The sequence below is a fragment of the Hyperoodon ampullatus genome (assembly GCF_949752795.1).
Source record: "Hyperoodon ampullatus genome assembly, chromosome: 11".
NCBI classification, from domain to species: domain Eukaryota; kingdom Metazoa; phylum Chordata; class Mammalia; order Artiodactyla; family Ziphiidae; genus Hyperoodon; species Hyperoodon ampullatus.
This window is the reverse complement of record NC_136924.1, coordinates 96,659,726-96,731,051: the sequence shown is the minus strand read 5'-3', so window position 1 is coordinate 96,731,051 and position 71,326 is coordinate 96,659,726. Positions and strand designations below refer to the sequence as shown.

The window sequence follows — 71,326 nt, the reverse complement described above, 5'->3', positions numbered from 1 at the left end:
ACTGCTAGGGAAGTCCCTTGGGATTTACAGAGGAACACTATTCCACCGGGGCCGTGTCAAAGGCACAGGTCAAAACTGTAAAATATAATCCCACAAGGTATTTGTGTAAGAGGCCGGGATATGGAATTCAGGTGATGACAGTATCGGCCAGCAGTCGCTGGCAACGTGGCAGGCAGTGTTCTCAATGCTGTGCATCATGACCTTATGCAACCTGCATAACGCCCCCCCCCAGGAGGTAGGTACGGTGACTCTTCCCATTTAACAAATGAGGAAACTGAAGCCCAGAGAGGGTAAGTCACTTGCCCAGTTCAGCTGCACATGGCTGTGATGTGCCCTCCCCCCACCACACCCCAATTAGGCTGGCTCTAGAGGCCTGTTGGGTAAAAAGAGAATTTCTCTGAACGGGTAAAATGGGCTGGTTTTCTGAAGTCATCAGACCTCCTGCATGTCCCACTGGCATCAAGTCTCAGCCAACTCTCAAACCCCCAGGCTCAAGGCAAAGTGCAAAAGTATTTGGCAAGGTTGGATGAAGGGAAAGATACACACTTTAGACATAAATTGACATAAATTTAGAGGCCAAGTTCACATTCTGTTGGTGAAGAGATAGAGGCTGGCCTCCTTCAACCCAGAAGGAGTACTCGTGACTTTTACTTTATTTCTTCTTGTCTTGCAGGCGTACCTCGCTGTATTGTGTGGGGTTTTTTGTTTGTTTGTTTGTTTACAAATTGTGGCAGCCCTGCATTATTGATGATGGTTAGCAGTTTTCAGCAATAAAGTATTTTTAAATGAAGCCATGTACATTGGTTTTTAGACATAATGCTATTATTGCACACTTAATAGACGACATATATGTATAATTTTTAGATGCAGTGGGAAACTCAAAAATTCGTGTGATTCGCTTTATTGTAGTGGTCTGGGACGGAACTTGCAACATCTCCGAATATGCCTGTATTTTCTTTTTTCCCCAAAAAGAACTTTAAATCTTTCAAGCTCTCTTATTGTTTGTAAATGTTTGGGCCCCCAGAATTTATCTACCATGCTGCTCGGTCTTAGGTTGAAGGATTGTGAGGGGAGCTGCTGTCAGCCGACTGCTCCTTCCATAAGAGGCCACCACCTGGGTCTAATGTTATGACTCTGTTGCTGGGACCCTTCAAGGTGGGGAGGGTTATTTAAGGTTGGATATGGATGGGTTATTTAAGGCTGACCTTGAAAGTGCTAAATCCAACTTCCTTTTTTGAGAAGTAAATAATGTGAGCTGTATTTTTAGAGAGTTAAATCCTCCTGCTCTTGCCATATCCTAGCACTAGACAACGTGATTCTTTAATCATTGTTCCAAGGTGTTTAGATTAAAAAAAAAATTATATTTTTTTGTTTCAACAAAATAAAAGGAGGGAAATTTTTTTAAGGAAATGATGCTAATGAAACTACCGGATAAAATGGTAGTTAATAATGGGGTAATTAGGTCTGAATCCAGCTAGTCTTTTCTTTTTTTTTGGATGGTTTATGAACTTTATTGTCTACCCTGTTTGGAATTGTATGGAATGTTCTAGAAGTTTCACAGAGTCTGGACCCCATCCCCCACTCCAAACCTTCTGGAATTTTCTATCTACCTCCATGTCCCGGGGCCCAAGGAATGTTCTTGGCTGTGATCTTCACTGAGAGAAAACAAACTTGAGAGGTCTGTGTCAAAGAGCCCATGAGAAAGGTCCAGATATCACAGACCACTAGTGTTTTTTGTTTTTTGTTTTTTTACCACTAGTGTTTTTACAAACAAACCCCCAAAGAACCCCAACCCCATTTGATGGAAACTTTGATAGAATCTTGCCCCAGAGACACTCTGTTATGCCACAACTCCTTGGTTGAGAATAACTAGCCTCTGTACATTTTACCAAGCTTTACTTCCTGTAGTTTGTGTTTTGAAAAGAGCAGGCTTTCCCTCTTGTTTTCCAAATATGAAACACAGTAACATTAAATGTTCTTTTTTAAAGTACGTATGCCCTTCCCCCCAGACTAAGGCTCGCTGAGCCCAGCATGTCTGAACCAGAGTGGGCTTAAATCTTGACTACTGAATCATATGGTCACTGTAAAGCCATGACTAAGAGCTTGCCCCCAACCTCCAAGGCTAGAGAAAACAGAATGGTTCCCAAGAGACCAAGTTGAACTAGCTATGGGTTTATCCCCAATTATACAAGGATTTCACACAAAAGACTGAGTGCAGAAATTGGTATTAATAGTAGCAAAGCACCTCTGGCTTTGTTTAGAACCTAGGCTTAGGCCCTCACCCTTACAGTAGATGTCCTGCAAAGGTTTTCTATCCCCCCACCCCGCCCCGGCTTTACACTCAACAGTGCATACACACTAGAGTACCTACCATCTCACAGCTAATTCACGCCCCACATGCAGTGAGAGATTCAGGGTTAAGAGAGCTGATTATCACACCTCTAGCCAAGTGATGACCCACTGCTTAGCACCAATTAGGCATAGAGGTTAAAAAAAAAAAAAATCCTCAACCAGCTCTGAACGAGGAAGTGAGTTTCCACCATGTGTCCTTCAGCAGTCCTGTCTACTCAAACTCCTCCAGTTCCCACAGTCTCAAGTCACCATGTTTCAAGGATTTGGCTTGTAGGGTCTGCCCACATTCAGGCAACTCAAACTCCCGGTTTGTTGTTCTATTTCTGGGAAGGGATGAGCTGCACAGTTAGTGATGTGTCCGGCTGGTCAAGGGATGATCAGGTGCCAGGCACACTGTCCTGAGGATAAACCTGACTGTACTGGCATCATATTTTAATCACTGAGCCCATTAGAACATGGATAATAAGTGTGACAGACCTCAAGAGAGCAAACGACTTGTTCCTCTGCCATCATGCCCACAGAGGAACTTCTCCAAGGTCATACACTAGATAAGCATGGGCACAGGAAGCCTTATTCCTTATGCTCATGACCTTGTTTTCTTTCCCGCTCCCACACGCCACCAACAGAAGGGGGAGTGGGGTCTGGGGCTGACCACCGAAGAATGGCCAGCTTCCCACAGATCACATCCTTACCCTACAATAGGTCTCATCCACGGCTTGCGGCACTCACAGAAAGACGAGTTTCATACAACTCCAGAATTTTTCTTTTGGCAGCCACAACTGGTCACATTGCATGTTTCAGGGTTACAGAGGACCCCACGCTACACACGTAGGGCAGCTCAGGGCTTTACAAGGAAGCCAGAGCAAGTGTTCCAGAACTTGACAACATCTGGAAGCAGGCACCCCAGAGCCTCCAGGAAACCCCTCACTCTCGGGCTTTGGGGATGCTTCATTGGGGGCCTCTTTCTTAGGCATGGAAAAGCCTCCTTTCCTGGACCAGAGGGGTAAGGATGTGCAGGTCAATGGCTAAGCTGGCCGGCTGGGGAACAGGAAGGGGAGAGCAGTTCCTTCGGACCCCAGCAGAGGTAGCCAATGGAAGACAACGGGTTCAAGATGACAGGCAAGGCCATTTTCTTGCGGGTAGGGGATGCTGGCTGGGGGCTGCTCGCGTTCCCTCTGCTCTGCGATTAAGAAAAAAAGTCCATGATGATGAAGACTGTGATCAGAGCAAAGACAAAAGCGTGTCTCGGGTCTCGTCCCAGCAGAAGCCCTTCTTGGCCCCACCTGCTCGCTGTCGCTGTCACGCCTGGTAGAAGGCATTGAAGTCAGACACGGTTCGGTTGGTGCCCGGCTAGGCCTGACCACAGCCTCAGCCCAAGAGGTGGGCGGTAGGGCTGGGGGCGAGTCGGGTGGGCGCCTCAGAGGGCCGGACACTGGGCCGCGCACGCCCTGGTCACTGAGCAGTCCACGGTCATGCTTGTGACGCAGGGTGGCCAGAAAGCCAACACTGAGTCCAGCCAATGTCAACATGGGTGCAGGAGGCCAGTGTGAGGCTAAGGCTGCAGTCCACAAGGGAGATGGACGAAATCGAGTGCAGGGCCGTGCAACGGGAGATGTGGTGGTATGTGGTCTTGGGGTAATTAAGAATTTCTCTTTTCAAAAGATGGAGTGGTTCACGTTGACAGCTGAGTGGACTCTGTCTACTACCCACCCAATAGACTTCTGCACCTTTCCTAGGAACAGAACACTATTTCTGTACTAGGACAAAGATTCCTTGGTATCAGGAGGGGAGGCCCTTCCCCCAGTTTCAAGGGCCTGTAAACCCATTACCCTTTGCTAGGAATTGGTTTGGGATAATCATGGGATCCATTCTGGCCAATGACATGGACAGGGAAGTCTTCCTTCTCAGGACAAAAAGCATCATCAGGAGAAAGTTTTTGGCTTTCCTTGTCCCTTCTTTCCTGTCTGGGGGGTGGGGGGGAGGATGCTTGTGTCCCTTGGGACATTAGAGGAATTAGGCACCTGTAAGTCTAGGCTAAAATCTGGTGGGTGGAGGGGAAAGTCGTTCCAGATAGAGTCAGAAAGTCAGGCCAGGGCTTCCCTGGTGGCGCAGTGGGTAAGAATATGCCTGCCAAGGCAGGGGACACGGGTTCAAGCCCTGGCCCAGGAAGATCCCACATGCCATGGAGCAACTAAGCCCGTGCGCCACAACTACTGAGGCTGCACTCTAGAGCCCGCGAGCCACAACGACTGAGCCCACGCGCCTAGAGCCTGTGCTCCGCAACAAGAGAAGCCACCGCAATGAGAAGCCTGCGCACCGCAACGAAGAGTAGCCCCTGCTCGCCACAGCTAGAGAAAGCCTGCGCACAGCAACGAAGATCCAAAGCAGCCCAAAATTAATTAATTAATTAACTAATTAAAAAAGAAGTAAAGTTGTTTTGATGTAAGAATGAAGTATGTTGTGTCAGGATGTCAATCTCTCATCTGTTGTCTTTTTTTTTTTTTTTTTTTTGCGGTACACGGGCCTCTCACTGTTGTGGCCTCTCCCGTTGCGGAGCACAGGCTCCAGATGCGCAGGCTCAGCGGCCATGGCTCACGGGCCCAGCTGCTCCGCGGCATGTGGGATCTTCCTGGACCAGGGCACGAACCTGTGTCCCCTGCATCGGCAGGCGGACTCTCAACCACTGCGCCACCAGGGAAGCCCTCATCTATTGTCTTTGATAACCACTCAGCTCAGTTGCTGAGGGGCCCCACTGGGGGCTTATTAGTAAGAACACGTGGAGAAACAACTATGGCAAGAGGACATCTAGACTGTAAATACTGAGAGATTGTGAGGAATATTCAGAGTTTGGTCTGGGAGAAAGCTACCCTTTGCTGATCCAGCTCTGTGACAATTTTGAGACACTTGCACATGCCGTGGCCAGGCTGCTCTTGGTGGGCTGTGGGATTAAACCCACAGCAGTCTCAGGAAGAGAGGAGACATCTCTTCCTGCATTGATGAGGCACTCCTCGTAGGCGGTGTCGCAAGCAGAGCCACGGTCCCTGGAGTGAGTGATAACCCTCTGCCCCTGGAGTGATAACCCTCCTAGCAGCCCAACCTACCCCCCACACACCGGTGCCTTTGTTCCCTAGCAACATGCTTTAGCAATAGGGACTTTTGTTTTTTGCGCTGGCAGCTGCAAGTCACCTCTTGGTTGGTCAAGTGTCTCCCCGGAGTACCAACCTATATAAAAATAAACCTTGAAACAAAATTTGGACTTTATTCCTTTCATCTCCCCCTGCCCTGGAAAAAAATAGTGTAATCAATCTATCATCTGTTTGGAGTATGTAAGTTTATTGGCTTATTAAGAGACCTTATACTGTACGCTATTGCCTTGTGAAATTGTTATGATTCCTGCAGCGAACCTGTGTTAAACTGTTGGCAAAGACAATCTCTGTCTCCGAGCATATTTTGCCATCCCCCAGACAAAACAAATCACTCCCATTATTCGTAAAGGGGAGGGTGACACAGGTACAGAACTAGTGGGCTGTTCCCACCGCGAGGCAACATAGCAGCATTCACTGTTACCTATCAGGCCCTTAGGAATTCTGGCATAAAAGGTTAAAGGTATAGTTACAGTTTCTTGCTTAGGGGTAATCCCCATTTCCAGCACCCACCTTTGCATCCCTGGCCCTGGGACCACTGGAGCAGACAGGATACAAGCAAATAGTGGTGATACGGAGAAGAGCTGTATGGTGTCACCAGCATTCTCCCCACCCCCTTCCCCAGATCCCCCAGGAAATTGGAGGAATCTATCCCCCTTAGCCCCCCCTCATGTTGAGTGTGAGCGCACACTCAGGGAGGCATGTAAGCCAGCCCCTCATGCCGTTATCTCCCGCGTTCTAGATAGCAAATGTTTCATCTACCTGTTCCAATTTGCTATTAGACCGTTACTCTGAGGATGAAACGCAACATGGCTTGTCCATTTGATGTGATATCTCTTTACCCACCGTTGGACCTGGTGCACTATAAAGTACATCCCTTGGTCTGAAGAAGTGGAGCTCAGCAGCCCAGATGAGTAATTTATCTTCTGTACCAATTCTTTCATAGTATTTTGAACGTTTATGTCTACCACTGAGTGTGCAAAGCCTAGTCCAGAGTGTCTATTCTTTTTAAGGCCTGTTTATAGCCCCCCAGGTCTACCTGCATTAGTCCAGTGCAATCCACTTGCCAGCTCTGCGTGGAGCCTTCCCTGGGGAATCCTCCCCAGAGCCGTCTCTGGGTTCTGCAGTCTGTCTCTCTTGTTGACAGAGAGGACAGTTCCTGTTGGCATTCTGTGCCTCAGAATGTGAGGAGGACTCTGTCTAGATTCAGCCCATCCTGCACTGCTGCACCACCCACAGGTCTGCTCACTTCATAGACCCAGGCGGCCCCCTCAAGGGAGTGCATCAGAAGGTCTGCTTGCCCGTTCCAATCACCTTCTGAATCTGGAAGGGGGTTCTTCTGATGGGCATTCCCAGAGTGATTTCCACCTGGCCGTGCCCCATACAGGCACCCCCGTATTGGTCCAGTCTTCCATTGCCCATTTACCTTGACCATATGGCCAAGCCATTGGCTACTGCCCATGAGTCTGTAAAAAGCCAGACATAAGGGCTTTTTACCATTGTTCAATTGTTTCATCACTGCTAGAAAACAGCATGAAATTCAGCCCAATGAGAGATGACCCTCTACTATCAGTCTTTCTATCCAATAGTCTTAATGCGGCTTTCCAAACAGGATACTCCCTTTGTTTTGGAACTACCATCAACATCAATTTTCATCCAGACTTTCACCTTAATTCCATCAACCATGGCATCTGCATATCCTCCTAATCTAATCTTAGCCCTCTTATGACTTCACCAACAGGTTTTGAAATCACAGTGCATAGGGCTCTCCTGTCAAGCTCAGAAAAGCCTCCTCCCCCTATCCCAGCCATTTTATCCACTCACATGCATATGGCCTTGAGTCTCCCGTTGGGGGGTGGAACCAAGAAGACCCTGGCCTCTCCACCAATCTTTACCTTGATTAAGCTAAGCACTACCCCACACATTTCTCGTCATAATCTTTGCCTTCCGATTTTCGAAACTCCTACAAAATGGGGTAAATGGAACAAACTAATTTAGGGCTTTTAATGTTGGGGGACCAGCAGGGGATCCCATTGGTCCACCCAACCTTCAGTAGAATTTATCAACAGCTTTGTTTCAACACCATTAAAACTCCACCATCATTCACCTCACTTCTCAATAACCATCTCAAGACTTCCACCCCGATGGGACTGCCCTGGATGCTCCCCTCTGTCTCACCCCATTTTCTTGTTAATTAATTTAATGGTCTTGATGTCAGTAAGAATCACACAAGGAAGTTGAGACAGCAAGTCTGATAGGGCTTCTGGGATTGTTGTCCAATTTTGCAGCAGGAAGGTTATATGAGGTGTGCCTACTAAAGGGGTCCCTTTTAATCACAGCATTTCCTATGACCTGGGTAACAAGTATGATCAGCAGGTGAATATCCTGGGCATCACAAAGCCAGTCCTGCAGGGCTTGTACATGAAGCATATAAGCTGCTTCATCTGGGGTGTTCCACTTGGCATTTATAGGGGGAGCTGGGTAGTCCCTCCTCTCAGGATAAACACACCTTACAGTGGCTTTCATCCAGACATCTGTGACTGTTCAACAGTGGTCCGGTGTCAACCCAACACACTCTTCCACTCTGCAGCATCAAAACCAAAGACACAGCCCCCAAATTAAATACTCTCACAATCCATCTCAGTAAAGGTTCTTTAGGAAGTTGATGATACCAGTCTACAAAATGAGACAATTCCTTCTCACTATACTCCCTGGTTTCAGAAGCTTGTTTGTTTTGTCCTCCCCCCATGTTGACTACCTTCTCCATAAGCAGAGGACTTATGGTGCTTTCTGTTATCCTGGCATAACTTTTCCCTTGGGAGCAGCTTTGAGGCTGGTGGCCAAAGCTCAGACTGACCTCAATCTGAGTTTGGTCCAACATCAAGTCTGTAGCACTCTCTTTTACTTTCACTTTCACTATGTCAGCTAACAATAACTAAGGGACTGTGTAGTTAGCATGCTTCTGATTGTTTTTCATTTCTTATGTATCCAATAAGCCAACTCCCTGGGAATTGAGTCTACCACCATTTCTAAATCCCACTGGTAACTGATCACAGCACAGAGACAGTTTCAGACTATGCGTGACTAGGTAGCCATCCGGGATCAAAGCTTCCTCATCCTGCACCCTTTCATACTTCTCTTTCCCAAACCACAAGTTTCCATGAGCCAAGGCTGTTTTAGCAAATCCCACTTCTCTGACAGAGATTAATAGGATCTGCTTCTATTCACAACACTTCCGACACCAAATGTGTGGGTTTTCCACAGCAAGATACCCTTCAGTTCTCACACCTACTGGGTGTGCTACAATTTAATTCAGTTTTGACACTAAGCACCCAGAGTTAGCAGGTTACCCACACTTCTGTCCAACGTGGCAACAAATTAGGGGTCCCCAAGACCCCCTCGTCAGGTTCCATAATTTGCTGTAACAACTTACAGAACTCAGGGAAACACTTTGTTTACTATTATAGGTTTATTATAAAGGATATTATTAAAGATAAAAATGAGCAGCCAGGGCTTCCCTGGTGGTGCAGTGGTTGAGAGTACACCTGCCGCTGCAGGGGACACGGGTTTGTGCCCCCGTCCGGGAAGATCCCACGTGCCGCGGAGCGGCTGGGCCCGTGAGCCATGGCCTCTGAGCCTGCCCGTCCGGAGCCTGTGCTCCGCAGCGGGAGGGGCCGCAGCAGTGAGAGGCCCGCATACCGCAAAAAAAAAAAAAAAAATCTTCCACTCAATATTGTTAAGATTTCAGTTCTTCCCAACTTGATCTGTAGATTCAACACAATCGCAATCAAAATCCCAGCAAATTATTTTGTGTATATTGACAAACTGTGCGATCTTCCCGGACCGGGGCACGAACCCGTGTCCCCTGAATCGGCAGGTGGACTCTCACTGTGCCACCAGGGAAGCCCAGATTTTTTTTTTTTTTAAGATGAGGAGAAGCTTGAGCATATTTTAAAGTTTGGGGGAAGGAGCCAGTAGAGAAGAAATGGTTGGAGCCTCAGAAGGGAAGGAATAATCAATAGCAGAAGGTTTCTAAGCAGACCGCAAGAAATGGGGTTCAGAGTGCATGTGGGGGAACTGGCCTTAGACCGGAGGAGGGACCTTTGTCTGTTGTAAGGGGAGAGGAGGGTGAGGATGTGTGCAAATGCAGGTGTATTTGTTAAGTTGGTAGTGTTTGGATTTTTGGCAAAGATGGATGCCAAGTTATCTGTTGAGAGTGAAAAAATGAGATAGTGCTAGGAAGTTTGAATAGAGGAAGCGTGAATGGTCATTGCAGGGAGGGAAAGAGCAGGTTGACCAGAAGGACAGAGCAGGGTCACCAGGCAGAGTTGGGGACTCAGCTGGTGATAAACTGAAGTACTGATCTATGCTGACTTGTGGACTGCCCCGTGGTGCTCAGAAACCCAGTTGCACACATGGAGATGGAAATAGTTCCATTCATCCAGGATTGGGGTGTTTCTACAAAGATTTGATTAAAGGTCAGAGAGACAAGGGGGGGACTTCCCTGGCAGTCCAGTGGTTAAGACTCCACGATTCCAATGCAGGGGGCACGAGTTCAGTCCCTGGTCGGGGAACTAAGATCCCACATGCCATGTGGCCAAAAAAAAAAAAAAAAAAAAAAAGAGGCCTTCCCTGGTGGCGCAGTGGTTGAGAGTCCGCCTGCCGATGCAGGGGACATGGGTTCGTGCCCCGGTCCGGGAAGATCCCACATGCCGTGGAGCGGCTGGGCCCATGAGCCATGGCCGCTGAGCTTGCGCGTCCGGAGCCTGTGCTCCGCAACGGGAGAGGCCACAACAGTGAGAGGCCCGCGTACCACAAAAAAAAAAAAAAAAAAAAGAGGTAGGGGTTTTATAGTGTTGACAAGAGAGAGACAGAAATAGTGTAGGATCTAAGATGGACAGAAAGGGAAGTGAAAATGGAAGGAGTTGATGGCTGGGAACCAAGCAGAGGAGGCCACAGACTGGCAGCCCTGAGTGAAGAACAGGCACAGAGGGGGCAGTTGAGCAAGAAATCGGGGGTTGTGGTCAGAGTTTCCACATCTGTAAAGTGGGGGAAACAACAGAAGTGAACAATGAAAATTAAATGTGACAGAGCATGTGCTTCATAAACTGCTAGACACCATACCAGTGTTGGTTTGTTGGTTGGTTTTTCACTAGACTGTCAGGTTCTTGAAGGTGGGAGTTGTGCCTCAGACATTCCTGCTTCCAGCAAAATTGCCTGATGCCAATAAGTGCTTAGTGAATCTAAGTGTGTTAGAAGGATGGATGCACGAGCTGGTTTCCCTTTAAGATTTAGACTCTGCCAGGATTTTCTGAATTTTCTAGTCCAGAAAACAGTCAACTGGTTCTTCAATATTTTTGTATACAGATTAGCTGAAGTTTGACAACATTGTTAAAAGATCAAACCATGTTCTGATAATGGCAGAATAGCTTGTTTTGGATAGATAGATAAGATAGATAGATAGATAGATAGATAGATAATAGATAGATGATAGATATTTATATTTATCTATAGGTAGATAGATAATAGATGATAGATAAATATTTATATTTATCTATAGGTAGATGGATAGATAATAGATGATAGATAGATATTTATATTTATCTATAGATAGATAGATAGATAATAGATAGATATTTTTAAATATTAAAAATAGTTGCTTGAATACATTGGAGAGTGCCCCAAAGAGCAAAAAGTGGAAGAGATTTAGTGCTTAAAAAGAAGGGAAAACACGGGTGAGATCCACATTTAACTGGCTTTTTTTTTTTTTTTTTTTGCGGTACGCGGGCCTCCCACAGTTGTGGCTTCTCCCATTGCGGAGCACAGGCTCCGGACGTGCAGGTTCAGCGGCCATGGCTCACGGGCCCAGCTGCTATGTGGCATGTGGGATCTTCCCGAACCGGGGCACGAACCATGTCCCCTGCATCAGCAGGCAGACTCTCAACCACTGCGCCACCAGGGAAGCCCCTTAACTGGTTTTTAAAAACAGATTTTCATGAGCTGCGTGGCCGATGTGCGGTGGTGGATAGAGCCTGAGAAGAAACGGGCAAAACTAATCTATGGTGATTAAAACTAGAATGATGGTTGTGTCATCTAATTTTAGATGAGAGGGTTGAGGGAGGTAGATGAGAACCTGGCACCAGGGAATATCATTGCGTCATGGAACTATTCCATAACGTGATTGGAAGAGTGGCCTCACTCACCTGCACAGACCCCTGTCCAGACTTACCTGGCTAGACTCATCACCTCTCCGTCTTCTTTTATACTAGCAATTCTGATAAGGTTCTGAGAACTAATAGGTCTCAGAGCATACCTTGCTCTTGTACACTTCTATGCTTCTGCCCACATCTCAGGACCCGTAGTCTATACTGTGCCTTTGTGAAAATTAGGAAAAGGGACCTCCTCTTCCCAGTGGAGTGCAGGCTGGGTTTCAGGCCCCTCTCATCCCTTAGTCTGGCACCATATTGCACGGACCAACCTGCACACCATTTCCAAAGCCTGGAACAAACACAGTTAGCCCACCTGGCAACCCCCTACTCATCCACCAAGTCTCAGCTCAACCTCTACCTCCGCTGTGAAGTGATCTTCCTCTAGCAGATGTAGTAGGGGTTTTGGCTAAGCTTCCTCTGCTTTTGGAATAGCCTCCATTAAAGCAATTATCTTTATTGAATTATGGTTGTTTGTCTACATACCTCCCTACCCCTATTAGATTATTCTCAATGCTTTTTCCTCTCTTTTTCTTCATACAAATTCCAGTTCCTAACACATAGGAAGTGATCTGTAAACTTGAATGAATGAATAAATGAGTGATATTTTACCTCTCTGGTCCTCATGATGCTTTATTGAGAATAAAGAAATCAGAATAAGAGATGTCTGAAGTTCTTACCAACTCCAGAATTCTCTTTTCCAATATGCATTAAGTAAATGGCTGGTGAGCAGATGAATAGAATCCAACCAAAAGAAAATCCCTTTAAAGGTGCAGCTTAAAGGAACATGGATCAATTTGTTTAAGTTCTATTCTAGAAGCAGGCTACTGTGAGTTTTTTGAATCTCTTATATATTTTGTCTTGCCTCTGAGACCTTTCAGAGACATTTCAGACCACCTAAAATAGAGTTTAAGAGGAACTGCTTTAGGAAACCCTTCCAGAGAGTAGATTGCCTTCCATCTCATTATGTACATTAACTATTTCTGTTATGTATCTTTCTCAGATATTTTCACAAAAGGAACAACTGTTTCTCTACACTAGGCAGCTCTTTAGCCTCTTTTTTTTTGCGGTACGTGGGCCTCTCACTGTTGTGGCCTCTCCCGTTGCGGAGCACAGGCTCCGGACACGCAGGCAACAGCGGCCATGGCTCACGGGCCCAGCCGCTCCGCGGCACGTGGGATCTTCCCGGACCGGGGCACGAAGCTGTGTCCCCTGCATCGGCAGGTGGACTCTCAACCACTGCGCCACCAGGGAAGCCCTCTTTAGCCTCTTTGAAGCTAATGTTACTTCTCTCATCAGAGGAAATTTTACCCTGAGTTCTTCCTCCCTGATCAGAGATATTTTCGTTAAGCAGACATTGTCAGTTTCCCCAGAAAGGCAGCAAATCTATTCGAGGGCATCAAGCTTCTGAGAAGCTAACAGAAGCAGAGGTCTAGAGTAGGGGCTTTTACAGACTATCTCCTGGATCCCTAAAGAGTCCACTGATTCCCTGAAACTCTATTCACAATATTGTGTGCGTGTGCATTTTCCAAAGAGAGATCAATATCTTTCTTCAGACTCTCAAAGGAGCCCCTTGTCCCAGAAAAGCTGAATAAGAACCCCTGGTCTAGAGTCTGGGATAAAATAGGCTGGGGAGTACAAGGGCTTTTAAGATCAGATAATACTCTTTTGGGTCATACCAAAGACAGATTCCTCAACAGCCATAGACTGGAGCCCTTGGAACTGAGTCCATCTGGCCATTCCAGGGGCCTCCCTCAGGGGCTTCCCCACGTCCCTGGGACTTGCTGAAACCCACCTGCTCTGCAGACACAGGGAAGTTTTGGGGGGATGGCAGATGTCTGGCATCCCTGCCCTTATATTTTAACAGCGATGGCCTTGGAGCCAGAGGTTCCTGAAAATCATGGAACCCTCTGAAGACAGAATCATTATTCCGCCACAAGGGGGCACCCAATGCCCAGACAGATGGGACAACTAGCCTCTTGCCTCAGCTCAGAGAAGCTTCTCCTGCTCTGAGCCAAAGCTTGAAGCTCCTGGTTATACAATTGGCCTCCAAAGCCCTTCTACCCACACCCAGTGTCCCTCAGGAAGCCTCATTGCTCCTTTTGGTGCAAACTTTGCGTATGTTCTTGCTAGCCTCAGCCCTTTCCCTAGAGGTGACCCTGGACCCCACACACCTCCCTGGGGTCGGCCTGGAACATGTAATTTGAATTGTGAAGATCCTGATCCGAGGTGATCGTAGCACACACTTCTGCTTTCCACTCCCCAGGTTACTCCTGGGCCTGCAGGGTCCTCACCCAAGGCTCAGTCTTTAGCGTGATTTCAGGGTTGTGAACAGAGCCCTGCAGAGGTGTGCAGATGCCCATGGACATCATTAAAACACCTCTAGATAACTGTGACCTGTTCAGACAGGATAAGGAAAACATCCAGTATTCACTGAGCCCTAAGGGAAGAGTTACCAAAAATTAGCTGCAGCTTGGGTCAGGATCCCAGGCTGCCGTATATTCTAGTGAGGGTGCAATTTTAGCTCCAGAAGGCAGGATGAAAATCTAAACCCATCAGAAGGGTATGGACTTAGACAAAATCAAAAGTATTTTTTGAACTTCTTTTATTAAAAATAATTTAAGTAGGGCTTCCCTGGTGGCGCAGTGGTTGAGAGTCCGCCTGCCGATGCAGGGGACACGGGTTTGTGCCCCGGTCCAGGAAGATCCCACATGCCGTGGAGTGGCTGGGCCCGTGAGCCATGGCCACTGAACCTGCGTGTCCAGAGCCTGTGCTCCGCAACGGGAGAGTCCACAACAGTGAGAGGCCCGCATACCGAAAAAAAAAAAAAAAAATTAAGTAGAGCACAATAACACTAAAGAAATATTCAGAAATTTGCTAATTATAGAATGACAAATAATTCTTTGAAGAATATACTTATTTTATTTTCATATCCTATAATAGATTATATCAACTTTTTATAGTATGTTAATAGGTATTCAGAGATTGGATTATATTTATGCAATCTATAAGCGTATCTGGAGGTTAAATCATAACTAAGGCTTTGAAGGAAAATCAGAATGAGATTGAAGAGATGAAGGAATAATTCTAGATTTTCCATCAGTCTCTATGCCTCTATGTGATTTTATTTTATTTATTTTATTTTATTTTTTTAATGCAATATCTATATCTTTAAAAATCAAAAATATTAAATTTATAAATGGAGGTTAAAACATTTCCGGGAACTTAGTGTACCCAATCGAGAAGACTCACCTAGATGTACGTTGGCCCCAGGAATAGCATCCCAGCCTCAAATCTCTGGCAAATAGAGAACTTAAGCCTTCTTGAGATGGCAGTCACACATCATGGTCATACACTGTCCACTTGAGATAGTAAAACTACTCCCTTAGTGGACAGGTGTCCTTTTAACTCCAGGAAGGTTTGGAATTGACGTGGTGGCATTGCACTGTGTCAGCTTAGCTAAGATGAAACCACATTTCTTGGAATTCCCTCCCTGTGTGGTTCCAGGTTAAGGCTGGCCAGGAGAGAAATGTGTGTGAGGTTTGAAAGGTAGAAAGGCAGAAGTGAAGCAGCAGCCGCTGCTCTGAAGGTCAGCGTGGGTGCTAGACCGCCCCAGCCCCTACCCATCACAGCTGCTCTCCTGGTTCGCTTTTTTCAGCCCAGGTAGCAGCCAATCCTGCAGGGCCTCCAGCTCCTGTCAGGTCTCCTCCTTCAGCTGCACCAACTCCTGGGCCAGGCATGTGTACCTCTCCATGGCAGAGGGTACCAGGTCCTTCTGCAGACAACCCAAATCACCCAGGCTGGAGATGGTGAGGGACAGATGCAGGTTCCACTTGGTCCCTCCAAGCTCTCCCCCACTTCACAGCCAGCACGTCTTCCCAGCTGACCTGTGGTGATCTCAGGCCTGCCACAGACAGAAACAGAGGAAACAGACATCCACAGACCCCTTCACCAGTTCCTTATTCCATGTCACTCACAGCGGTTTTGCTTCTCCGGTCAAACCTTAACTGATATCAACCAAAAGTGATGAAGCAAATCAAACTCATGCTAAGCTTCATATACATTTTAATCATTAGGACAATCTGTGTATAGTTACTGCTTAAAGTTTTTGTAATGCTTAAAAGAGTTTAGCATAGGAGAGCTATAAAATTAGACTCATTATTCTATTAAAATGTATAACTGATTTTCTTTTTTTAATTAAAAATATTTTTTTAAATTTTTATTTATTTATTATTTATTTTTGGTTGCATTGGGTCTTCATTGCTGCGCGCGGGCTTTCTTTAGTTGTGGTGAGCAGGGGTTACTCTTCGTTGTGGTGTGCAGGCTTCTCATTGCGGTGGCTTCTCTTGTGGAACATGGGCTCTAGGTGCGTGGGCTTCAACATCTATGGCACACGGGCTCAGTAGTTGTGGCTCGTGGGCTCTAGAGCGCAGGCTCAGTAGTTGTGGCGCACGGGCTTATTTGCTCCGTGGCATGTGGGATCTTCCCGGACCAGGGCTCCAACCCATGTCCCCTGCATTGGCAGGCAGGTTCTTAACCACTGTGCCACCAGGGAAGCCCTGTATAATTTATTCTCAATGAATGATTCTAAGTTGAAGGGGGTAAAAAGTGTTGACACAATTATAAAGTTTGAGGGAACTTATCATTCTCTATAGCTAAACATTCATTAGACTTACAAAAAAGTATTTAGGAAATATTTTCTTGTTAGGGTCATAAGCCCACCCAGTCATACATCTAAATACTTAAAAAGAAATCATATACGTGAAATTTAGATACTCAGTTTAAACTATTTAAAGGAATTTGGTGGACTACAGTTGTAAATGGAGTAGATAATGGAATTTAGATTTTTCAACTTCAGTTAATCAAATGTTAATTTTAAAAAGCGGGGGGTGGGGGTACTTCCCTGGTGGCGCAGTGGTTAAGAATCCACCTGCCAATGCAGGGGACATGGGTTCAAGCCGTGGTACAGGAAGATCCCACATGCCGCGGAGCAACTAAGCCTGTGCACCACAACTACTGAGCCTGCGCTCTAGAGCCCACGAACCACAACTACTGAGCCCTAGTGGCCACAACTACTGAAGCCTGCGTGCCTAAAGCCCATGCTCCACAACAAGAGAAGCCACGGCAATGAGAATCCCACACACCACAACGAAGAGTAACCCCCGCTCGCTGCAACTAGAGAAAGCCCGCATGCAGCAATGAAGACCCAATGCAGCCAAAAATAAATTAATTAAAATAAATTAATTAAAAAAAAAAGCGAGGGCACTTCCGTGGCAGTCCAGAGGTTAAGGCTTCGCCTTCCAATGCAGGGGATGCGGGTTCAATTCCTGGTCGGGGAGCTAAGATCCCACATGCTTCGCAGACAAAAAACCAAAACATAAAACAGAAGCAATATTGTAACAAAATCAATAAAGACTTTAAAAAATGGTCCACATCAAAAAGATCTTAAAAAAAATTTTTTTTAAAGTGAAAATTAGAGAATTCCCTGGCTGTCCAGTGGTTAGGACTTGGCACTTTCCCTGCCGAGGGCGTGGGTTCAATAGCTGGTTGGGAGACTAAAAACCTGCAGGCCATGCAGCGTGGCCAAAAATTTTTTTTTGAAAAGTGAGAATTATTGGGAAGATTCTGGGAAGATGGAGAAGTAGGAAGTGCCAGGAATCTGGCTTCCTTCTGACACAACCACTGCACTGGCAGAATCCGTCTGATGTAATTGCTTTGGAATTCTGGAGTCTGCTGAAGGCTTGCAATGTCCAGGGGAAGACTTGGATAGTAAATTATGGTTAATTTTGCTCAATATCAGCTCTTAGCACAATAGCAGCTACCCGTTCCCTATCCCCAGCCAGGTGGCAGGCAGCTGTGCATGTGTTCCTGGAGCAGTTTACACACAGCTTGTGGAAGCCAGGGTGGGCAAAAAGGACCCTGTCTTCTAAATATTGGGAATCTGTGCCCTGATTGCTGATTGCTGCTTCTGATCACAGAGCTGCAAATAGGCCAGCAGCCATTGTTGTTGCACCTCCCCCACCTGTCAGAAGCCCCTCCCCCTCCAGCTGAAGTGACTGCCAGGGGACTTAAAGGGCCAGTGCTTTTCCCCCTCCTCATTTTTTACTTTTTCCTTTTTCAGGCTGCCAAGGGTGTGGGTTCAATCCCTGGTCAGGGAACTAAGATCCAGCAAGCTGTGGAGTGTGGCCAAAAGAGAAAAGAAAAAGAAAGAAAGAAAGCAGCAGGAGAAAAGCAGATCATCACATACAGGGGATGCTCAATAATATCATCAGCATATTTTTCATCAGAAGCTTCAGAGGCCAGAAGACAGTGGGCCAGTACATTCAAAGTGCTAAGAGAAAAAATATTAACAAAGAATACTACATCTAGCAAAATGGTCCTTCAAAAGTGAGGGTGAAATTAAGACATTCTGATATAAACAAAAGCTGTGGGAGATCATGACCATTAGACCTGCCCTGCAAGAAATGCTCAAGGAGGTCCTGCAAGGTGAAATAAAAGGACACTAGACAGTAACTTAAAGCCATATGAAGAAATAAAGATCTCAATAACGGTAAATATATGGGCAATTATAAAAGCTGGTATTATTGTAAGAGTGGTTTGTAACTGCACTTTTTGTTTCCTATAAGATTTAAGAGACTAATACATTTAAAGAAAAAAATTATTAGTGTAAAAGTTAGTATTACCGAAACTTTGATATGTGACTCCCAGTCTTGTTTTCTACATAATTTAAGAGACTAATGCATTTAAAAGAATTATTAGTTTATGTTTTGGGGTACACAATATAAAATGTAATTCTGTGACATCAACTAAACTGTAGTGTTATGACTTTAGAATGTTAAATGTAATCCCCATGATAACCACAAAGAAAATAGCTATAGAATATACACAAAACAAAATGAGAAAGGAATATAAATATTTCACTACCAAAAAATCAACTAAACACAAAAAAAGACAGGAATGCAGGAAATGGGGAGGGGGAAAGCTATAAGGCATATAGAAGACAAATAGCACAATGGCAGAAGTCTCTCCTTACCAGTAATTACTTTAAATGTAAATGGATTAAGCTCTCCAGTCAAAAGACAAAGATTGGCAGAATGGATAAAAGCACATGACCAAAAAAACCCCCCAAAACAAAAAAACACATGACCCAACTTTTGCTATCTGCAAGAGACTTACTTGAGATCCAAAGACATAAACAGGCTGAAAGTGAAAGGATGGAAAAAGATATTCCATGCAAATAGTAACCAAAAGGAAGCAGGAGTGGCTGCACTAATATCAGAAAAAAATAAACTTTAAATCAGAAAATGTTACAAGAGACAAAGGACATTATATATTAATAAAAGGTTCAGGGCTTCCCTGGTGGCTCAGAGGTTAAGAATCCTCCTGCCAATGCAGGGTACATGGGTTTGAGCCCTGGTCCAGGAAGATCCCACATGCCACACAGCAACTAAGCCCTTGCACCACAACTACTGAGCCTGCACTCTAGAGCCTGTGAGCCACAACTAGTGAGTCCATGTGTCACAACTACTGAAGCTCACGTGCCTAGAGCCCATGCTCTGCAACAAGAGAAGCCACCACAATGAGAAGCCCGTGCACTGCAAGGAAGAGTAGCCCCCGCTTGCCACAACTAGAGAAAGCCCATGCACACCAGTGAAGACCCAATGTAGCCAAAAATAAATAAATAAATAAATAAAATTTAAAAAATAAATAAAATATACAATTCATTCATTAAAAAAAATAAAATAAAAGGTTCAATATAGCAAGAAGATATAATAGTTATAAACATATACTCACTCAATGACAGACCTTTAAAATTTATAAAACAAAACCAGACAGAATTGAAGGGAGAAATAAACAGTTCTACAATAATAGCTGGAGATGTCAATACCCCACTCACGATAATGATAGAACAAGGAGAAAAAAGATGAGTAAGGAAATAGTGGGGTTTTTTTTAATTGAAGTATAGTTGATTTACAATGTTGTGTTAATATCTGCTGTACAGCAAAGTAATTCAGTTATACATATCTATACCTTCTTTTTCATATTCTTTGCCATTACGGTTTGTCATAGGATATTGAATATATTTCCCTGTGCTATACAGTACGTCCTTGTTGCTTATCCATTCTCTATATAATGGTTTGCATTTGCTAACCCCAAACTCCCAATTCTTTTTTTTTTAACATCTTTATAGGAGTATAATTGCTTTACAATGGTGTGTTAGTTTCTGCTTTATAACAAAGTGAATCTGCTATACATATACATATATCCCCATATCTCCTCCCTCTTGCGTCTCCCACCCACCTTCCCTATCCCACCCCTCTAGGTGGTCACAAAGCACTGAGCTGATCTCCCTGTGCTATATACAGCTGCTTCCCACTAGATATCTATTTTACGTTTGGTAGTGTATATATGTCCATGCCACTCTCTCACTTCGTCCCAACTTACCCTTCCTCCTCCCCGTGTCCTCAAGTCCATTCTCTACGTCTGAGTTTTTATTCCTGTCCTGCCACTAGGTTCTTCATAACCACTTTTTTTTTTTTAGATTCCATATATATGTGTTAACATCTGGTATCTGTTTCTCTCTTTCTGACTTACTTCACTCTGTATGACAGACTCTAGGTCCATCTACCTCACTACAAATAACTCAATTTCGCTTCTTTTTATGGCTGAGTAACAGTCCATTGTATATACACGCCACATCTTCTTTATCCATTCATCTGTCGATGGACACTTAGGTTGCTTCCATGACCTGGCTATTGTAAATAGAGCTGCAATGAACATTGTGGTACATGACTCTCTTTGAATTATGGTTTTCTCAGGGTATATGCCCAGTAGTAGGATTGCTGGGTTGTATGGCAGTTCTATTTTTACTTTTTTAAGGAACCTCCATACTGTTCTCCATAGTGGCTGTATCTATTCACATTCCCACCAACAGTGCAGAAGGGTTCCCTTTTCTCCACACCCTCTCCAGCATTTATTGTTTGTAGATTTTTTGTTGATGGCCATTCTGACTGGTGTGAGGTGATACCTCATTGTAGTTTTGATTCGTATTTCTCTAATGATTAGTGATGTTGAGCATTCTTTCATGTGTTTGTTGGCAATCTGTATATCTTCTTTGGAGAAATGTGTATTTAGGTCTTCTGCCCATTTTTGGATTGGGTTGTTTGTTTTTTTGATATTGAGCTGCATGAGCTGCTTGTAAATTTTGGAGGTTAATCCTTTGTCAGTTGCTTCATCTGCAAATATTTTCTCCTATTCTGAGGGTTGTCTTTTCATCTTGTTTATGGTTTCCTTTGCTGTGCAAAAGCTTTTAAGTTTCATTAGGTCCCATTTGTTTATTTTTGTTTTTATTTCCATTTTTCTAGGAGGTAGGTCAAAAAGGATCTTGCTGTGATTTATGTCATAGAGTATTCTGCCTACGTTTTCCTCTAAGAGTTTTATAGTGTCTGGCCTTACGTTTAGGTCTTTAATCCATTTTTAATTTATTTTTGTGTATGGTGTTAGGGAGTGTTCTAATTTCATTCTTTTACACGTAGCTGTCCAGTTTTCCCAGCACTACTTATTGAAGAGGCTGTCTTTTCTCCATTGTATATTCTTGCCTCCTTTATCAAAAATAAGGTGACCGTATGTGCGTGGGTTTATCTCTGGGCTTTCGATCCTGTTCCACTGAAGGAAATAGTGGTCTTAAACAACAAAATAAACCAGCTAGATCTAATAGACATATATGGAACACTACCCAACAACAACAGCATACACATTCTTCTCAATGACACATATATCATTTTCCAGGATAGACTATATGTTAGGCAAAAATTAAATCTCAATAGATAATTTTTTTTTGGCTGTGCCACGCGGCATGCGGGATCTTATTTTCCTGACCAGGGATTGAACCCACACCTCTGCAGTGGAAGCACGGAGTCTTAACCACTGGATCACCAGGGAAGTCCCTCAATAGATTTTAAAAGATATATTTCATATAAAGTATCTTCTCTGATCAGTGGAATGAAGTTAGAAATTAATAATAACAGGAAAACTGTAAAATACACATATTGTGGAAATTAAACAACACATTTTTAAACAACCAATGGATCAAAGAAATCACAAGGGAAATTATAAAATACTTAGAGGCAAATGCAAATGAAAACCCAACATACCAAAACTTTGGGGATTCAGTGAATGTAGTACTAAGGGGTAAATTTATAGTGAATTGTTTATACATTAAAAAAACAAGATTTCAAATCAACAACCTAACTTTACAACTTAAGGAACTAGAAAAAGAAGAAGCAACTAAACCCAAAGCTAGCAGAAGGAAGTAAAAAAGTTAGGGCAAAGAAAAACAAAACAGAGAACAGGAAAACTATAGAGAAAATCATTGAAACCAAAAGTTGGTTCTTTGAAAAGATCAACAAAATTGGCAAACCTTTAGTTAGATGAACTAAGAAAAAAAGAGAGAAGACTCAAATTACTAAAATCAAAAATGAGGGAATTCCCTGGTGGTCCAATGGTCCAAGACTAAATCACAAAGAAATAGAAAATTTGAATAGACCTGTAACTAGCAAGGAGATTAAATCAGTAATCAAAAATCTCTCAGCAAGTAGCACTGTTTACAATAGCCAAGACATGGAAACAACCTAAGTGCCCATCAACAGACAACTGGCTTAAGAAGATGTGGTGTATATATACGATAGAATATTACTCAGCCATAAAAAGAATGAAATATTGCCATTTGCAGCAAAATGGATGGACCTAGAGAATATTATACTTAGTGATGTAAGTCAGACAAAGACAAATATTATATGATATCACTTATATGTGGAAATCTAAAAAATAATACAAAAGAATCTACATACAAAACAGAAACAGACTCATAGACATAGAAAACAAACTTATAGTTACCAAAGGAGAAAAGGAGGGGAGGGGTAAATTAGGAGTGTGGGATTAACAGATACAAACTACTATACATAAAATAGATAAACAACAAGGACCTACTGTATAGCACAGGGAACTATATTCAGTACCTTGTAATAACCTATAATGGAAAATAATCTGAATATATATATATATATATATATATATATATATATATATATATAGGACTTCATGGAAATTTTCAAAATTTGTGTATCAAAGGACACTATCAACAGAGTAAAAGGGCAACCCACAGAATAGGAGAATATATTTGCAAACCCTATATTTGATAAGGGATTAATATCCAGATTATAGAGAGAACTCTGATAACTCAATGACAAAATAAAACAACAACAAAACCCTCAAAAATGTGCAAAGAACTTGAATAGACATTTCTCCAAAGAAGACAGACAAATGGCCAATAAGCACATGAAAAGATGCTCAACATCACAAATCATTAGAGAAATGCAAATCAAAACTACAATAAGGTAGCACCTCACACCAGTCAGAACAGCCATCACCAAAAAGTCTACAAACAATAAATGCTGGAGAGGGTGTGGAGAAAAGGGAACCCTCTTGCACTGTTGGTGGGAATGTAAATTTATACAGCCACTATGGAGAACAGTATGGAGTTTCCTTAAAAAACTAAAAATAGAACTACCATACGACCCAGCAATCCCACTACTGGGCATATACCCTGAGAAAACCATAATTCAAAAAGACACATGCATCCCAATGTTCATTGCAGCACTATTTACAATAGCCAGGTCATGGAAGCAACCTAAGTGTCCATCCACAGATGAATGGATAAAGAAGATGTGGCGCATATATACAATGGACTGTTACTCAGCCATAAAAAGAAACGAAATTGAGTTATTTGTAGTGAGGTGGATGGACATAGAGTCTGTTATACAGAGTGAAGAAAGTTGGAAAGAGAAAAACAAATACCGTATGCTAACACATATATATGGAATCTAAAAAAAAAAAAAAAAAGTGGTTATGAAGAACCTAGTGGCAGGACAGGAATAAAGACTCAGATGTAGAGAATGGACTTGAGGACACGGGGAGGGGGAAGGGTAAGTTGGGACGAAGTGAGAGAGTGGCATGGACTTATATATACTACCAAATGTGAAATAAATAGCTAGTGGAAAGCAGCTGCATAGCACAGGGAGATCAGCTCAGTGCTTTGTGACCACCTAGAGGGGTGGGATAGGGAAGGTGGGAGGGAGACGCAAGAGGGAGGAGACATGGGGTTATATGTATATGTATAACTGATTCACTTTGTTATAAAGCAGAAACTAACACACCACTGTAAAGCAATTACACTCCAATAAAGATGTTTAAAAAAAAAAATACGCCAGAAAAGTGTTCTGAAACACACACACACACACACACACACAAAGTGAATATCATTGTCTTACTCTATTATAAATAGTCAAACAAAATCTATAGGTCGAAATTAAAGAAAAGTAAGAATTTAAAATTTTTATTATATTCATAATAGAATAATAAAATTTATAAGTTGAACTTAAAGAGCATAAGGGAAACTAGATTTTGAATTTGGTTACTTTAATAAACTATTTTTTAAATTCCAATAACTATGCATAGACTTTTATTCTGTGCCCTCAAATATCAAAAGACACAAATTTGCAATATCCTGCTTCTTGCAGCTGTACCAAGCCAGCTTATCCCATTCCATTAGTGTGAAAATGTGATGGGGTTTCCTCACCGCAGAAGCCTCCCCATTGCTCATCCTAAAGCTCCCATTGCTAATTTCGAGCTCTAGGAAAGGTGAGATTTGTCCCATATACCTCCTCCTGCTGGATTTCTCCCTTCCACTATGAGCTCTGTACCACTTCAGAAATCCCAAGCTCTCACACTGCCCCAACCCCAAGAAGGAAAAGAGCTTGATAATCAATTCATACTCCAAGGAACATTTACTGGGACCTTCTGCATCAAGCCCTGTGTAGGGTGTGCCCCCATGTTATCACACTGAACAGCTCACACCCACTCTGTGAGGTAAGCATCAGCATCCCATGTTACAGTGGAAACAGACTCACAGCTTGAGCAACTGACCCGCTAGCAAGTGTCCAAGCAGAGAGATGGCCTTGGACATGGTCCAAGCAGCAGATTTACCTTGAATGGCCCTCCACATCTCAGATTTTCACCATCTGGTTGATCGCTATACTCCCTCCCCAGACTCCTCTGACCCCACCAGCCTCCAGGACCTTGCCTGTCACCCTCAACATTCCTCTATGGGCAAGATGCCCATCAACAGAGGAAGGATTGTGGACTAACTCACACGTAAGGGGGAAGGCTGCCACAGCCCTCGACCTTCAGAAACTCCATCAGAGGCACCCAAGGTCAGGGGAGGCAGCTGTGAGAGATGGGGAGGCCCCTGCCACCAAACCACTCTCTTCCCCTTCCAGTAGAGGGAGACACTAGAAGAAAAGGAAGTGTGGGGAAGATGAGTCAGATAAGTTTCTCTTTGCGTCACAGAATCAAATTCTCCATCTGTGACTTCAGATAAGTCCCAGGTAACCCCAAGCAATGGCCCACAGGATGTAACTGTAACACACCTACCCCCCAAAGCATCATGTTCCAACTCTGTGGAGAAAACAGTTGCCTACTTCGAAAGTCAAAGTGTTACACGAGCAATGAACAATTAGAAATGAAACTAAGAAAACAATTCCATTTACAATAGTATCAAAAAGAATAAAATACTTAGGGATAAATTTAATGAAGAAAGTGCAAGACTTGTACACTGAAAACTACAAAACAATGATGAAAGACATCAAGGAAGATCTAAATAAATGGAAAAATATCCTATGTTCTTATAGATTGGAGGACTTCATTTTGGGGGGGGGTTGTTTGTTTGTTTGTTTGTTTGTTTTTGCCACACCACACGGCGTGCGGGATCTTAGTTCTCCGACCAGGGATAGAACCTGTGCCCTCTGCAGTGGAAGTGCGGAGTCTTAACCACTGGACCGCCAGGGAGTCCCAGGACTTCGTATTTTTAAGATGACAATACTCCCCAAATTCACCTACAAATCCAATGCAACCCCTGTCATTCTAACTGCCTTGTTTTGCAGAAATAGATGAACTAATCCTAAAATTCATATGGAAATGAAAGAGATACAGAATAGCCAAAGTTATCCTGAAAAAGAAGAACAAAGTTGGAGGATTCACACTTCCCAATTTCAAAACTTACTACAAAGCTTCAGTAATTGAAACAGTGTGGTACTGGCATAAAGACAGGCATACAGATCAATGGAATAAACTCAAGAATCCAGAAATCAACCCATACATCTATGGCCAGTTGATTTTGACAAGGGTGCCAAGACCACTCAATGTGAAAAGAATAGTCTTTTTAACAACTGGTGCTGGGACAATGCATATCCTCAGGCAAAAGAATGAAGTTGAACCCTTACCTCAAATTATATACAAAACTTAACTCAAAATAGATCAAAGAAATAAAACTATAAAACTGTCAGAAACAGGTGTAAATCTGTGTGACCTTGGATTAGGCAATGACTTCTTAAATATGATACCAAAATCACAAGCAACAAAAGAAAAATAGATAAACTGGACTTTATCAAAATTAAACATGTTAGTGTAACAAAGGACACCACCAACAAAGTGAAAAACAACCCACAGAATGGAGAAAATATTTGCAAGTCACATATTTGATGAGTCTAGCATCCAGAATATATAAAGAACTCTTATAACTCAACAAAAAAGACAAATAATCCAATTTAAACATGGGCAAAAGGTTTGAATAGACTCTCTCAAAGAAGATATACAAATGTCCAATAAGCACATGAAAAGAGGCTCAGCATCATTAGTCTTAAGGAAATGCGAATCAAAGCCACAGTGAGGTACCACTTCATACCAACTAGGGCAGCTATAATTTTTTTAATGGAATTTGACATGTGTTGGTAAACAAGTAGAGAAACTACATGACCACTGGTGAGATTGTCAAATGGTTCAGTTACTGTGGAAAAGTTTGTCAGTCCCTTAAGAGGCTAAACACAGAACTAACATATGACCCAGTCATTCCAATCATAGGAATATGAGAATTCAAAACATATGTTCAAACAAAACTTGTACATGAATATTGATAGCAGCATCCTTCATAACAGCCAAAAAGTGGAAACAACCCAAACGTTCATCAACTGATAAATGGATAAACAAAATGTGGGATATCCGTACAATAGAATATTATTCAGCCATACAAAGCATGAAGTAGATGAATCATGCCACAACATGGATAAACCTTGAAGATATTATGCTAAAGTGAAAGAAGCCAGACAGATGACCATGTATGACTCCATTTATATGAAATGTTGAGAATAGGCAAATCCACAGAGATGAAAAATAGATTAATAGGGACTTCCCTGGTGGTGCAGTGGTTAAGAATCTGCCTGCCAATGCAGGGGACACGGGTTCAAGCCCTGGTCTGGGAAGATCTCACATGCCATGGAGCAACTAAGCCCGTGAGCCACAACTACGGAGCCCGCATGCCACAACTACTGAAGCCCGCATGCCTAGAGCCTGTGCTCCGCAACAAGAGAAGCCACCGCAATGAGAAGCCCGCACACCGCGATGAAGAGTAGCCCCCGCTTGCCACAACTAGAGAAAGCCCGTGCATAGCAACGAAGACCCAACGCTGCCAAATAAATAATAAAATAAATATATTTAAAAAATAGATTAATGATTGCCCGGAGATGGGGGAGGGGGAAAGTGGGACTGACTGCTAGTGGGTCTGAGATTTCTTTTAGGGGAGATGGGAATGTTCTGGAATTAGATAGTGGGGCTACTTGCACGACGTTGGGGAAAATCCTAAAATCCACTGAATTGTACATTATAAAATGGTTAAAATGTTGAATTTTATCTCAATTTTTTTTTTTTTTTTTTTTGTGGTACGCGGGCCTCTCACTGTTGTGGCCTCTCCCGCTGCGAAGCACAGGCTCCGGACGTGCAGGCCCAGCAGCCACGGCTCACGGGCCCAGCCGCTCCGCGGCATATTGGATCCTCCCAGACCGGGGCACGAACCCATATCCCCTGCATCGGCAGGCGGACTCTCAACCACTGCGCCACCAGGGAGGCCCTATCTCAATTTTTAAAGAGTCAACATGCACCAAGTTGCCCTTCAGTCTGGGCCAGAAGAAAGTGTAGTCTTAGGAAGGTGTCTAGTGCTGAAGCAGAAGGGTCTGGGGGTTCCCTGAGTCCCACTGGCATCTTGCAAATGAGGTAAGGGATACCACCTCCGCGCAGATCTGAAGTCTCTGGAGGTTTGTAGCGGGGACAGGAGTGATCTCGCCCACCACAGGGAGGCTTGTCTCAGCCCCTAGAGCGGATGGCAAACATCCAAAGGGATCCACAGAACTGGCAGAGGCCCTGCAGGTTGGGTCCCTAAACAAAGGATTTTTGTAGGCAAGGGCCGAGAGTGGACTTGAGGACACGGCTGGTGACCCAGGGAGAAAAGACATCAGTCACAGAGAGGAAATACAAACGGCCAATGATCATGGAAAGATGCTGGGGCTCGCTGGTAATCAGAAGGATGTACACTGAACAACAGTGAGTCGGCATTTCCCCCCAAGTCGATTGTCTAAAATGGTTTGCTAATATGAAAGGCTGGCAGGATGTGAGCAGACGTGCTCTCATCTCACGGCTGTTGGATGTGTGAATTGGTAGAACCACTTTGGAGGGCAACTCGCCAGTACCTATCAAAGTGAAAAATGTGCATACCCTATGACTCAGCGATTCCAGTGCCCAGAATTTATTCTAAAGAGACACTCTCATAAGCACAGAGAAGTAGCAGATGCTATGCGACAACACTTGTAATAGTGAAATGTTGGGGAAAAAAGCTAAATATTCATAAACAGGAGAATGGCTAAAAAGCCTACATACATCCATTCTCTATCATAATTAGTAGTTCTACATGTATAACATGAAATGATCTCCAAGACATATTACTGGATTTAAAAAGCAAATTTTAGAAGGATGTGTACTATGTATCATTTATGAAAAAACAAAGCACAACCCAAAACGCAAGTGTGCTGGGCCCTTGGAGAATTCTGCCTGGCAGGCTGGGGTACCAGGCCAATTAACAATCCTTTCTTTATCTGGAAAAAAGATGGACTTTTAAAAGCAACACAGGAAGAACATGGAACTGCCAGGCTTGGGCTGTTTCATTTCCAAGAGATCATTTTTAACGAGTACAGAGAACCAGTGCATGACTCGTTCCATAGGCTTTCTTTCTGGCTCTGTGTTAGGAGAATTACTGCAGGTTTGTATAGTATTTCCTTTAGAGAACAGAGGTACCTTCCCATTCCCAAATAAGAAAGAGAAAGTGAAAATTAGGTGTCCTTGCCAGCAACCATCTCAGGTATAAAAGGCAGGGGTAAGCTTCTCACCAGGGAGAGGTAGTGACCACAGGCTGTACAAGAGGCTCTTCGTCCACCTGCCCGGAGACCAGAGGTCTTCCCTGCTTTGAGAAATTCAAACAGAGGGTCCTCAGTAGGAGAGGGTGTGAGAACAGAGTGAGAAATATTTCATTTTTGCTTAATAATATTTTAAGTAGGAAATAAAATGGACTTTACTGGAAAAATCCATCTGGGTTTTTTTGCTGATAGATGTCTGTCTCTGGGGGTTCTGAACTTTCATTCCCTGCTATAAAAAAAGAACCTGTTTATTAACAACAGCCTAGCAAGCGAAAGGGGTCTTCCCTCATTTGGGGCCATGAACGTTCCTAAAATAATAAAACACACACATATAATTTGCTTGTTTAGAAAAAGTTCTGCAAGAATCCCCACTAACCTGAAACAGCGATTACCCCTGAAGGAGCAGGGAGAGGACCAGGACCAGGGCTGAGGGGAGGAGATTGATCAAAGGGAATTTGAGTCTCATCAATAATTGTTCAATATTTTTTTCCATTTTCACTTCTAATTTTTTACATAAAAAAGGATGACATAAAGTTGGGGAAAACAAGTTCCCTGGTGCCTAGTGGTTAGGATTCCAGGCTTTCACTGCTGTGGCCCAGGTTCAGTCCCTGGTCAGGGCTACTGTGATCCCGTGAGTCACATGACACTGCCAAAAAAAAAAATAATTGGCAAATTTTAAGGGACTTCCCTGGTGGTCTAGTGGGTAAGACTCCATGCTCCCAATGCAGGGGGCACAGGTTCCATCCCTGGTCAGGGAACTAGATCCCTCATGCCGTATGGCCAAAAAAATGAAAATAAAAATTAAAAAATAAAGTTGGGGAGAATATTTAGAGATAATATTATTTTTACTTATTTACAACATAAAATATCTTTTTTGCTTTCAGTCAAACATTAATATATGACAAAATCTTATATAATATAACAACATTTAGTAATAATATATTTAGTAAGAGCACTGTGATTTAATGTGTTTCATTATTTTTTTTAAATCTTGCTCCAATACTTTATATATAGTGACTAGGAGCTCTGGGTCTAAGTTCAAATATTTGGTTTTAATGCCTGACCTGGATGAAAAACGGTGCTCTAGGTCACACGGTTTCAGGTGCATTTTCTGATTTCAAATTGCAAGTCCAGGTCAAGGGCATGTCCCTTCAAAGTGGTTTTGCAGTTGATTCTATCAGGTGTTTTATTTGTATATGTGTATGAATATATAAATATATTTATATGTTTTTAAAATTTGTATTGTGAACTATACCAAACATACAAAATAGTAGAAAATGGACTTGAGGACACGGGGAGGGGGAAGGGTAACCTGGGACGAGGTGAGAGAGTGGCATGGACATATATACACTACCAAATGTAAAATAGATAGCTAGTGGGAAGCAGCCCATAGCACAGGGAGATCAGCTCGGTGCTTTGTGACCACTTAGAGGGGTGGGATAGGGAGGGTGGGAGGGAAACGCAAGAGGGAGGGGATATGGGGATATAGGTATACATATAGCTGATTCACTTTGTTATACAGCAGAAACTAACACACCATTGTAAAGCAATTATACTCCAATAAAGATGTTTTAAAAAAAAGAAAAAATCATATATAGAAATAATAATATGAAAACCAATGCTAAGACCAGTACATTAGCAGAAATTTAGAAGCTTCCTGATCATACCTTTCTTCCACCAGCAGGGGAGGCAGCTCCGGGTTGTGTCTCTCATGCCCTTACTTTTCTTTCTAGTTCTACCGATTGTGTGTGTCCCTGAACAACAAAACTGTTTAGTTTTACCTGGTTTTATACTTCATATATATAGAATCTTACTCATATCCTTTTCCGTGGCTTGCTTCCCTCACACAATATCACTCAACATTATGTTTTTATTTATTTGTTTACTTGTTTTTTTGCAGTGAAATATGCATAACATAAAATTGACCATTTTAACCATTTTTAAGCATACGATTCACTGGCATTAAGGAATACGTTCACATTGTTGTACAATATTATGTTTTTAAGATTCATCCATACTATCGTATGTGGCTTCACGGAGGTCACTCATTTTCATTCCTCGAAAGTATTCCATTGGGTGAATATTCTGTTAGGGGAATCTACTATCACTTATTATTCAATCTACCATTTATGGACCTATGGGTTCTTTTGTTTCTTTTTCTTTTGCTATCACACATATTAGTGCTTGAGCATTCTTGCATGTATCTCCCGGGGCACATGTGCAAGAATCCCTAGTGCATATAATTTCTGGTGGAATTGATGGATTTTACTGGTTTAATTTTCTGTAAACAGAGGCTATGAACCTATCAATATTACTTGTATAATTGAATTTCAATTTAGAAAAAGACAAGTAAAGAAAGAAATTGGGATGTTTTCAGAGAGTGAATGGTGAGATGGGAAACAGAAGGGTACAGGAAGAGCGGCTGAGGCATGTCTGCAGGCTGAGGGTATCGGCAGGCATGAATTCAATGCAGCAACGTGTACAGAGAGCACCAGTACACGCCCGCTCTGTACGTGCTACGGTCGGCAGTGGGCCGGGGTTCAGGAGACCTGTGCGTTCTCCTGCCTTCGCCACAAAGAACCAGTCATCCTGCCGCCTTGGCCTATGGTTCTGACATCTGCAAAATGAGAGGATGGACCCACAGGATCAGAAACCTCCCTTCCAGCTCTGCTAGTTTGGGATCCTAAGCAGATCCGAGTAGTGAGACGGGGGCTCACCACCAGCAGTTTTATCTAGAAGCCAGAAGGAGAGGGCCTGGGGCCCGGGTAGGAAAGAATTCTGCTTCCCCAGGATCCAAAAGAGGACTTAAGACAAGGATGGGGCCCAGCCCTAGCGAGCCAGTGGAAGCCATGTGGTGGTAACTAGTTAATAGCTGCTCTCTTGATTTGTAGCATTTTCTGACTTACCTGACTGTAAATACTCCCACCACAGCCAATTTCAGGCTACCAGTGCATAAGGAGCTCAGAAGATTCTTGACAATGTAACAATCAGGCTTTGGCTGGACGGTGCTGGCTGACTCAGCACGCCACTGGGAGATGAACTATCCATGAGAGGTAAGGGCTCAGATGACACCCCACAGACCAGCGGGGGAAATGAAGGCAAGTGACTCACAGGACTCACGGTGCTTTAGACTTGGTGCAAGTCTGGGGAAATCACAGTGTTGCCTCCGAGCAGGGAAGATCACTAAGCTGGTGTGTGTACAGTCGTCACTCATCTGGGTAGGCAAGAGGAGCCAGGAAATGCCAGGGTGCAGGAGCCCACAGGGTGGGGTAGCGACCCCACCCCCTCGCAACATCACTTTTCTTTTCTTTTCACCAGGGTCCCCTGAGTGTAACTTGTGTAGCAGACATACTGCACGGCCAGCTTGCCCATCCTGGTGGGTCTTTGTCTCTTTCATGCTCCTTTGGTTCGTTCCCAGATTAATTGGCTGTTCCCTCAACCCCATGTCTTGGGACTTGCAGCCTCAAACACCAAGAAAGGGAGGGGAGGAATGAACATTTCTTGAGTACCCAAAGGAGGCAAGGCCCTTCATTCGTATCGTTACAGTTAATTCTCCCAACATGACACAGTCCCCAAGCCGACGCAGACTTGATTCAGAGAGGTCTTGGGACTCGCTTGAGTTGATTCAGGTAGGAACTGGCAGAGGTGCTTTTGGACCACCAATCTGTGTTATTCTGAAAGCCATACTCGCTCCACCTACCCCAGGATCCTCCTGTCTAGGTGGGTATGGGTCCTGGGACCCTCATCTGTCTCCTTGCCCTGATGTCTTTGAGAATTTCCCCTTACTGGTTTTGCCCTTTGATGGCTTTATAACTCGTAGTCAGAAAACCTCAACAGTCAGCACTCAAACCTTACATGTCAATGTACACAATATCTGAGTCCAGAAATCAGTTTTATCTTAAACCAAAATTAAGTCTTTAAACCATACATCACATACAGTCACAAGCCCTAGAGCAGAAACAGTGCTCAGGGAGGAGAGGGTCACAGAACACCCGTGAAGAGGGGACTTCTGGCTCCGGCACAAAAAAAAAAGCCCTGAAAAGCTACGTAACAATCTTTTACACCAAGAGTTAAGCCCTCAACAAAGGAAGGGAAATACCAGCTGCCAAAGAGGGGCTCTGGTCCCCTGGGGGCTGAGTCTTTTAACACCCACGTGGGTCCAGAAGAGAAGACCTTGGGCCCCGCCAGACCAGAAGCTGGAAAACATACCTTCCCACATAAAGCTTGACACCTTTAGGGGAACTCTAGAAAAATCCACTCACCAACACGGAGCCTCAGCAAGGAAGCTTGTCTGTTTCCATCTGCTTTTTGGGTGAAGGAAAAATTGTCTTGAAAATGTATAACTATAAGCCTGTGCTCACTCAGATTTAGGGTTCAAAATCATTTTATTTATTTATTTTATTTTTGGCTGCGTTGGGTCTTCGTTGCTGCGCACGCGCTTTCTCTAGTTGCAGCGAGTGGGGGCTACTCTTTGTTGAGGTGCGCGGGCTTCTCATTGCGGTGGCTTCTCTTGCTGCAGAGCACGGGCTCTAGGCGCGCGAGCTTCAGTAGTTGGGGCACGCTGGCTCAGTAGTTGTGGCTCGCAGGCTCTAGAGCGCAGGCTCAGTAGTTGTGGCGCATGGGCTTAGTTGCTCCGCGGCATGTGGGATCTTCCCAGACCAGGGCTCGAACCCGTGTCCCCTGCATTGGCAGGCAGATTCTTAACCACTGCGCCACCAGGGAAGCCCTCAAATTTATATTAGACACATGGTTGGAAACCTCCTCTGCCTCCAAGAAAATAACATAGAAATTAGTTTCAGGCCAGTAACATCTCTTGAGTGTCTGGTAAAATCAACCGCAAAACTGCTTTGAAGGAACATGCCCTTGACCTGGGTCCCCGAGTATTCCAACAGAAAAAGCCTTGATGGACTCAAGATTCAAGAGCAGAAAACTCACCTGAAACAGTCTGACCTAGAGCCCCTTTTCATCCAGGTCAGGCATTAAAACCAAATATTTGAACTTAGACCCCGAGCTCCTAGTCACTATATGTAAAGTATTGTAGCGAGATTTTTGAAAAATAATGAAACACATTAAATCACATTGCTCTTACTAAATATATTATTACTAAATATTGTTATATTGTATAAGAGTTTGTTATATATTAATATTTCAGTGAGAACAAAAAGATCTTTTATGTTGTAAATCAGTAAAAATATTATCTTTAAATATTGTTTTCTCCAACTTTATCTCATCCTTTTTATATTTTTATATGTGATGATGTAATTTTATCTTTTCCTATTTAATGTCTATACTCATATAAAATTTATATTTGAGTATTATTATATTATATTTATATTTTATATTAATATATATTCATATATTATATTATATTTGAGTATTATATATTATTATATATATTTGAGTATATAATCTATTACATTTATTTATTTATTTATTTATTTTGGCTGTGACGCGCAGCTTGTGGGATCTTATTTCCCCTACGAGGGATTGAACTCGGGCCCTCAGCAGTGAGAGCAGAGAGTCCTAACCACTGGCCCACCAGGGAAGTCCCTATAATTTATATTTAAATATTGCATATATTTGAGGATACATGCCCCAAATCATTTTATTGATGAAATACAAAATCAAAAAAGTTTGGAGACCATGAATTAGAATTATACTTCTCTTTTTAAGCACATATGGAACATTTACAGCCACATACTAGGCCACATAGTAAATCGCAAACAAATGCCAGAGGATCTATATGCTTTCATTTTCTGTAGCTGCCACAAAGTTAGTAGTTGAAAAGAACCCAAATTTACTATCAGAGTTCCATAGGTCAGAAGCCCAAAATGGCTCTCACTAGGCTAAAATCAAAGTGTCAGCAGGCTGTGTTTCTTCCTGGAGGCTCCAGGGGAGACTCAGTTCCCTTGCTCTTTCTAGTTTCTAGACGTGTCCATGACTCATAGCCCTCTTCTTCCATCTTCAAGGTCAGTAGCATCAGGCTGAATCCTCCTCATGCTGACATCTCTCTGGTTCTCTCTCCTTCCCTCTTTTACTTGCTATTACATTGGGTCCACCTAGGTAACAGGGTAATCTTCCCAACTCCAGGTCAACTGATCAGCAAACTTGATCCTGTCTGCAGCTTGAATTCCCCATTGCCATATAACAAAATATATTTGGTTCCAGAGTTAGAGACATCACTGGGGGACCAGCATTCTGCCTACCATATTACACATATAGATGACATTCTCTGACCACGTTAAAACAAAATTTAAGTTAATATAAAAGAGAACATTTTAAACCTTAAATCTAGAAATTTTAAAATATACTTATAAATAATACATAGGTCAAAAATAAATAATAATGGGGAAAAATAAACCAACAATAATAAAAACACAATGTGGCAAAACTTATGAGACATAGCTAAAGCCATTCTTAAATGTATATATTAGAAAAGAAGAAAATTTTAAATTAATGAACCAAGCATTCAATTCAAGAAATTAGAAAAAGAAAGGCAGAATAAACCCAAGGAAAGTAAAAGGAAGGAATAAAAATTAGACCAGAGTGTAAAATGAAACAAAGCAAAAAAATAATAGGGAAACAATGAAATCAAGAGGTGGTTCTTTGAAGGAATAAATAAATTAGACTTATTTCTGGCAAAGTGTATCAAGAAAAAATGAGAAATTATAAACAAATATTGGGAGAGAAAATAACTACAGATCTAGTGATTTTAAACATTTATGGCCATAAATCTAAAACAGATTAAATAGACCATCTCCCAGAAAAATATAGCCTACCAAAACTGACTCCAGAAGAAACTGAAAATCTGAATTAAATCAGTAGTGAAAAACCTACGCTCAAAATACACACATAGGGCTTCCCTGGTGGCGCAGTGCTTGAGAGTCCGCCTGCCGATGCAGGGGACACGGGTTCGTGCCCCGGTCCAGGAAGATCCCACATGCCGCGGAGCGGCTGGGCCCGTGAGCCATGGCCGCTGAGCCTGCGCGTCCGCAGCCTGTGCTCCGCAACGGGAGAGGCCACAACAGTGAGAGGCCCGCGTAATGCAAAAAAAAAACAAAACAAACAAAACAAAAAATACACACACACACACACACACACACACACACACAATTTTACCAAGCCTTCAAGGGACAGATCATCCCTATTTTATATAATCTGTATTTAAGAAAAGAAAAACTACCACTGATCAAAAGAAGAGAAGTGGTCAAAGGAAGAATAGGGTGGTGTGTGGAAACCCAAACCAAAGGAAGAAACAATTCTCAGGTAGGTGGGAGCTCAGAGCCCACATACCTCAGCTAAACTTTGCTTCCTGGCTGAAACACCCGCCAGCCCTCCCATCCCTGCACCCTGACTCTCCCCTTCATGGTGCGGCAGTAATGGCCATTGCTAAGAACTTCACATGTGTCTTAGAGATTATCTGATCAATGTCTGCCTCTTACTGTTGTGTCAGCTTCACAAGGGCAGAAACCAGCTGTTTATTTTTTTTCATCATTTTGTCCCATTACTTAGATGGTACCTGACACAGAATGGACATGCAACAAATACCTGTCAAATGGATGAGGAGTGGAATTTACAAGGTCAGTGTGGCCTTGGGCCCTCCAAAACTTCGATTTTATAATTGTGGATAGAACTGCCAAGGAACAAAGCTGAGGCTGGACCATCTCATACGTAGTAGGTGCCTTACATGCTAGGAGACACTAGGAGCTGGGATTGAGATACTGAAAAGTGGTCAGAGGTTGGAAGAACTGCCCAGAGTTGGTCAGTCCCCCATGTCACCCAGACTGAGGAGTCCCAGGGGTGCAAGCTACAGAACTGGGATGTGAGCACCCAGACCCTTAAGCAGCCCACCCCTCTGTCCTGCCTAGTTGGTCTCTCAAAGCCTTGCTGGGAAGGAGTATCTAAAGTGTTGGGGGCCTGGGGGGTCGGGAGAAGAAGGAATGGAGTGGAAGACAAAGAAGACTAGAAAAACTAAGGGTTTGGTTGATGAGGCTGGGGAATATGATTTCTGATGTCTATGTAGTAGAACAGAACTTCCTTCTAAGGGAGAGTTTAGTTCCGCTGAGGACTTGATTACAGATTTATAAAGGGCCAAGACTGATGTGAGGATTAGGAGCTGAAGAGAGTGGAGGGATGCTGCCTGACAGGTTTCTGAAAGGTGGTCTGTGACAAAAGGAGGGGAGAGGACAGCCAGGATGCTCGGTGCCTCTACTGCTTTGGGGAAGGACCATTAAGAACCAGAATATCCAAAATGCAATTTAACTTGTATCCTTATGAGATCTAAAGCTTCAGCAAAATTCTGCCACACCTAACAGATTTCTGCTTATCGTTGGTTCAGAGGAAAATTCAAGAAAGCCCTGTGTCCCCAATCTGGGGCCTGTGGCAGGGCAGAGGTACGGGAATACCCAGGAGCAGAGAGGCAGGCACAAGGCTTCAGCTGAAAGAGGAAGCAGAAGCAGAGGTGACCATCACACCGGACCCACTGGAATCCGTGCAAGTCCACAGCACTGCCTCTTCCCACTCTGCCCGGGACCTGCCCTGACCGGAAGACGTGGGGTGTCTTGTCTAGGGATAAGTAGCGAGGGGACCCCAGCTGACATCCAGGCTGCCTCCCCTGCTCCAGATTACCTTCTCAAAACTAATGCAAGTTGTCAGAGGAGAAGGGCTTCTGCGGGTCTCTCTCCGTAGATGCAAGAAAGGGAGGGAGCTGCTGGGAAGAGACCATGTATCTCGGCCCAGCCGGGAGTGGGGAGAAGCTGAACCCCAAAAGAGAAAGTGAGGGTGGAGGACTTGGTGGGGAGAGGTCAGCAGGCTGCACCTGCAGGGTCTGTAGAGAAGAGAAAAGGCTGTCCAGTCTAGGGGGCCAGCCCAGGACAGGCCAAGGCCCACCAGAAGTTGGTGCAAAAAGCACAGAAGGCAGATGAAGTCATTCCATTCATCCAGAAAAGAGGGCCAGAAAACTGGCTTTCCTCCTCCTGGCCAGCGGTACTCCAGGAAAGCCAGGCAGACCCTGCTCTTACCTTCCCCCCAGCCGCCCAGAGAAGTGATGGGTAGAGGAGGGAATGGGCCTTGACCCAGAGAACGGAGACCCCCCGTGGGGGAGCCCAGGGTCTAGTGGAGGCTGTTAGTTACCAGCATCCTCAATTCCCCCTTTGGCAAGTTTCTCCCTAAAGGTCCCCAACACCTTACCATTCTTCTTGGTCTCCTGCATCCCCACACGTCTCTCCATGTCCGCCTTGAAGTTTAAGACTAACAGTGAAGGGAATTCCCTGGCGGTCCAGTGGTTGGGACTCTGAGCTCTAACTGCCGAGGGCCTGGGTTCAATCCCTCGTCGGGGAACTAAGATCTCACAAGCCGTGTGGCTGAAAAAAAAAAAAGACTAACAGTGAAGATATAGACCATAATCTGGGAATGCAGGCAGGACTGTTGGTGACAGCAAAATCCTCAGGTCCCAAGGGTAACGCTCTCTGAGAAGGGAATTCAGGCACCCGGCCAGATATAGCCAGAAGGATGGTTTTACACAGGTAACTCTTCAAATCACACCCCTGTGTGGCTTCCCACTTGAGAGGACTGTCCTGAAGAGTAGAGGAAATTGGGGAAAGGCAGGAGGATGGAAAAAATGAAGAGAAAGGAAACCGAAGAATGAGACAGAGGACAGATCTAACAGAGGAGCCCCAGGGGTGTGAGATTTTATGAGCAGTGTGGAAACAACGTCAAAGCCCCTGAATGAAAAAATGGCCCTGGAGAAACAAGCCAGTCTGTGGGGAAAGAGGAGGGAGTGGGGGGGCTGTATGACCCATGTGTTCCTGGGACTCAAAGAGGGGAAAGTCCTGCTATTTCCAATATCCCCAAATCAGTCTTCCCAGGAGAACCACAGAAATAGGGAAACAATGACCCATAGGATCAACATTGAATCCCAAGTGCCCAAGGCTGGGAGAGCAGACGCCCAGGTGCTCCAGGACCAATGGCGAACACAGCCAGAGGTGGGAAGGGGAGGATAAAGATGATAGTAGGGTGAGGGAGGCCAGCTGGGAATGGGTGGCACCCGTACCACAGGCTGGCACGAAGGTTACGTGATCATGTGTGAGCTCCTAGCACACAGCCTGACAGAGAAGAGACACAGGTTTAAGACCCTTGTTTGCAATTCTGAACAATCAGAGTAAACTCTTTGGGCCGTGAAACCAGACGTCAGTGGATGTGAGGCTGGCTACAGTTGCTATCCACCCCACTGAAAGAGTCCACAGTTCTGCTGCAGAAATGCTGTGCTTGGTGGTGAGCGCTGCTCCAGCCCCGTGAGGGTGTCATGTGGTGCTGGTTTCTTCCCCAAATTTGAAAAATTGTGAATGTATCCGATCCCCAAGAGTTTCAGATAAGAGTGTGCAGACCCGTACTCAGTTCTGGTTTCCCTTCCTTCCCTAAACTGCCGATCTTTGTGTAAGAAGTGGTGTGGGAAGAGGCGTAGGGACACACAGCTGTGAACAGGGGGCAACACGGGCATCTTTGTGTGCAGGTGCTTGAACAGGAGCGTGCGTGTCCATGTGCATCCAACATTTTATAAAAGCTGCAGGCAGAGTTAAATTCTTCACGAGCGGAAGAGAGACAGAGGTCACGGAGAGGCTGGTGTGTTGGGGGCGTCTTTGAAGAGAGCAGGTCTTCTGACAGAGTTTGCCTTTTAATGCACTCCCAGCACCCAGAGCATGAGAAAGGGGGAGGGGTGGCGGTAGCTGCCTGAGCGAGAAACAGCTACAGTAGAACTTCAACTGCATCAAAGGTCAGCCTGCCACCCGACTCGGGGACAACTCCAAGAAAACAGGAAGGTGCAAAGAAGAGGCACCAGCGCCGGGCTGGGGAGGTGCCAGCTCCCCCAAGGCCCGAAGTCGGCAGCCAGGGCAGGAAGAGCTCCCCGGGCAGTAACCATGGCCCGGCCACCTCCCTGCTGGCTGTGGGTTCTGGGGACCCTGGCAGGGCTCTCAGTGACCCCAGCCTCCAAGACGTGTCCGGAAAAGCATTATCTGGCTCAGGGAGAAAGGTGCTGCCAGATGTGTGAGCCAGGTAAGAGGAGGCCTTGCCAGGGTCTAGCTGAGTATGGAGAGAGAGGACCAGGCTTGAGGTGGAGGGACGCAGAGAGGGAGGCTGAGCTCAAGCAAGGAGCAGAATCCTGCAGAGGCCAAGAGGCAGCACCTTGAAGAGGGTGAGGGAGTGGCCTTCCTTGGGCCTTGACCCTGGACCTCTGCTCACAGGAACGTTCCTGGTGAAGGAGTGTGACCAGCATGAAAAGCCTTCTCAGTGCGATCCGTGTACACCGGGGGTCTCCTTCTCGCCAGACCACCATACCCGGCCCCACTGTGAGAGCTGCCGGCACTGTAACTCTGGTGAGACGGGCGAGCATTTGGGGGAGCAAAGTGGGTATGGAGAAGCAAAGAGGGGGGAAGTAGGAGCTTCAGTTGCTTCAAGGCTATGGCAAGTGGAGCCCGTGGTGGGAAACAGGGCGCCCTGGGCGGTGTGTGTTGATGTGGTAGGGAAAGCTGTGAAGTGATTCAGGGAAGGGGCAAGCAGAATCTGAGGGTCTGCTGAGAAGGGGCCTACGGCTAGGATGAAGACAATACAAAGTAGGAAGTTGCTGTAGGACCCGAGGTCTTAGACAAGCCTCCTCCCCACTGATGCACGGGCCGTATTCTCAGAGTGCACATTTGTCTGGAACTTGGAATACACCTTTCTAAGGACATAACAATACCAGTCCATAACAATACCAAAAAAAGTGGATAACACCCTTTTTTTGTCCAAAAGCCGATTCAGGAAAATGAATGTGTATGTGGCTTGTGTCTTTATGTATTTCGTAATTTCATCTTTTTTAAAACTAAGAAATGAAATATTAGCAGCTGTGTTATGAATACTTTCATCATTTCTCTGTTTTAGCTAGAATTTTAGAAACTGTGTATGTACCAGTGTACATAGATCAGCAGATCTAAAGTGGCCCCTTTGAACAAATATTCTCCAGCAGGACACTTTTTTTTTTTTTTTTTTTTTTTTTGCGGTACGCAGGCCTCTCACTGTTGTGGCCTCTCCCGTTGCGGAGCACAGGCTCTGGACGCGCAGGCTCAGCGGCCATGGCTCACGGGCCCAGCCGCTCCACGGCATGTGGGATCCTCCCGGACTGGGGCACGAACCCGTGTCCCCTGCATCGGCAGGCGGACTCTCAAGCACTGCGCCACCAGGGAAGCCCTTCAGCAGGACACTTTTGAGGACTATTTAGCTGAACCACATTACTCGCCTGTAAATGCATTGAGTCTGACTAGGCCTTTTAATACTGTATTCTTGAAAATAAATACAAGGGTTTGCTGCTGCAAATCAGTCAAACGGCAGCATACGAAATACACAAGAGGTATTCCTCAGTCTACTTGACTTACAGATATGATTGTTCATGGATGCTTCTCTCTTCTTGGCAACAATCTGGGCAAGACTGGGACTTTTTTTTTTGTCAAAGCCTCCCCAACTCACTCTGCAGGCCCCAGTGGAAGGCCTTTTCCCAATATTGAGCCAGTCCGAGCTCCCTCCACTCTGTTCCAGACCAGCCCAACCCACGATCCTCCTCTGTGGGATTCAGCCCACAGATCCCTGAAGCACTCAGGCAGCACCTGGCTGCAGGACTCCAGGGCACTGGAAAGAGGCTGAATGGGTTTGGTCCTCTTGGACCTCAGTATTCCCATCTGTAAGATGGACAAGTGCCTGAAATCAGCATGGAATTCTGTGCACGGGTTATACACGGTGAAGAGAACTCCCAGGTTTCTGGAGACTCCATTGAAAACAATGGCACTTCACTCATTTTTTAACCAATCCCAGCCCCTTCTTTAACCCTTCCCATCCCTTTGGGCAGATACCCTCCCTGATCTTCTTCATCTTCCCTACCTATTCCCGTCTCCACCACCACTGCTCCCTCCTCCATCACTGCTCTTCCTGTGCAGATCCTTGTCCAGGCTGGCTCACAATTCCTGGTGAGCCACAAGGAAACCAAGTTCTAGTAGCAACCATGAGTCAGAATTCAGAAAGGAGATGCCACAGGGGCATAAAGATGAGAAGGAATTGACACCTTTTCCTGACAAAAGGCGCACACTAAAGCAATTGGGAGGGTTGATGGTAGGCTTTGGTATCCTCAGAGGTCCCTTTCTGCACCCCTCTTCCACCTGTCAGGGCTCCTCTCCCTAGGTTCTCATGAGTGCACCCTGCCCCCCCAGGCTCCCGCTCAGGCCTGGCCCACATCCGGGTGCCATCACCTTCCCCAGAGTCACACTTCTCTTCTCACCCCCAAAACACCCATGAGCCCAACCCATGCGGCACCCTTCCTACCTACATCCCCCAGTATCACCTGTTGGCAGCCACCCAGCCCCTGACCTCTACACTTGAATACAAATTATATTTTAGAGGCAAAGGATATCAGTAAAGTTAAAAACCTATTGGGGACCACAGCAGCACCATTTCCAATTGCTAAAAACTGGAAACTACCCAAATGCACACCAACAGTAGAACGGATGAATAAATGGTGGTGTATTCACACAGGAGAACACCAGATGGCAGTGAGAATGAACGATTTGCAATCACACTCAACACTGGATTAATCTCACAAAGAGCTGAGTAAAAGCAGCCAGGCACAAATGAGCACACGCGCATGATTCATGCATACAGTTCAAAAACTGGCAAAACCAACGTGTGGTGTTAGGAAGTCAGTAGCTATTCTTGGTGGGGACGGTGTTAGTGACTAGAAAGGAACACGACTGGTCATCTTGTTTCTTACTCTGGTGCTGGTTACACCTGTGAGTCCAATTTGTCCCAGTTCTCAAGCTTTACACTTGTGACATGTATACCTCTCTACAAGTATACTTCAATAAGAAGTTCTAAAAGCATCAGTCAGTGAGAGGAAAAATCATGTAAGCTGTTTCTACTTCTGAACCATGAATTTTCCAAAGGGTCCGAGTTTTTCTTGAATAACAATAACACAAATGGCAAAGGCACTGGGTGACAGTGGGGGAGGGGCAGACCTGGGAGGCGGGGGAGGCGATTAAGCCAGTGGACCCTGTGTGTTCCCTCCCTCTCCTCTGTCACCAGGTCTTCTCATTCGAAACTGCTCCCTCACCGCCAACTCGGAGTGTGCCTGCCCCGAGGGCTGGCAGTGCAGGGACAAGGAGTGTACAGAGTGTGTTGGTCCAGCCCAGGCCCCAGGCCCACACCCACAACCCTCCCACTCACCTTATGCTGAAGGTAAGTTCTAGGCAACCCTTCGTCTGGTCATTGGGGGTAAGGGTCACACCCCAACCAGCACCGCCTCTCCCATGCCCAGCCCCACATACGTTGCCTCGTCCGCCTGTCCAGGCCTTCGCATCTCGCCCAGGCTCGCTTAGGCCTTCAGCCTAGCCTTGTGCCCTCTGGGGCGCCCTGCGGCTGCCCATCTTGTCTCTGTTTTTCCAGAGGTACCAGAGGCCAGTACAGGCCAGCGTATTCGGACTCTGGCTGATTCCAGGTGGCTGCCTGCCCCAACTCTCTCTACCCACTGGTCACGTGAGTTTTCTCCCCACTCCCCACGCTGAGAGAGAGAATGCACACAGGAGGGTCCAGGAGGGAAGCCAGCCAGAAAGCTCCTAGGAACAGGGGTCAGAAGAGGGAGAAGCAGAGTCCAGGGATTAGGAAAGGACGTGGTCCAATGGTGGGGGCCGGGGAGGAAGGTGGGGAAAGCGGAGAGGCAGGGGTGACAGAGGGCTGGGCTGAGGGGAGTCAAGGGCTAGGCCCTCCCCCAAACCCCCTTGTGACCCCTGCCCATCCCATCACAGCCCAAAGGTCCCTGTGCAGCGTGGATTGCATCCGCATCTTTGTGCTCTTCTCTGGAATGTTTTTTGCTTTCTTCATAGTCGGAGCCCTGTTTCTCCGTCAACAAAGAAAATATAGATTAAGTAAGAGACAAAATTCAGGTTTCTGCACCCCACCCCACCATCTCGGCTTTGCCTCCCAATCTGGAACCTCACTGAATCTCTCCAGCTCCATCTTTAGCACCCTGTGGTCTCTCTTCCCCTCCTCTAAGCTGGGGCCCTCCTGACAGCCCGCCTTTGCTCACCTCTTCTCCCTTCACCCATCCTCCACCGATCAACACTCATCTGATTCTCCCTCTTCAGACACGAGAGAAAGTCCAGTGGCGCCTGCAGAGCCTTGTCCTTACAGCTGCCCCAGGGAGGAAGAGGGCAGTGCCATCCCCATTCAGGAGGATTACCGAAAACCAGAGCCCGCTTCCTACCCCTGAGCCAGCGCTCGGCGGAGGGGGCCGTCACTGCAGTCAAGCCCTAGCCTCCATCTCAACCCACCCGCCATCCTGGGGGATCGAGAGCCGGCACCTCCAATTTCAGCACTACCCTCTCATCAGGACCCTTTCGTGTGTGCAGACTTGGGAAACGGTCCTGTGTGCCTTTTCGAGACTGGCAGTGGCGAGGACCCAGGGGAACGAGGTGGAGGGCGGGAAGCGGGACCCCGAGTGTGTCAGCTGCACCCCTGTGCTGCAAGAGGGCTAGGGCTCCAGGTGGAAGACATACTTCCGCCTACGGTAGGCCCACATGGTGTACCGCTGACCTAGAAACTCGGCGAAATAAAGAGACAGAACTCAGCGCCTGCAGCTTTCCAGCTCTGAGATTTCAGCATCCCCACGCAGGCCACGCCCACCCTCCTCGCAGACCCGCGATCTGAGGGCGGAGCTTTCTCCCGCGCAGGCGCGCTGGGGCCCACGCGGGTTGGGGCGGGGGCGGGCAGGTAAGGCGCCCACAAAAAGTGGGGAAAGGTTTCGGCTACTGGGGAGCTGAGTCTGTTGTCAGTCCCTCCCTTACTCCACCCCGCCTCCCTTCCCATATCTCGACTTTCTTGGGGCTGGTCGGGAGCAAAAGGGCAAAAGGGCGCACGCGGTGAAGTCAGGTCCTGAAATAACCGGGGGATTTTTTTTGCGGGGGAGAAGGTGGAAAGAAAGAACAGTGAGCAGGCTCTGGCTCCAGCACCAATGGCTTCAGCCAGAGGCCAAGGCAGCCTCGGTGACACTTCCTCAAAGTGAAAGCGAAAGCCAAGTAGGCGGAGAGGACTGACGGGGCCAGGCGGTCGGCCAGGCAGGCGTGTTTGGAGCCCCTTCTCCAGCCCGGACCTGGCCGGCGCGGGGCACGAGGAGGGGCGGCGGGGGAGGAGGGCCTGAGAGCAGCCCCCATGGGCTCCGAGGGGTGGTGCTTGCTGGTCTGCTTGGCTCTCTCCGGGGCAGCAGACGCCGGTGAGTCGGGGGCTGGCGGGTGGGGCGTGTCGGGCTAAAGAAGCATCAGGTAGCCACCCTCCCCGAGGTCGCAGAAGGGGAAAGGGGCCGGGAATGGCTTCCAATCGCCTTCTAAGCCCAACAGGCGGAAGATTCGGCGGCTGGTAACGGAAGGAACCAGTTGTGCCGGGGAGAGAGACTGAGAACTCTGGGGAAAGGGCCAAACGAAGGAATGAGGGGCCGCCTCGGTGGATGTGGTGGGCCCGTGTCCTACAGGAGAGGGAGCTGGCCTGGGAGCGGACACCTTCAGGAGAGGAAGGGGGGCCCCTAGCTAGGAGATCACGGAGGGGGGTTGGTGCTCCCCAGAGGTGGGGGAGGGGAAGGCCACCTGTAAAAGCACGGAGCGAGCAGACCCTGGGGGCTGACTGGGAAGTTGAGACGACTGCCAACGCCCTAGCAACCAGGCCCGTCTCCTCTCCCAATGCAGTTTTGTTCATTTATATACTTTTGCTGAGAATTCCTTTGAAGAGATAGCTTTCCATTGATAGGTGGAAATAAGCTTCTTAAACCCCTCTGAGCAAGGGAAATCAGGACTTTAAATAATTCACACCAAGAAGTATGTACCTGGAGAAGCAGGTGCTTCGCAGAAAGCTGGTTCTGGGTAAAACAGGATCAGAGCTGGACGCAGAGGCAGCTAGGAACGGGGAAGATTACCCCTTGATGACTCGACAAGTATAGAAGTAACTTTCTGCGCAAGAGGGTGCTCAACCCAGCCTGTTCCCTGCAGTAGAAAGGCAGTGGCGGGCAGTGGACGTGATCTTGGACTGCTTCCTGATGGGGGAAGGTGGGCACCGTGGAGGTTTCGCCAGCAGTGAGAACATGGTGAAGGCCTTGTTGGTGCTGAAGCAGGTGCCAGTGCCAGACGACGGCTCCCTGGAAGGCCTCACGGATTTCCAAGGGGGCACACTGGCCGAGGACAACCCACTCATTACCTTCGAGGCCTCAGGTAAGAGCCCTCCACCCTGTGTCCCAGTCCTTCTGGGCTCCCTCCAGTTCCTGAGCCCAGTTCCCAAGGACACCCACCCACAACTGCTTCCCATCAGCCCAGGTGTTCTCTCTCCAGCTCCATCTCTGTGCTGCCCTCTTCTCCCCCAGTGAACCTGATACAGATTCCCCAGGCCGAGGCCTTGCTCCATGCTGACTGCAGCGGGAAAGAGGTGACCTGTGAGATCTCCCGCTATTTTCTCCAGGCCAGGCCAAAGGCCACGGTGGAGACGGCAACCTGGTTCATCACCAATGTGCTAGTGTCTGGAGAGGGACCTAGTATCTCCATGGTGATGAAGACTCTTGGGGATGCTGAGAATGGGGTTGTCTTGCATCCTACGCTGAAACTGCCCCTGAGCCCCCAGGGGACTGTGCGGACTGAAGGTGAGAAAATGAAAAGTAGCAGAAAGAAAGTTTTGATTTTTGTAAAGGGGTCAGAAATGGGGGAATCGTAGGAGAAGGGAGGGGACAAGTCCACCTCCGTGCACATTGGTCACCTCAGGGTGTCCCCTAGGCCTCGGTCCTTTCTTCCTAAAGACCCCAAATGGGGATAATTTTCACCTGGCCAGGTGACTTGAGGACATAAGACATGTGATGCTCTATTTGCATATGCTGTCCACAGCTGTCTCAGTGAGCAGAGCGCCAGCTTCTCCCAGGGAACAGCTAGCCTGGTCAAGATGAGAGAGGAGAGCACAGGCCCGCAGAATTTGTTCATTATCTCCTATCAGTAGACCCTGGTCCTTGCCCTCTCCGACCCTGCACATCTCAGAGGGCACAGAAAATTGAGAGCATGATGATAGGTTTCTCCAAAGTTCATGGAATCCAATATTTTGCCTCCAAGAAAAGACAACCACATCCAGAGAAGATTAGGGGCCTACCCTTCTATCCTTAGAAAGCTCCAGAACACTCAAATTATTCTGTGGGCCAACCTAAATTTATCCTGCTACATCAGAAAAGGGGTCCTCATGTCTGTCCAGTGTCAACCATAGTCCTAGCCTAGCTAGGCATTGCCCCCATTTATTTTGGGATATTTCAAACCTACAAAAAAAAGGTGAAAGAATAATAAACACCTGTATACCGTGCACCTGGATTCACCAGTTGTCAACACGTTGCACATCCTCTCCCCCTCCCTCATCTTCTCTCCATTTCCCCTCCGCTTAACTAATTGAAAGTAAACTGCAGACCTCTCTACACTTCATCCCAAGTGCTTCCATGGATAGCATGTGTTAGTTTATAACCAAAGACACGAATGTTCTCCATAATCATAAAACCATCGCCTCGGCAGCAACCCAAGTTGGGGAGTGGTCTATCCGGGGTGTGGGCAGTAAGGGGGGTGCAGTGTGCAGACAATGGACGAATGTATCCTCACCATCAGCCTACACTGGCAATTCTGAACCACGTCAGTGGTCAAACACTCCTGCCTGCCTGCCAGGGCGGACCATCCTCATCTCCCCCACCATGGCTGGGTCTGCCCGATTGTCGTACTTAAGGCATTTTAAAATGGATACAATACTACTATCAAATATGAAGTCCAAATTCAGACTTCTCCAATTGCCCTTGTCGTGTTCTTTATAGCCTTGGGGGGTTTGGTTCGGTTTGGTTTCTGAAGTCCAGGATTCAGACAAGGATTGCGCCTGGTATTTAGTTGTCCTGTCCCTTCAGCCTCCTCTACTCCAGAACAGTCTTCAGAGCCTGAACTAGTTGGAGGCCGGGCCACTGTCTTGTAGGTGTCCCAGCATTTGGATCTGCCTGATTGTTTTCCTCATTAGACTGGGGTTCAGCACGTTTGGCTCAGACACCACCACTGTGTGCTTGTCTCCTTTAGTCTCCTCAGCAGCCTTGCTCTAAGCAGATGAGCTCGGCAACACTGAGGGGCTTGCCCAAGGCCACAGAGGGAGTTAAGTGGAAGAGCCGGGCTTCTGAAAACTGACTGCAACTCCAGTAGCTTTTTTTAAATTTATTTTTGGCTGCGTTGGGTCTTCGTTGCTACGCGCGCGTGGGCTTTTAGTTGCGGCGAGCGGGGGCTTCTCATTGCGGTGGCTTCTTTTGTTGCAGAGCACGGGCTCTAGGCGTGCAGGCTCAGTAGTTGTGGCTCGCGGGCTCTAGAGTGCAGGCTCAATAGTTGTGGCACACGGGCTTAGTAGCTCCGCGGCATAAGGATCTTCCCAGACCAGGGGTCGAACCCATGTCCCCTGCATTGGCAGGCAGATTCTTAACCACTGAGCCACCAGGGAAGCCCCTCCAGTAGTTCTTAACCTGAGGGTCAACAGTAACCCATAATTTTTTTAATATAAATTTTTTCTTTTATTTTTTGGCTGCGTTGGGTCTTAGTTGCAGGATGCAGGGTCTTCGTTGAGGCATGCGGGATCTTCGTTGTGGTGCGTGGGCTTCTCTCAAGTTGTGGCGTGCAGGTTTTCTGTCTTTAGTTGTGGTGCATGGGCTCCAGGGCACGTGGGCTCTGTAGTTTGCAGCACTCAGGCTCTCTCACTGAGGCACGCGAGCTCTGTAGTTGTGGCGCACGGGCTTAGTTGCCCTACAGTATGTGGGATCTTAGTTCCCCGACCAGGGATCGAACCTGCGTCCCCTGCATTGGAAGGTGGATTCTTTACCACTGGACCACCAGGGAAGTCCCAGTAAGCCATAATTTTGCATATGTATTTGCCTGGTCCATAACTTTCATCAGATTGTGCAAGGGGTAAGTGACTCCAAAATGGTTAAGAGTACCACGCATGCATGCTGCCTCTCAACACACCCCGAGTCTGCCACAGCTCAGAGATCAGGTGGCCTCAAGGAGGGAGCGGCCCACAATCACCCCTCTTTCTCCCACAGTGGAGTTCCAGGTGACAACACAGACCCCATCCTTGAATCTCCTGCTGGGGTCCTCAGCCTCCCTGCACTGTGGCTTCTCCATGGCACCAGGCTTGGGCATCACCAGCGTGGAGTGGCGGCTGCAGCATAAGGGCAGTGGCCAGCTGGTGTACGGTTGGACCACGGGGCAGGGGCAGGCCAAGCGGGAGGGCGCCACCCTGGAGCCTCAGCAGCTGCTCATGGCTGGGGACGCCTCCCTCACCCTACCCAGCCTCACTCTGAAGGATGAGGGGGCCTACGTCTGCCAGATCACAACCTCCCTGTACCAAGCTCAACAGATCATCCAGCTCAACATCCAAGGTGAGGCCAGGACTCAGTTATGCCGGGAAGAGGGAAAGGGATATGCCTATTGAGAGTGTCTTCCAGAACGGGATCAAACACAAGGGCACTTTCCTGAGAGGCAGACTGCATTCCCACAGCCTGAATGCCATCTGCATCCTAGAAGCGCAGATGGCATCAGATGGAGTTTCCCGTCAGGCTCTAGATAATTCCATTGAGAAGTTTCCCAGCCCAGGATCCTGCTGCCCCGCACTGGCCGGCTGTCTCCAGTCACCCCAGTCCTTCTGGACCACATCCAAGGAGGGGCGTGGGAGCGGTCCTGACTGGGAGGCCCGTTTCAACAAGGACAGCCTTTAACATCACTGGCTTGTAGTGATGCTAAGAAGCAAGCCAACCTTTAGTTGGTTTTGCTGTTGATTTTCAGTTACCTGTGGGAATCGTTCCCCCTTATGTCGTGCATCCAGGTGGACCCCTCACCACCACTATCCCCCCGCCGCCTGGCACCTCACTGAGGAGGAAACTTCCGCCTCCACAACCTGCTCTTATGTTCAGCAGGAGAAGGCTCTGGGCTCCTCTGCTGCCCCGGTGATGCCTGTGGGATTTTATTTCTCCTCCTTTCTTCCAGCTGCCCCCAAAGTACTACTGAGCTTGGCGAGCGAAGCTCTGCCACCCACCCTCCTCTGCAGTGTCACTGGCTATTACCCTCTGGATGTGACGGTGACGTGGACCCGGGAGGAGCTGGGGGGAGCCCCGGCCCCAGTCTCTGGCGCCTCCTTCTCCAGCCTCCGGCAGAGCACAGCAGGCACCTACAGCATCTCCTCCTCCCTGACGGCAGAGCCTGGCTCTGTGGGTGCCACTTACACCTGCCAAGTCACCCACGTCTCCCTGGAGGAGCCCATGGTGGCCAACACCTGGGTTGCCCCACCAGGTATGGGAGTGCCCTCCTTCCCCCACCACCACACCTGGGCTCACGGCTCCTGCCCTCTGGCCTTGTTCTGCTTCCCACAGTCTCGGCTGCTTCTTTCCCAAGGTGACAGCCTCCAGAGGTCCCACCCCGTCCTCCGAGACTTTATTACCCACCGAGTTCTGGGGTACCAGGCACTGCTGAGAGCTGGAGACCAAGGCTGAACAATTCCTCATCCTGCCCTCGAGGAGCTTAGCCCAGTGGGAGGGACAGACTAGGCAGTCAGGGGGGAGGCCTGCAAGCCGGCCGAGCTGGGTCGGGGGCAGGGAACACCAGGACAGAAGGGACGGCATGTGTGAAGGCCTCATTATAAAACAGGCTAGAAAGAACCGGGGGGGGGCCTGCACGGCTAGAGGCAAGGGTGCGTGGGGAAAGGGGGCTGTGGCCCTGAAGCTTGAGAGGTGCTGGTATTCACTGAGCATCTGCATCAAGCCAGCAGTGCACCGAGCACTCAGATGTGGGCCTGCACAGGTTCTCCTCCCATTTTAGAGATGAGTAACTGATACTTGCAGATGTTCAGTAATTTGCCCAAGGTCACCTGCCTAGGAAATGGTACAACAGAAAATGTGGAAAATAGGCAGGCTGATTCCCCTACAGCCTCAACCCCCCTCCTGCTATCGATGGGCAGATAACAACAGGCCTTCAAGCTGGCATTTCATCCCGAGGCCACAGAATGTCTTCGAAAGGTCTTACACCGTAAAGAGTCGGCACCGGCACCTCGAAATGCTTTCCCTTGGTGGCTCACGAGACTGTAAGCTTCCCCGCAACTGGGGTTTTGCTTCCGCTTACAGCATTCCCGTTGTTTACACAATTCCAGTTTAACTATCACCAGCCAATCTAAACTAAATCTCCCGTGCAAAGCCGTTTGAAAAAAGGTTGTCCTGAGGTGGGGAGTGGTAGAGGATTCTGGGTGGAGTGACACCCGGACGTCCTCCCTGAGCAGGTCCCAGCGCCACTGTGCTGGTCCCTGGGCGAGAGCAGGAGAACCCCTGATAGGAGCTCCTCGACCAGGGACGCTTGAACGCAGGCGCGCGCGCGCCCTGTCCTTCCTGCCGGGGCAGACGCTGCACGTGAGGGCTCAGTATGGTTCCCGCCACTGATCTCCGTCCACGCCTCTGTCACCTACAGAGCAGAGGACGGCCTTTGGAGTCCTTTTTGCCAGCAGCCTCTTCCTCCTGGCACTGCTGTTCCTGGGACTGCAGAGACGCCAAGGTAAGAAAGAGCCTGGGCACCCTCGGCTTTGGCCCTGACCGAACTCACTTGGAGATCAGCTGCTCTAAGTGCCGCCACACCCAGACCAGGGATGAAACCCAAGCATCCGGAGCTCCAGCCGGGCCCCCCAGCCCCCAGCTCCTGGGCTTACCCCAACTGACACCAAATTCCTTCCCTCCCGTTTTCTCCTAGCTACCTCACCAAGGCCTGCCAGGACCCCGAGGCACTCCGGGTAGCCACTCTCCTGCCTTAGATATGAGTCACATTCTCCCAGAAGGACTCTAAGCTGAGCCCCAGGGCTCAAAGAGGCCCCAAAAAAGATACGAAGAAGGCACAGGTCACTGACTGTGGCTCTGGATTTCTGCAGGCCTCTGCCTGCCTTCACTGCATGCCCTGGGCTGATACACCAAGGGAGAAAGCGTGAAGAGGTGAGAGGGCGGCAGGAAGGCAGGAGGTCTGGGTGGAGGTTGAAACACGAGCCAGGTTTGAGGCACGGTGGTAGGAAAATATAACAGAAAAAAATTAAGAAAGGAGCGGATGAGGGACAGTGGAACAGGATGGGGGTTGGACGGCCACGCACAATCGTTGAACTCTCCCAGAAAAAGCCCTCATGTCCTCGGAAGCAAAGCTTTTCCACTTTCCTGTCTTTTCCCACACTGGGGCCCGCCCCGCCCCTCCGCTCGGCTGGCAAAGTGTTTGAGGTGTGAAACAAAGACCCTCAGAGGCGGCCCTGGGGCCCCCCCTCAGTCGCTCAGTGTAACCTTGAGCTGCCATTAAGCTCCTGCACCTTTGCACAGCTGCTGGGCATCTCGGGACACCTACACACCCGTCACTGCCTCGGCTGCAGGGGACAGAGTTCTCCTTTCAGTCATTTTAAAATGGGCCTGACCGGCACAGTGGAACTTGGCAGAAGATGGCTATGCATGGGGACGGCGGGGAGCGGAGCGTGTCCCCTGGGGGCCTCCTCAGGGCCCGGCCCAGGACCTGGAGGGAGGAGGCGGCAGATGTCTGAGAAGACCTGCGGGTGTCTGTCCGTGAGATGCCCGCTCGGCTTCCTGCCATGGCTTCCTGTCACCCACACCTGAAGAGCTGGGCTGCTTCGGGCACAGAGGCTGAGAGCGGAGACCACTTCCTCTGCCAGCACCCGGCTCTTGAATCTCGAGAAGACCGCCAGCACCCGTAAGCCACCCTTCCGGCGCACAGCACCATCAGAAAGGAACTAGAGAGAAACAAGACGCCTCCGCCCCGCTGCAGTCACCCCAACCCAAACAATAGCCAAGTCGGTTTAGTGGTAGGAAGTTGTATTTTTGTTTTGCCTTTGTTCAGAATACAGGAAATTGGTAAATACGCCACATGCCTTTGGTGGAAGTACAACTGTTATTTCTGTACAAGTAGGAGAGTGGGGTTAGAAAAAAAGACAGAGAGGTGATGACAGACACACAGTGGGGACGCCACATCGTCCACGGCAAACCCAAGAGGGGCCGAGGAGACTTGGCCTCACGTGGCTGCCGAGCCCCAGGCTTAGTTGCATATTTGCTCATGCACATGGGTGGTGGGAGGGAAGCGGGGCGGCAAAGACACAGAAGAGGGGGGTACAGGGCAGGGTGAGAAAGAGAGTAGAAGGGCTAACGTCCCCAGAAGAACAAAGCCAACTACACCTGGGACAGGTGGGACAGAAACCCAGAAGTGATTCCTGTGATGGTGCGGGCCAAGCGGGCGGATTTGCTCCAGGCTTGGGACACATCGAGGACAGTGGTGGTTCTTCTCCAGCGGTGACCCCCTGCGTTAGGCAAGCGGAGCCCAGGGGAGAGCGGAGGCCTTCGAGGGGGGCCGTTAGGAGGGTACACAGACTGCCTTCGTCCAGCACTTCCGTCCTGCCCTGGGGCAGGACGAAGGGAATGTGGGAACAGGGCGAAGGGAGAGGAAGGATGGTTTTGCGGAACGAAATGCTGCTGCGTGGAAAGCGAGCCTGGCCCAGCCGCCTCCTGCTGGTGGACTGGTGGACGGAAGGGACGAAGGGACGGGGGGCGGCCCCCGTTCTGTTCCCAGCCGGCCCTCCTCCCCTCTCACCCGGGTCTGTCCCACTGAGTGCCCTTTCCTGAAGCCCAGCACTGGCCCCCGAGACAGGCGGAGCAGCTCCATCCTCAGGTCCCACTGTCTGTGCCACAAACCATGCAAAGAGGAGGAAGGAGGGAATTCAGACGGGCAGGGGTGCTTTGGAAGGGGAACATACTGCGGGAAGAACAGAGGGGCCGCTCCAGATGAGAAGGCGCCGTGGTGGCACAGCAGTCAACAAGCAGGCCCGTCTGCTGACGGCTCCACCTCCGCCCCAAGGCTGGCGGGGGCACCGGACTCCCAACGCTCAGGAGCGGCCGGGCCTCAGGAAGGGCCACTCTCCTCAGCCCTGTCTTTGGCAAGTACACGGGGGGTGGTGTCGGGGGAAGGGCTCCCGGAGGGTCCAGGGCTCCTCCCCTCCGACATCTCATCCTCCATCAGCAGCAAGGGAGGCACAGGACGCTTGTAACAAGAGGGTGAGAAGTGGCTTCCTCCAAGCTTGGTATTTTCAGATCAGGCCCTTGACTCGCTGTTTCTCTATAACTAACGGGCATTCTCTCATTATCTATGCCAATAACTAAAATTGAGAGGCTCAAACTCTGGCTAAATGAAATTATTTGATGCCTTCACGAGCAATACAGAATGCTGTAGAAAACGTGGACAAGAGCCCCTTCCGGGTATGAGCTTGTGGGACTGTTTCTAGGATGGGACCGAGAGTCCTGATATTTTCGCTATGAATACGTGTCCTCCAGGTCTCTGGAGGACAAAGTAAAAGGCTGTAAGATCCCTGAAGACACAGAAGATCTTGGACTAACAGATGGGAAATAACTGTGAAAAACAGGTTTGACTTTCTCAAAGAGTCCTGCACCAGGACCAAGCTGGACTTTGGGCCCGGCCCAGGCTCCTCTGCAGGCCTGGCACAGGAGAGGTGAGGGGGCATCCTCCCAGCTGCTCCCAGCCTCCTCCGGCCAGCAGCCTGGCCTTTTCTGGCAACACCATGGGCACAACACTCTTCTCCTCGTCCCAGTCTTGGCCCCTTCTTGAGCACGTCACCTCAGCTACGCCCCCTCCCCATCCCTTGGCCTCCAACTCTTTTTGGCTTTGGGGGAACTTGAGAGAACATGAGAGGGTAGCGAGGAGATGCCAGCTGTTGTCCTTCAGGTAGTTAACTCAAGACTGCACCACAAGCAGCATTTCCAGTGTCGTAGGACAGAGTGCAAATGAAAGCAACAGAAGGGGAGGAGTGGGCGATGGAGAAGCAGGGCTGGGATGGAGGAAGGCAGATGGGGAAGTTCTGGGGAGAGACAGCAGGACAGGGACATGAGTTTGGATGGCAATGGAGAACAGGGAAGGAGTGGCACATTCTCAAGCAAAAAAGTAGACTGGACACAGGAATCAGGAAGTCCCAGATGGAAAAGAGAAAGAGACAGGAGAAAACAAGAGGGCAAATTACATCAGGTTACTGGACATTCAGGTGTAGTTGTAGGTGTCCCAGCCCCACAGTCTCCCTCTGACCCAAGCCAGTGAGAAGGAGCACAGCCCACTTCCTCAGAACAGGAGCCACCACCTTCCCCCACAGTCCTGCAGAGTGAAGGCTTATCCATCAAGGAAGTCCCTCACCTCTGCCCTTCCGCCCTCCCGAACCAGATGATGCTTCCCTGGCCACGATCTCCATACCTCAGTCAGAGCAGCCCCACTCCCCAGGCAGGCAGGCAGGCAGGCAGGCGACGCCGGGACCTTCCCACCTCTTTACCCCACCAGCAACCTCAGCGATACTTACCTACAATAACTACCACGATGATGGCACAGATGGCTCCCAGCATGATCATCATCTGAGGAAACATTGACAAAAAACAAGCCCTTGGATTTGGGGAAGGAGGCAGCAGCCAGGACCAGGGACTCGGATGGCGGAAGAAGCCACACGCCCCCCAGGACAGCTGAAGGCCTCCCAACCCCTCGTGCTCCCCATCAGACAGTAACACCTGCACCACAGCTGGAGCTTCTCAGAAACATCAGAAGGTCTGCAGCTTGCTCCTTTTCTCCTAGTTCCTGTTGCCTGGAGGCTTTTAAAGGAACACCAGAACAGGTGCAGACTCTGGATCTTTAGTCAACTGGTTCGTTTTTCATCGAAAAGTGTTCAGCTCATTCCCAAAAGCTGCAGGTATTTAAATATATAGCTACCCCAGCCATTGTGTCGATGTTGGTGTATCTCAGGAAGGGTCAGGTAAGAATTTTTCCAGGGGTCCTTTGGGAAAAGGCAGCTTGACTAACCCCTCCAAACTCCTCAGGGTCTCCCCTGGCCCTCAGTTCGTGGTTCTGAGCACTTTAGCGTACCCTGGTGGCCAATTCGGGTAATGCAGCTCAAGAAGGAGGCTTCCCAGATTGCCTCCCAAGAGTCCTGCAGGGCACACAGATCATGAGAGGGAAGGATTGTGGAACCTGAGGGTTTTCCCGCCTCCTATGTGTTGAGACCCAGGAAAATAAGGGGGAGAGGACAGGAACATTCACCTTGCAGTTTTTCCACCAATACTTCCTCTTGAGCTTGGCAGCGCTGCTCTCAAATTGTGATGCGCCCGCCTGCAACGCGTCCGCTCTGTCATCCAGCTCTGACAGCTTCTGGTCCCTCTCCAGGACCTTGTCCACATTTACACGCATGATGTCCACCACCTGAGCAGGGCGCAGGAGCAAAGCGGCTAAGCTCCCCCAGAGCCCGGGAGAGAACAGCAAGTCTGCCCTGCCTAACTCTGAGGGGCGCCCTGTCTCCCGGAGCCTTTAGCTGCCCCTCTAGATAAAGAGAAGTTTCCCAACTTCCCTGACTTGGAAACTCTTAGAGAAAAAGCTATCCACGTACCTCCTCCACTTGTGCCTGGGTCTGCTGTAGTCGTCTGTTACTGGTCGTATTAGGAGGGGGGCCGGGGGGACCCCCACCTGGGGCCGCCCCTTCTGCCCCGTCGGTGGGTGGCTGAGCTGCCGCAGACCTGCGGAGAGGAGTGCAGAGTGACCAAGACAAGAAAGGACTCACGTACATTCTCACCCCATCACCAAAGCAAGGGTGATACGGCTACATGCAAGTAGAAGGGATTCCAGCCCCTTGGCAATACCAAGTGGGGAGATGCAGCACAGAGGCCCAAAGCAAAAGATGAAAGATCCTGTAACAGACGGGGCTCAGCGACATCCAGGGTGGCATCAAGAGCTCTCGTTTGGGCTATCCTCTGACCCAAACTCAAACACCTCCTCTGGCATAATGGCCACAGGGACAAAGGGGCCAGTCTTGGCTTAAATGGCATTTCTCTGCCTCCCATGAAGTCAAACTGGAAAACTCCAATCCAGGAGAATTACCTACAAAAAAACTCAACCCTCAGGACAAGCTTACAGACTGAACAACTCTTTTTTTTTTTTTGCAAAGCCTGAATATAAAAAGAAAGGCCAAGCTGACAGACTCTGCTGAAGGGGAGCCAGTTATTGGTTGTTTCATGCACTGATTAGTATATCGTGGCCACTGTAAGGACGACTTGGAGAATCACCAAAGGCCTCTGTAGTTGCAGTGAGTCAGGACTGTTTGCTTGCTTTGTTTTTTTGGCAGAGAAGACTGGGGTTTCACTTAGATAGAACTGGGGCCCAAAGCAATTGGGTCAGTTGTGAAGGTGTTCCAGGAGCACAGACAGGGAGCAAAAAATACTGGAAATGGTCCTCAGTGCACACACACCAGAGACAGCCTATCCCTTCCTTCTTTAGATTTGGCATCCAGTCTCAGGAGACTCTCCTAGTTCTTGATGTCCCAACTGGAAATCTTGGTTTACACTGCTAGGCACAGAGACCATACTCCCTTTCCCTTAGCCTTAGGGGAGAATAGTCCAGTGTGGGATCCTCAAAATAAACTCCTCTCCACGTCCCAACACATGGAAGCTAAACTCACCTCCTCAAGAATTCCCTGAAGTCTAACCTAAGGCATGAGATTTTCTCTGCCAAGGAAGAAGTCACAGGTAGGAGAGCCATCTCTCCAATTTGATGGAGCAAAGAAATTACAATAAGAACTCCTCAAACAGAAGCAGAGTCTCACAAAGCCTACCTCATAGGAGCAGTCCAAGAGTAAATGCACTACGGATGAAACCATCACAAAGTCACCAAAAAGGAAAAGCCTTGACTACTCACAATAGAACGAATACCCAGAAGTTCCTCCTCTCGAAGTAAGTAAATTTCAGTCTCAAAAGAGAATAACCCTTCAGAGAGGTTATACTAGCAGATTACACCTGACTCATCCTGGCCAAAAGAATTGCTTTCCCATTTCCCTTTAAGGCACAAAGGAGGCAAAGGAAAGATACAACACTATGGCAGCCACCAGACTCCTATGCTACTACTGTGCCACACAATCTAGTTCTCTGGTGAAAGTGGAAAATTCAATGAGTAGGAAGTAGCCAGTGTTTGGTCTTGGAAGCAGTCCAGGCTGGTGGCACCAATGACAAGATTAAGGTCAGAGACCTCGTGATGCCCTTCTAGTCACCACGGTTTCCCCATCTCCTTCCTTTCATCCCACATGGATGCTACTGGGAACCAGTCAGCTGAAGAGGCTCCCCCTCCCCAAAATGAAAACACAAGGCATCCTAGGGCTTGGCCAAAACGTGTAGAATATCATATACAGTTAAAACTGTAGAAATCAAATAGAGAAAAAGGGAAATGGTTATAAACCATTTGAAGGGACCATTTCACTTATTACTTCTTGGGAGTTGGGAACACGCAGGAGTAACGTATCCAGGGATAGTTATAACCCTTATGTGACGTAAGTAAATCTTTTCCCTTTTTGTCACCAAGAGAAGCAACACAAATACATCTAGGACCAGGCCAGGACTCCAAGAAAGAAAGGGAAATTCTTCATTTGTCTAGCTATAGTTCTCCCTCAGGATCTTGGGATGGGGTGACCATGGTTAGATGACTAAATTGATGATTAGAGACTAAATTGAATGTATTGAGGGAAGGTGGTGGGGCAGGGAGGCGGGGATCCTTAGCTCTATTTCTCTTCCAAGTACTTGGCTAAGACTCAATGACAGGAAAACACCTCCTATACATGTGGCCTTGGGATGAATGGATGCTTGGAATCACATGCCACTGCCCCTTGTGTCTTTGTGAGCTGCTCACCTGGCGCCAGAGAACTGGCAGATAAGTTTCTGGAGCTTTGCTCACTACCAAGAGGGGGCTACCCGTCACGGTCGGGGTGAGGGGCGTACACAAATCTAGAGACTGCAGAGCAACCCAAGTTACTAACTGGCAGGTGCACCCATGACTGTCCTTCCAGAGGCCCCAAGCACAGCTTCAATCAACGACAAGAAAGGGCCTGGAGCCCCCTCCCGGGTGTCTCCGCGCCCCACCTTCGCCCGAGACTCAACTGAGGAGCCCCGCAGGTGAGAGGAGAGGGGGCAATGAATGTGGGACCCCGGCGCCCCTGCTCCGCCCATGGGGTGCCGGCTGCGGCTGGTGCAGGAATGGGGTGCTACCTCCCCTCCCCGGGGGTGGCTCGGCCTGCGGGCGGCGCGCGGCGGTGGTTTCCCGCGTCGCTGCAGCTGCTGCAATGCGCCATTTTCGGTCCCGCAGAGTCCGGCGCTGGGGTGAGAGTTGGCAAGGTGTCGCGCCCCCCACACCAGGGTCAACTCACATGTCTCAGACAGAAGGAGGAGAGGTCCGTCTCCTCTCCCGAGGCTGCGGCGAGACACCCGGCCGGGGAACACTGCGGTGAAGCCGACCGCACCGCCGAGCTTTGCTTCTAGACGACCACTCGGGGCTCTAGCTGCGGTGGAACTGACTGCAGCTGCAGCCCCGGCTCGTCTTTATTAGCGCTGGCCGCGCCCCCAGATCACGCTGACAATGCTGCGGCCCAATCCACGCCCAGGACAGGTGCCAGTCCCGAAGCGAAGCCCGGATAAGGCCTAGAGTGCCCGCCCCTGAAAATCTGCCAGTCACAGCTCTCTTCTTATCCTGACTCGGGAAAGGAGCGGTGCCGGAAGGATCTGACCAATAAAAGTCTGGTTTGCGTACCTGTCTAACTAAGCGACGGGGCGGGGTGGAACTAGGTGCCCGCTCCCTGGAAGGGCGGCTCCAACAATTTGAATTAGGCCTTTTTGGTGCCACCCAGCCAATCGCTGAGCAGTTCCTTAAGTCCGGGCCCGCTCGCGGCCCCCGGCGCCGGCGTCTCCAGCCAATCACGCCGCTTCCGCTGACAGCGGTGGGCGGGGGCGGGCTCCGGCTCGCTGTGGCCTGGACTCTGGAGCCCGGGGTGCGGCGGCGGTTCGGTGGAGGTTCGGTGGTCTAGGCATTACGCTGGCGCTCGGACCTGGCCGGCCTCCACCCCACCTCCCCGCCTTTGACAGCTCTGAGGAGGCTGAATCCATCAAGGCAGAGCCGCAGGCTCCCGTGGCCAAAGTAAGTACGAGAGCTCCGTTCATCCGTTCTACACAGCCAACCAGCCCCTCACGCAGTGTATCCTAATTTTAACTCCTCCTCCCCAAACCTGCTCCTCCTATCCCTCCCAGGTAGCTTACTACATCGATTCAGTTGCCCAAACCAGAAACGTGGAAACTATCGTAGATTTCCTCCCCGTTCATCTTTACCTGTCCTCTAATAATTCAAGTTTTCCTTCTCAGTATTTCAAGAATTCTCCCCTCGTCTCACTGTCCTGCTTCAGATTATTACCCCTTACCTGGACGCCATCAGTTGTAAAACTATTATTTTATGTCCCGATAAGTAAAAAGGTAGCAAATCAACTGTGACATAATGCTTTCTTATCACTTCGAATTTTTATTTTATATTTATTCAAAGTGCAGGTGTCTATAGATGTAGATTTTTATCATACTTCACTCTCGTGAAAATACATAAAAAGGAAAATAGAAAAAAGTAACATGGTAACAGTGTTCATAAAACTTCACATTCAGACACTGACTCTTATGATTCATTTTTTTGACTCATGTGCATGATTTCCACACAATGTAGTCCTCTGGGCATGCCATCAGGGGCTTTGGTGATGCAGCATTTCTTAAAGGAATGTTCCTTGTCTGTCTCTGGAATTTTCTTCCAAGCCTCAGACACCCATTTGGCAAAGTTTGATTCTTATGAGCCAGTATGACAAACACAGTATGGCTGTTCTGGCTAAGAGTTATAGTCCAACATCCCAATTTAGATGTTAAAATGAAAAAAAAAAAGTGCCAAGTGCCTCTTAAAATTAATGAAATATAATATCTTTCTGTTTCACCTTGCCCTCACTTATAACCATCCTCTAAGAAACCACCAGGGTGGTCTACCCAAATGTTACAACCCTGCTTAAAACCTTTAAACAATTAGAAACACAATGTATTGATCATATGTGTTTATCCCATGCCCCTTCTGAAACTACATCAAAATGAAAATTGGTAAATACTGAAAACAAATTATAAACTCTCAAAGACAAACAGAACGGAAGGAATTGTTTCAGGCAGCACGAATGGCTAAATATGCCCACCAGATTCACATGAGGTGGCAAAAAAAAAAAAAGTACAGAGCAGTTCCCCTGTACCCCTTCACCCAGTTTCCCCCAATGGTAACATCTTGTTTAGCTACAGTACAATATTAAAACCAGGAAATTGACATTGGTACAATCCACAGAGCTTACTCAGATGTTGCCTCTTTTACACGCATTTGTGTGTGTGCATGTGTGTGTGTGTGTGTGTAGTTTTATGCAATGTGTGTGTAGATTCCTGTAACCACCACCACAATCAGGATACAGAACTATTACTTTACTACAAGGCTCCCTTGTGCTATCCCTTTATAGCCACACCCACCCCCATCCCGCACCCTTGGCAACTGCTTATTTGTTCTCCATCTCTATACATTTATTTCAAGAATGTTATATAAATGGACTCAGGCAGTATATAACCTTCTAAGATTGGCTTTTTTTTTTAATATCCTCGAGATCCATTCAAGTTGTGTGTGTAAATAGTTTTCATTGCTGAGTAGTATTTCCGTGGTACAGATATACCACAATTTGTTTAACCATTTACCTGCTTAAAAGACATTTGGGCTGATTCCAGTTTGGGCTTATTACAAATAAAGCTGCTATGAACATTTATGTACAGTTCTGCATGAACATAAATTTTCGTTTCTCTAGAATAAATGCCCAAGAGTTCAATTACCGGGTAATAAGGTAATTGCATATTTAGTTTTATAAGAAATTGCCAAACTGTTTTCCAGAATGACAGCACCATTTTAGATTCCCACCAGCAATGTATGAGGAATCCAGTTTTTCCACATCCTCACCAGCATTTGTTGTTGTCACTTTTTTTTTTAAATTTTAACCATCCTGATAGTTATTTAGTGATACATCATTGTGGTTTTAATTTTTGTTTCCCTGATGGCTAATGATGTTGAACATATTTTAATGTGTTTATTTGCCATCTATATATCCTCTTTGGTGAAAGATCTGTTCATGTCTTTTGCCCATTTTCTAATTGGCTTGTTCATTTTTTTTACCTTTGAGTTTTAAGAATTCCTTAAATATTCTAGATAAAGTACTTTGTCAGATAAGTGATTTCTCCCAGTCTGTCTTTTGTCTTTTCATCCTCTTAACTGAATCTTTTGTAGAGCAAAAGTTCTTAATTTTAAGATCCAGTTTATCAACTTGTCCTTTAATGCATCACTTTTGGTGTCACATTTTGCCTAACTCTAGAGTCTCATAATTTTCTCCTATTTTATTTTCTAAGAGTTGTACAGTTTTGTTTCATATGTAAGTCCATAATCCATTTTGAGTTAATTGTTGTATGAGGTGTGAAGTTTAGGTGGGGGTTCCTTTTTTTGTGTCAATGGATGTTCAATTGCTCCAGGACCGTTTGTTGAAAAAGCAATCCTTCCTCCATTGAATTGTTTTGCATTTTTGTCAAAAATCAGTTGGGCATATTTGTGAAGGTCTATTTCTGGGTTTTCTATTCAGATCCATGACCTATGTGTCTGTCCTTCTGCCAATAACACACCATCTTAATTACTGTAGCTATGGTAAACCTTAATATAAGGTAGGATTATTTTTCCCACTTTATTGTTCTTTTTCAAAATTGGTTTAGCTATTCTAGGTCCTTTGCCTAATAGATCATTTTAAAAATGCATTTGTGTAAACTGGCAAGAAAATAGACTATTTAAGAGCCAAAAAACTAAGTGAAAGCTGGTACCTGAAGAGGTAAATTGAGCGCTGAAGCTTGTTTTGCCTTGAGGGCGTTTGCTTAAAAGTTGAATTTAGGCATGGTGACCTCATAGGGTGCCACTGTGGCATAGGAGACAGAACCCAGGGCCTGCATAGGGTTGGAAATCTAATAGAAGGCCCCCACTATAACACCAGAACCCCAGAGAACTATATCCTCATGTAAGAGTGGATTTAAAATATGCTAACACCTGAACTGCCCCTAGGGGACTGAATAGAAAATTTGCTCATCTGGAATCTAAGTGCCTACTAGAGATCTTTTCTTTTTTCTTTTAAATATATGCAGACAATTTGTAATCAAAGCTGTGGCTTTTCTGCCTGAATTCCTTGTTGCTCCGAAAAACAAAATAGCAAGAATTTAAAATGGTTCCAGGTTGACAGTGCCACCAAGCACCAGCTGAAACAATGCAAATCGTCTCTGGATGAGCTGATCTTCAATCTAGGCCTTGGGGAATTTCCACAGATACAGTTCCAAGAAAAATAAATTTTGGTCAAAACTGGGAAACAAATAAGGAGCAAAGAACCAGGAGCAAGAGCCAACAAAGATGGAAATAGGAAGTAAGAAAATTAGAAAATCAAGCCAAGTAATTCAATGTCTGATTAGTAGGAGTTCTAAAAAGAGAGAACGGTATGAGAGAGAAAGATTACAAAAGAAATACAAGAAAAAATTTCTAAATTGAAAAAGTCTTTCTGGATTACATAGTACACTATGTGCCTAGCATAGTGAAAGAAAAAGAATCACGTCAAGACACATCTTTGTGAAATCTCAGAATATTAGGGGAAAAGAGAAGATCCTAAAAGATTTCAAAAAGAGAGAAAGGGACTTCTCTGGTGGATCCCTGGTCAGGAACTAAAATCCTGCATGCCACATGACATGGTCCTCCCAAAAAAGGAGAGAGACAGAGAGAGAAAGGAACAGGAATGAGAATGGCAACTCAATACAGTATTAAAAGATAGATGATGCGACAGTGCCTTTAAAATTCTGAAGAAACATGATCATTACCCTAGAATTCTATACCAGCCAAACGAATATAAGACCAATACATACCAATATAAGATAAATATAGACATCTTTCAGATATGCAAGGAGTGAACATTTTTACTTCTCTTTCCAATTTTTTACTTTCTCTTATAGGCTACTATAAGATGTGCTCTGGTAAACAGGAAAGAGAAAGGCGGCAGAGCTAGGGAATGGAATGCTGGATCCACACACAAAACTGGTGAAGGAAATATTTGGAATGAAAGCTACACCACAGACCCAGAAACAACCTTGTCCTGACTGAAGTAGGAGGAAGGAGGAAACTGCAGGACAGTCTCCAGCGGGGGGAAAAAACCTGTAAAGCATCTGACATGTTTAAATATTTGAAAAATAACATGAACAAGTACTTTACAAGTCTGATGCGACATGCAGAAAAAATTAGAGCTAGATCCATAGAAAATTATATTTTGAAAAAAAGGTAATTATAAACTTAGGGGAAAACAAAAAGTTGAATAAGAACTAGAAATTATATCACTTTTATGTTAATTGATTTTCAACAAGAGTGTCAAGACAGGACTTCCCTGGTGGCGCAGTGGTTAAGAATCCGCCTGCCAAGGGCTTCCCTGGTGGCGCAGTGGTTGAGAGTCCGCCTGCCGATGCAGGGAACACGGGTTCGTGCCCCGGTCTGGGAGGATCCCACATGACGCGGAGCGGCTGGGCCCGTGAGCCATGGCCGCTGAGCCTGCGCGTCTGGAGCCTGTGCTCCGCAACGGGAGAGGCCACAACAGTGAGAGGCCTGCTTACCGCCAAAAAAAAAAAAAAAAAAAAAGAATCCGCCTGACAATGCAGGGAACAGGGGTTTGAGCCCTGGTCTGGGAAGATCCCACATGCTGCGGAGCAACTAAGCCCATGCACCACAACTACTGAGCCTGTGCTCTAGGGCCCGCGAACCACAACTACCAAGCCCATGAACCACAACTACCAAGCCCGCGTGCCACAACTACTGAAGACCACGCGCCTAGAGCCCATGCTCCGTAACAAAAGAAGCCACTGCAACGAGAAGCCCGCGCACCACAATGAAGAGTAGCCCCCGCTCACCGCAAATGGAGAAAGCCCGCGTGCAGCAATGAAGACCCAACGCAGCCAAAGGTAATGAATAAATAAATTAACTAATTTAAAAAAAGAAGAGTGTCAAGACCATTTAATGGGGGAAGGAATAGTCTTTTCAATAAATGGTGCTGGGAGACTTCCCTGGTGGTCCAGTGGTTAAGACGCAGTGCTCCCAATGCAGGGGACCTTGGTTCGATCCCTGGTCAGGGAACTAGACCCTGCATGTATGCCGCAACTAAAACAACCCACACGCCACAACAAAGATCCCACGTGCCACAAAGAAGATCCCCAGGTGCAGCAACTAAGACCCAGCACGACATAAATAAATAAATAAACAAACAAATAAATAAAATATTTAAATAAACAAATGGTGCTGGGATAATTGGATAGCAACAAGCAAAAAAAAAAAAAAGGAGTTGGATCCCTACCCCTCATCATATACAAACATTAACTGAAAATGTATCAAAGAGCTAAAGCTATAAAACACTTAAAAGAAAACACAGCTGTATGTTTTCATGACCTTGGATAGGCAATGGTTTCTTAGATATGACCACAAAACACAAGCAACAAAAGGAAAAATAGGGCATCAGCAAAATGTAAAACTTTTGTACTTCAAAGGACATGATCAAGAAAGTGAAAGGACAACCCACAGAATGGGAGAAAATATTTGCAAATGAAAATATTTGTATCTGATACAGTACTGGTATTTAGAATGTACAAAGAACACTTCCAACTCAGTAATAAAAAAATGAATAACCCAGTTTGAAAATGGGCAAAGGGTCTAAACTGACATTTCTCAAAAGAAGATATACAAATGGCCAAAAAGCACAAGAAAAGATGCTCCACATCATTAACCATCAAGGAAGTACAAATCAAAGCCACAATGAGATACTACACTAGGATGGCTATAATCAAAAAGACAGGTAGTGGGGCTTCCCTGGTGGTGCAGTGGTTGAGAGTCCGCCTGCCAATGCAGGGGACACGGGTTCGTGTCCCGGTCCGGGAAGATCCCACATGCCGCGGAGCGGCTGGGCCCGTGAGCCATGGCCGCTGAGCCTGCACGTCCGGAGCCTGTGCTCCGCAACGGGAGAGGCCACAACAGTGAGAGGCCCGTGTACTGCAAAAAAATGTTGATGAGGATTAAACCAAATGTTGGAGAAATTAAACCCTCATACACTGCTCGTGGAAATGCAACATAATGCAGCCAATTTGGAAAAGAGCCTGTAGTTTTTCAAACAGTTAAACACAGAGTTACCATGTGACCCAGCAATTCCACTCCTAGGTATTTAACCAAGAGAAATGAAAATGCCCACACAGAACCTAGTACACGAATGTTCATAGCAGCATCATTCAGAATCGCCAAAAAGTAGAAACAGCCCAAATGTCCACCAACTGATAAATGGATAAATACAGTGTGGAATAGCCATACAATGGAATACTATTCAGCAATAAGGGAAGTAGAGTGCTAATACTTGCTACAACATGGGGAAACCTTGTACCTACACTAAGATAAAGAAGCCAATCACAAAGGATCACATGTTGTATGATTCTGTTTAGATGAAATATCCAAAACAGGCAAGAATCTACAGGGACAGAAAGTGGCTTAGTGGTTGCCTAGAACTGGGAGGAAGGGGGAACTGATGGTGGCAGCTAAGGGGCAGGGGGTTCATTTTGGGGTAATGTTAAAAATGTTCTAAAGTTGATTGTGGTATTGGATGCACAACTCTGCGAATATATTAAAAGCCATTGAATTGGGTGAATTGTATGTGGATTGTATCTCAATAAAGGTATCAAGAGGTTTTTTTAAATATAAGAAACATAAGTTATCCTACGGTACACCATTTGGCTCAGTAGTAAACAATATTTAATAGTCCTAATAATGTAAACACTGTCTACTGATTTAAGCCAAAATGCTGATATAACTATAATGAAGAGGCGTGAGGGATAGGGGCTATAAGAAAGGAGGACATTGGGGAGTGTAAATCCAGCTCCCTAACAAGGTAACTAGTAAGGGCCACCAGCTCCCTCTTCCAAAATCACACGTGAAGAATCTATGGAAGCTATAAGGAATCAGGAATCTCAAGAATTAACAAAGACAAAGGCATAAGAATACCTTGGGGAGACTGAAGGCTCTAGTTATGTGTTCAGTTGCATCCTCCAAAAGTTTTTATGTTTTAAGTCCTAACACTCAGACCTCAGAATGTGACCTTATTTGGACACAGGTTCGTTGCAGATGTAATTAGTTGAGATGAGGTCATATTATTGTAGGGTGGGCCCCTACTCCAGTATGACTGGTGTCCTTATAAAATGGGGAAATTTGGAGAGACACACACACAGGGAGAACGCCTTGTTAACATCAAGGCAGAGATTGGGCTGATATGTCTATAAGCCAGGGAACACCAAAGATAGCCAGCAAACCACCAGAGGCTAGGAGAGAGGCATGGAACAAATTCTGCCTGACAGCCCTGGTGATGCCTAGTCTCAGACTTCTAACCTTCAGAGCCGTGAGTTTATACATTTCTGTTGTTTATGCTACCCAACTTACGGTACTTACGGCAGCCCCAGAAAACTAACACAGCTATCTTGAACCAGCACATGTGTTAGATTCCCAAAACAAACAACAAATATCATACATAGATATTATACATACATGTGATGAAAATACCAAAAGGGACTTGCGAGTGTGCTAAAGTGTTTGACTTGTTATGAATACTGATAAGTTTAAGAAACCAACAGGAGTAAACAAATAGGAGTGTTTCTTAAAACATGAATCACCCTGAAGACAAAAATAGAACATTGTTTTTCTGGAGGACCTCAGGTACAGAAGTTGGAGTTAACTGCTACTCTTCAATTCATGACACATGATCTCCACTTATGCATAGAAAGATTTCATTTCATTTTATAATTCCGTTTTTGCTTATTCCCCTCCCCAGCCATAGACAACATTATAAATTGTTTGATATTTAAATTTTGTGTTTTTGCAAAATGTGTATTGTCTTCTGCACATGTTTTTATTTTTATTTATTTACTTATTTTTAATGGATTGATTTTATTTATTTATTATCTTTGGCTGTGTTGGGTCTTCGTTTCTGTGCGAGGGCTTTCTCTAGTTGTGGCGAGTGGGGGCCACTCTTCATCGCGGTGCGTGGGCCTCTCACTGTCACGGCCTCTCTTGTTGCGGAGCACAGGCTCCAGACACACAGGCTCTAGACGCGCAGGCTCAGTAGTTGTGGCTCACGGGTCCAGTTGCTCCGCGGCATGTGGGATCTTCCCAGACCAGGGCTCGAACCCATGTCCCCTGCACTGGCAGGCAGATTCTCAACCACTGTGCCACCAGGGAAGCCCCAAATGGATTGATTTTTAAATTTATTTATTTATTTGGTTGTACTCGGTCTTAGTTGCGGCAGGTGGGCTCCTTAGTTGTGGCGTGCCAGCTCCTTAGTTGTGGCACATGAGCTTCTTAGTTGTGGCAGGCGGGCTCCTTAGTTGTGGCATGCAAACTCTTAGTTGTGGCGTGCATGTGGGATCTAGTTCCCTGAACAGGGATTGAACCCAGGCCCCCTGCATTGGGAGCACGGAGTCTTAACCACTGCACCACCAGGGAAGTCCTGCATGTATTTTTAATTTACATAAATGATATCATGTTTTAAATCTCATTGTTTTTTTTCACTCAGCATGAAGTTTTAAAGATGAAATTCATATAATTTGTAAATGATGTTTGCTCTTTCCTTCCAATCCTCCTATCCATTTAATTCCTTCCCTCCTTCCTTCCTTCCTCCCTCCCTCCCTCCTTTCTTTCCTTCTTTTTTTTTATAACACTGACTAGTACATTCAGTACTAAGTTAAAGTGCAACAGTAATAGTGGGCATTCTTGTCTTGTTGCTGATCTTAAGGGAATACATATCCGCTAAATATCTGTTGTTGATCTCTAGTATATCACCTTTACCAAATTAAGGAAATTTCTTTCTGTTCCCAGGGTTTTATTTTTTAATTATCAATAGGAGGTGAATTATTTAAATTCTCTTTTCTATATCAACTAAGATCATCACAGAGAACTAAACCTTCACCTTTCATAACAGGAAGCGAATAGATGTCTAAAGCTGATAAACCATGAAGAGCAGGAGGGCATATTATTTCAAATTATGACGACAAATACTAGAATAGTTCAAATAAGTGAAAGCCTTTCATTCTGGGAAGCTAGTTTGGAGGGTAGACTGGGGTTAGGCAGGGGATTCCTGGTTTTGTCATATAACTTTCCCTTCTTTTTGATTAACTGTATGCATCTATTGCTTTGATTTTTTAAAAATAAAGCTTAATTTAGAAATAAATCTTCAAGTCTCCCAACCCATTTTTTAAGTGAGATAAAATTCATACACCATATGAATCCACTCATTTAGTATATACCTAAGTGATTTTTCGTATATTCACAAGGTTGTGCAATCATTACCACTAATTCCAGAACATTTACATCAACCCCAAAAGAAACCCTGTACCTGTTAGTAGTCATCTCCCATCCCTCACCCCTTATCCCATCCCCTAGCAACAACTAATCTACTTTCTGTCTCTGTGAATTTGCCTATTCTGGACATTTCATATAAGTGGAATCATACAACGTGTAGCCTTTATGACTGGCTTCTCTCCTCTGCCATAGTGTTTTCAAGGTTCATCCATGTTGTAGCAGTACCTCATTCTATTTTATGGCTGAGTAATATTCCATTGTATGAATAGACCACACTTTGTTTATCCTTTCATCAGTTGATGGAGATTTGGGTTGTTTCTTCTTTTTGGATATTCTGAATAATGCTGCTATGAACATTTGTGCACAAGTTTTTGTGTGAATATGTTTTCAATTCTCTTGGGTATATATATACCTAGGAGTGGAATTGCTGGGTCATATGGTAACTCTCTATATAACTTTTTGTGGAACTGCCAAACAGTTTTCCAAAGTGTCTGCATCATTTTACTAAAGGTTAAGTCTTAATGGTTCTTTAGAGTCGTCTTTGTGATCTGAGTCTTGCCTCTATCTCCTGCCCTCTTTATCATGCACCAACAAATACCATTTACAGCTTTCCCATACACACCATGCTGTCTCTCACCTCTGGACCTTTGTTTCTGTTTCATCTGCCTGGAAAGCCTGCTAGCCTCCACTCCTTAAGATATCTCAGTAATGGCCTCCTCCAGAAAGCCTTCCCTGCCCCCACTCCTGCTCCCCCAGGATAAGCGTCCCTCCTCTCTGAACCTACACAGTAGGTAATTAACAAGCTTTAAATACCATGATATATTTTATAATTAATGTTTCTTTGCTATTTTCTTAATTGAAGTGTAGTTGATTTACAATGTTGTGCTGATTTCTGCTGTACAGCAAAGTGATTCAGTTATACACATACACACATCCCTTTTTTATATTCTTTTCCCTTGTGGTTTATCCCAGGAGATTGGAAATAGTTCCGTGTGCTATACAGTAGGACCTTGTTGTTTATCCATTCTAAATGTAATAGTTTGTACCTACTAACCCCAAACTCCCAGTTCATCCCTCTCCCTTCCCCCTCCCCCTATAATTATGCTTCTTTGTCTACCTCCTGCATTAGGTGGAATTCTTTAAATGCAGGAGTTGTATCTTTTCTTCTTTGTATCCCTGGAACCTACTGGTGACCTTCAGTAAATGGCTGTTGAATGGATTACTTCTACAAATATTTACCAAGGGCCTATTAAGAGCCAGTACACAAAGAGACCAGATATTAGACTACTACAGTGAACAAACATGTGCAAGACAGTTCCTGCCCTCAATGGGAATGAGGCCTAGTCAGTGGGGAAGATGGACAAAGAGATACATAAAACCAAGCAAGATCGAAAAGCAAAAATATGAGTTCAGAGGCTCAGACATCTCAAAGTAAATGGACCTTGAAAAGTATTCCCTTGTCTTCTTCCACTTTTCCAAAGTTGTGGTATTCGACCCTGATTTAGAATCCCTTATGGAGCTTTTAAAAATATGAATGCTTGGGACACCAGCTCAGGTTGATTTCATTGGTCTGGGTTCTAATCTTTTTTTTCTTTTTTTTTTTTTTTGTTATGAAACAAAGTGGATTTGGGTCCACTTGCCCAATACACAGCAAAGCCAATCTACTGACACCAGGTTGTGGTGAAGGAAAGTAAAGCATTTATTGCAAGGCCAAGCAAGAAGAATGGGTAGCTTAAGCTCAAAAGGCCAGAACTCCCCGAACTCCCCAATGGCTTTTAGGGAAGGGTTTTTAAAGAGGGTGTGAGGGAGTCACAGGGTGCATGATCAGCTCG

The 71,326-nt window shown here is 46.5% G+C and overlaps 3 protein-coding genes across 6 annotated transcripts; 2 read left to right on the top strand and 1 right to left on the bottom strand.

Moving 5' to 3' along the window:
- Positions 1 to 39,971: 39,971 nt before the first annotated feature.
- Positions 39,972 to 44,338, top strand: CD27 (CD27 molecule; the record flags this gene model as incomplete). 2 transcript variants are annotated; one of them, XM_079714482.1, is made up of 6 exons in its annotated part: positions 39,972 to 40,107; positions 40,296 to 40,427; positions 43,156 to 43,308; positions 43,516 to 43,605; positions 43,875 to 43,994; positions 44,214 to 44,338. In XM_079714482.1, 6 exons carry the CDS (start codon positions 39,972 to 39,974, stop codon positions 44,336 to 44,338), a joined length of 756 nt encoding a protein of 251 aa, XP_079570608.1. The 2 variants fall into 2 exon arrangements, with proteins under 2 accessions (XP_079570608.1, XP_079570609.1); XM_079714483.1 differs by lacking the exon at positions 43,156 to 43,308.
- Positions 44,339 to 45,276: 938 nt separating this feature from the next.
- TAPBPL (TAP binding protein like) lies at positions 45,277 to 53,729 on the top strand (the record flags this gene model as incomplete). Of its 3 annotated transcripts, none has more annotated exons than XM_079714368.1 (7): positions 45,277 to 45,337; positions 46,104 to 46,322; positions 46,472 to 46,744; positions 49,190 to 49,528; positions 50,133 to 50,435; positions 51,600 to 51,683; positions 52,850 to 53,729. In XM_079714368.1, the coding sequence occupies 7 exons, from the start codon at positions 45,277 to 45,279 to the stop codon at positions 52,864 to 52,866; spliced, it is 1,296 nt and encodes a 431-aa protein (XP_079570494.1). In that variant the 3' UTR covers positions 52,867 to 53,729. The 3 variants fall into 3 exon arrangements, with proteins under 3 accessions (XP_079570494.1, XP_079570493.1, XP_079570492.1); XM_079714367.1 differs by lacking the exon at positions 52,850 to 53,729 and adding an exon at positions 51,876 to 51,998 and having other exon boundaries at positions 46,107 to 46,322; XM_079714366.1 differs by lacking the exon at positions 52,850 to 53,729 and adding an exon at positions 51,876 to 51,998.
- Positions 53,730 to 55,504: 1,775 nt separating this feature from the next.
- VAMP1 (vesicle associated membrane protein 1) lies at positions 55,505 to 56,981 on the bottom strand (the record flags this gene model as incomplete). The annotated part of the gene is made up of 4 exons (XM_079714998.1): positions 55,505 to 55,570; positions 56,247 to 56,405; positions 56,590 to 56,716; positions 56,956 to 56,981. The coding sequence occupies 4 exons, from the start codon at positions 56,979 to 56,981 to the stop codon at positions 55,505 to 55,507; spliced, it is 378 nt and encodes a 125-aa protein (XP_079571124.1).
- Positions 56,982 to 71,326: the final 14,345 nt, after the last annotated feature.